Source organism: Ylistrum balloti, unplaced genomic scaffold (genome assembly GCF_031769215.1).
Source record: "Ylistrum balloti isolate Yb309-2 unplaced genomic scaffold, AGI_CSIRO_Ybal_v1 Utg369722, whole genome shotgun sequence".
In the NCBI taxonomy this organism is placed as follows: Eukaryota; Metazoa; Mollusca; class Bivalvia; order Pectinida; family Pectinidae; genus Ylistrum; species Ylistrum balloti.
This window is the reverse complement of record NW_026781941.1, coordinates 466,617-538,705: the sequence shown is the minus strand read 5'-3', so window position 1 is coordinate 538,705 and position 72,089 is coordinate 466,617. Positions and strand designations below refer to the sequence as shown.

General features: G+C 34.3%; 1 protein-coding gene across 1 annotated transcript; it reads right to left on the bottom strand.

The window, feature by feature from the left end:
- Nucleotides 1-15,435: 15,435 nt before the first annotated feature.
- LOC132565415 (oxysterols receptor LXR-alpha-like) lies at nucleotides 15,436-42,452 on the bottom strand. Its single transcript, XM_060230056.1, has 7 exons — nucleotides 42,320-42,452; nucleotides 27,527-27,802; nucleotides 25,218-25,358; nucleotides 22,888-23,213; nucleotides 19,250-19,405; nucleotides 17,818-18,043; nucleotides 15,436-15,686 (listed from the first exon to the last, which is right to left on the bottom strand). The coding sequence occupies exons 1-7, from the start codon at nucleotides 42,450-42,452 to the stop codon at nucleotides 15,436-15,438; spliced, it is 1,509 nt and encodes a 502-aa protein (XP_060086039.1).
- Nucleotides 42,453-72,089: the final 29,637 nt, after the last annotated feature.

Below are 72,089 nucleotides of genomic sequence, written 5' to 3'. Positions count from 1 at the left end.
GAAAGGCTTGTTTTGCAATGACCAAGCGAAAGAGAGGAGATCCTGTTTATATTAGCAACGACTGCCTACGTCACTTACTATCTCTCAGTCAGCACCTCCTGCAGCAAGGCCAAAGCCATTAGATTAAAAGGCGGAAACATTTAAATCACTTGAACCGGGTAGAGATATACTATGGACGTCACTTCCGGTCTTTCAGTCAGTTCCCTCTCAAAACCATTAGACTAAAAGGAGGAAACCGTTTAATCATTTGAACTTCACAGCGTCAGGTTATAATAAAACGGCATACATTTTGAAGGCTTATCCATCAAGCCAATTGACCAGTCGAATCAACTGAACTGTATGATAAGGTCAAATCAACCGCAATATGTCTATCCATTTTAAGTCATCTTGCGAGTCTATCTGCCTAAATGTGTATGCTCGATAACTGGTGTATACGATGCATGAAGCCAGATATTGCAGCACTTGTATATCTTTAAAAGCTAGTGTCTCACGAGAGCCAAACAAAATCACTACAGTCCCTACAGCCTATCATTTTCAGGTAATGCTGAATGCCATCGTATTTGTGTAGTTTGTGGTAAGGTCCGGTTGTGTACCTGGGTCCCGACAATGTTGCCCTCGATCTCCACGTCTACTGTGTCAATATGGCAATTGCAGATTTGCAGGAATGAGCAGCGTATTAACCATGGTGTCTAATTTGGCGTATTAATGATACAATCGACGAAAGCAACACATAATGTAAATACTAGGTAATACCAATAATTACTTTACACAGCATAGCATGCAACCATTAAAAAATAATATGCTAAATATTATTTTATTGTGTTAATAGCTGTTTGTAGTGCCACAATAGGCTACAGAAATATCACAAATTGTAGAGCCACAATAGGCTGCAGAAATATCACAAATTGTAGAGCCACAATAGGCTACAGAAATATCACAAATTGTAGAGTCACAATACGTGACGTATATTGCAAATTGTAGAGCCACAATAGGTGAAAGAAATATCACAAATTGTAGAGCCACAATAGGCTGCAGAAATATCACAAATTGTAGAGCCACAATAGGCTGCAGAAATATAACAAATTGTAGAGCCACAATAGGCTTGCAAATTGTAGAGTAAGAAATATAACAAATTGTAGAGCCACAATAGGCTACAGAAATATCACAAATTGTAGAGTCACAATACGTGACATATATTGCAAATTGTAGTGCCACAATACGTGACAGAAATATCGCAAATTGTAAAGCCACAATAGGTGACATATATTGCAAATTGTAGAGTCACAATAGGTGACATATATTGCAAATTGTAGAGTCACAATAGGTGACAGAAATATAACAAATTGTAGAGCCACAATAGGCTACAGAAATATCACAAATTGTAGAGTCACAATACGTGACAGAAATATCGCAAATTGTAAAGCCACAATAGGTGACATATATTGCAAATTGTAGAGTCACAATAGGTGACAGAAATATAACAAATTGTAGAGCCACAATAGGCTACAGAAATATCACAAATTGTAGAGTCACAATACGTGACATATATTGCAAATTGTAGTGCCACAATAGGTGAAAGAAATATCACAAATTGTAGAGTCACAATACGTGACATATATTGCAAATTGTAGAGTCACAATAGGTGACGAATATTGCAAATTGTAGAGCCACATTAGGTGACAGAAATATTGTAAATTGTAGAGCCACATTAGATGACAGAAATATCGCAAATTGTAAAGCCACAATAGGTGACATATATTGCAAATTGTAGAGTCACAATAGGTGACGAATATTGCAAATTGTAGAGCCACATTAGGTGACAGAAATATTGTAAATTGTAGAGCCACATTAGATGACAGAAATATCGCAAATTGTAAAGCCACAATAGGTGACATATATTGCAAATTAAAGAGCCACAATTGGTGACGAATATTGCAAATTGTAGAGCCACATTAGGTGACAGAAATATTGTAAATTGTAGAGCCACAATAGGTGACATATATTGCAAATTGTAGAGCCACAATAGGTGACATATATTGCAAATTGTAGAGCCACAATAGGTGACATATATTGCAAATTGTAGAGCCACAATAGGTGACATATATTGCAAATTGTAGAGCCACATTAGGTGACAGAAATATTGCAAATTTTAGCGTATTGACATGTATCATTACTGATATGTGGTTTTGTGTTTTGCACATCTGATAAAACTACATGTATTCATTTGAATGTGTCAGTTATAACTCTGCTTCAATCAAGATGTTTAGAAATAATCTCCGCTGGTCAACGTTGGTTTGTTCAGACCACTGATTAACCACTCATATTTGTCAACAAATTTACCCCCCCATCCCCCCCCCCAAAAAAGCAATGTTTCTTTTTGAAATTAAGGGAGGTAACATGAACTATTTATCGTTTTAATCCTTTGAATGCAGTGTTGTTAGTGAACGACAGGTTAATGATTTTTTTTACTTAGAAACTTGTGTCATGTGATGAGATTTCCTCAAATTTGGCTTTGTATACATTCCTCAACTTGTTTGAGGAATTTCTCAAAATTAAGAAAATATCAGTACTTAGAAGTTTTTATATAAGCGGGACCTGGTACAGTATTAACATTTCTAGTTATTGTCAGTATAATTTGACAAGATGGAATATCTGGATACAATGCCTGATTTTAGAAATTCCACTTTGCTATATAATTGTAAAATTTGAAAAGCAATCAGGCCTTTCTGTCATTATAGGAAAGACATAAAGGTGGAGTGGTCTTGCAAATGAACACTTCAATATCCCGAAGGTGATTTGACATCCAAATAGTTCCTACACGGTATGGCCTTAACTGTTGTGATAATGTAATACTGACCAACCAAAAAGGAAAACAAACAAAAACAAAGCATGTCAATATTATTACCACTGAAAATATTTATTACACCTCTGGAGTGGAGCAGTAACTTGTACAGCCCTTGTAACACCTACTGACAATGAAAAGCTGCATGCAGTTATGAAATGTACATGTTCACATGTTGATAAGTCAGCTGTAACAACACTGTGTTATGGCATTGTTGTATACAACATATCATGAATCAATGATATCATTTGTATTTCAATGATTGTTTTATAACCAATTATGATCATAATTTTTTTTTAAAAAAGCAAAATCTTGAGTAAGTGCCTTTGTTTCAACTGTCAAATGATTTATGGATAACATACATATTTTGAAAATTATTTCACTACTACAGAACAAAATCTATATGTGAAAACTGATGTGTGGAATAAAAATCAATTTTTAAACACATTCCTTTATTATTCCGGGCAAACACTTAAATAAATTGATGCATGCCTGTCTGAAAATGTTAGTAAAGAGAAAAGGCTAAATTAGCTATCTCTGCCAAAAAGTACTAAATTTTGTTCCCTTCTTAGCACTAAACCCACATATGACAAGATCTTTACTATGTTTTTAAAAAGTCTATTTATAGTAACAGTGACCTTGGTGAATAGAAATAAAATATATTAAAGTAGAGTTAATGGAAGAGAATCACTTAAACGAAAGTGTTTCCAAGATTTAAGTTAAGCTTAGAAAGTTAATTTTAGGACAATCAATAAGTGTTGCAACTTGTAGCAGTATAAGGATGGACTGTGTAGGTAATGAATAATTAACTTCATGAAAAAAATCTACAGCTGATATTGATACGGTAAATGTTATAATATTGTCAGTACAATATTGTAAACAATGTAAATAATTATATCAATGTAACAATTTAACAGTGTATATTCACAGAATCAATTACAGGCATATACCACACTCAATTTGGTGGACGTTTTAACAGACAACAAAAAACCAAATAGACAATGTTAGATCCACCAAACTTTATCTATGTTATATAAAACGATACGATGATCTATAATATTATATGTTTTACAAAGGATTCAACGTAAGTTGACATGAGTGAATGCAAACAGATCTTATTTTTGTCACACGAGACCTGTAACTACCAATAAGAAGGGTTCATCAATAAATTACTAGGCATTGAAAATGTGCAATCATCAATTTCTTATTTAAAAAATCCCATGCTGTAACTGTGGAAATTGTGTGGGGTGTTCATTTTGCATGTTCTCTGGGTAAACTATATGCGTGCTGATTATTTTCATGATCAATTTTCATTTCATTTCATCTATAAAAATTAAGGCCATCAAAAAATATTGCGCATGAGAAAATTTCGTAATCTGATGTAATAAGTGTAAATTTACCCTCGCATAAATTTCCATGTTTACAGTACATCTTCAGTGTTAAAGTTTCTATGACGAATATCAGCATCAACATCAACCATGGAAAAATAAAATGTCACCTTATGGTTTATTTTTATCGAAGTCTCAGAAAATGGGAAACGGGAGAAAATGTCCAAATAATGCTGATAGAAACATGTAGAAACAAACAGAAGAAGTTTAAACACATCTTACAGCTGTTTAACCAGTAGTAAGTCCAGACAAATTTATAAAGTGGCTGGGTCGTGCATTTGTAACACACTCGTCTTTCACCTTGATGTCCAGGGTTTGATTCCCAGAATGAATGTGAAAAGGTATGGATGTCACTTACTGACCCTGTGAGTTCTCCTTGGGTACACTGATTCCCTCCAACATTGAGACCCTTTCTATCCAGGACAATAGGAGAGATTAATGTAAGTCTATAACTTGTATCTATTGCTGTAGAAATGTCACACAATACTGTACAGTTTGATTTACGATTGAATTTTTGCAACAGTAAAATTTACTGCAGAGACAAAATTGTCTACCAAAAGTGATCAGAGATGGATGTTACTGAAATATTTATATTGGACAAGTGAAGTTAAACATACAGTGTAATACATAAAGTGTTTAAGGTAGACCATAAAACACTGAAGACTGATAATTCAACAGACCAACAATTGTTTCACAGTCAAACTGTTTACTTTAAACCAATTGTTGTGAATAACTGGTTCATTCTAAAGGTACCATAAATCTTTTTCAAGAGCCTTTGTTGGGCAACAGTGACAATGTTCTTTGTTGTTCTTGAACACTTGAACAATGTTCTTGCCATCCAGACCAAGAACAACACATAGAACATGCTACAAGAACAAATTTGCACCACTTCCACATCAAGAACAGAGAGAACAAATTTGCACCACTTCCACATCAAGAGCAGAGAGAACAAAGGATCAAACTAGTCTCATCCACATGGTGTTGCACACGCACCCTTCCATTTTGACATGTTCCAGAGGTACAGAGATGGAAATTGATTTTAACCCCTTGAGTATCAAAGATGTGATTGTGGTTTGAATATTGGTTCTTATAACGCCACCAGTAGATTAGAGTAGGACTTTTCAATGACTACATCTTGTCACACTATTTTTGACCTTAGTGTATATAGGATTATAGCGCAGCCGAAAAAATTGGTCAATTCGGTACCATCTCGTACAATATGAACGTCAGTGCCAGTATGCTCCACACTGATCATTTGTCTGATGAAGATGACTGTATTGTCATTGAAACGTCACACTCTAATCTTCTACTATGCTATAACCATTATATCTGTATGTATTTAGATGATGTTCTATGTTATGTTTGGACATTTTTTTTACTATATTTGATAACAAAAAAGGTTTGAAAATTTGAAATATGATCAGAGGTAAAGAAATATAAGGTGATTCTAGCACTTTTCATGATTTGTTTCGACAATTTATGTTCACAATCTGAGCAGGTCATGATATCAGGTTGACCTAATCAGCTGCTGGAAAAACTATGTTGCAACTAGTGTTGTTTTAGGAAAAATTGTGAAATTGTACAGAAACATGTTCTTTATTGGTTTCAAACCAACAGGAAGGTGTTTCCCCAAAGATACTCCTAGTAAAAATAGAAGGACTATCTACATCTTTATCGATGAAATTCTTCATGGATGAAAACATTTACACATATGATAGGACATGACTTATTTTATTATACAAGATGTATCTCATTACAGACAAAGCAGAATATCAACCAATTTGTTAATGAATATCTTATAGATGGCAGTACCAATAGCACTTATTTCAGAGTATCAAAGCAACAGACAGTTTAAAATTAGAAACAAAGTCAACAAGTACATAAACTGCTAAAACGGAGCACTATTAAACCTTTCTGTTAACAAAGTAGTCAAACATATGGGAAAAACTTTGGTAAAAGATTTCAGTAATAAGTAACGCGTCCACTTCACCACAAATCTACGCTACAGAAAAAATATCAACAAACATGTTGCCAACCTTATGGCTACAACAAAAACAGCCACAATTAGAAAAAAATGGAAGGTTATTATCTAAAAAAATTTTTTTTGTAATTCCCAAAGTGGGATATGTTTCCTGATCTGGTCCATCGGTAGATAATACATGCCTTGTGGATCATGATTTGACAACAGTACAGATTATATTGAGACACCTGGCTATGAAGTTGAAGATACAACTATTAGAAAACAGTGGAATCTTTCATTAAAGTCTTCATTTCATAGTCAATATGAATATAAATTTCTGAAAGTTTCGGGTATAAAGTCTCATAAAGCACTGCTGTATTTGTACTATTCAATATATTCGTTTAACAATTTCTTCTTGAGTCAATTCAAAAACATCTAAAACCATTATTATTATATCTAAAAACTAACTAAATGAGTCTCAGTTTGACAAAAAAAAAATTTATATTCGTAAATGTTTTAAAAAAATATTCAATATTTATCACTTTATGTAAAATCGTTGTTGGTATACATTGTTGTCTTTTCAAAGCACATTGGGGGACTACACTTGAGTTCAAAATAAAGTGCAGATTTTTCCTGAGGTAGATGTGCAAGCAAATTGATTCTCCCAAGCATATGGCATTAAACAAACTGTTATTTTAATGAAATTTACAAATTATCTAAATCTACAGTATTATGACTTATTTATGATATTACAGATAGTGAAACCACGATTGTCTGTGTTTGGAAAATATAATCATATCTTTTTTTTTCAAATTTTAACCATATTTTTCAATGAAAAATTATGGAATCTGAATGTGTTGGGACTAGGAGAGTTTTTATGAGAAGTCAGTGTACAGTGTTCTCTTTACTTCGTATCTTACATTTCAGCACTGAAATGTTTTGACATGGTATTTACAGAAACTACATACATATAGCAATTATCTATAGACCAGAAATCCTACACCAACACAGTTCAATGCTTATATTCACATATGGTACATGTTGTAATTGAAGAATCATTTTGAAGGTGAGCTGCGGCTGTTTCCACGTCCACAATAATACAGTTACAGTCACACCTTGTATATCACTTATACATGCGGTACCTTAATCACACTTCTGGTTAGTTTGTATCAGAGCATACCAAAGTATTATACAATCCATTTATTGTCAAAATACCATTTGACCAATAGTGATAACTTAAAATTTGGCTAGTACCACTACCATCTTCAGTAGCGTTTAATATCATAATTATCATTTACATCTTTATATCATTTTAGAGATAAGTTTTCATTATCATCTTGATGCCCAACATATTTTCAAAAAAAAATAATATCACCACAGGTATATCAAGCTACGCTAGTTCTACACATTCTGAAGGATGAAAGCTCTACACAAACCTTTTGATTTTATACACAGCTGAATTTTAACAATAAATTCAATATCACTTATTTAACCACAATATCTTAGAGTTTTTTTACATATCAAAAATTTTTAATCAAAACCTAACTATAGATTTCAAAATACTGTTTAAACAGCAATTCAGAAGAAAAATAAACAAAACATGACCAACATATTATCACTAGCTCAGTTTAACAGCACTGCATATAAGCAGATTTATTTTGGTCCCAAAAACGAAATACTACCAGCCATAATTTAGCGATGAAAATTTTCTACTGAGTGGTATATGAGCTAGGCCTGAGTTTAGCAGCAGATCCTTGGCCCTTTTAGAATCCCAAAGATTTAAAATGACAGTTTCCTTGAGTATTGAATAAATATTTGTAACAAAATAACAGTGTCACAGTAAAAGTATCTGATAACAGTGTCACAGTAAAAGTATCTGATAACAGTGTCACAGTTAAAGTATCTGATAACAGTGTCACAGTTAAAGTATCTGATAACAGTGTCACAGTTAAAGTATCTGATAACAGTGTCACAGTGATAACAGTGTCACAGTTAAAGTATCTGATAACAGTGTCACAGTTAAAGTATCTGATAACAGTGTCACAGTTAAAGTATCTGATAACAGTGTCACAGTTAAAGTATCTGATAACAGTGTCACAGTTAAAGTATCTGATAACAGTGTCACAGTTAAAGTATCTGATAACAGTGTCACAGTTAAAGTATCTGATAACAGTGTCACAGTTAAAGTATCTGATAACAGTGTCACAGTTAAAGTATCTGATAACAGTGTCACAGTTAAAGTATCTGATAACAGTGTCACAGTTAAAGTATCTGATAACAGTGTCACAGTTAAAGTATCTGATAACAGTGTCACAGTAATAACAGTAAAGTATCTGATAACAGTGTCACAGTTAAAGTATCTGATAAAAGTATCAGTGTCACAGTTAAAGTATCTGATAACAGTGTCACAGTTAAAGTATCTGATAACAGTGTCACAGTTAAAGTATCTGATAACAGTGTCACAGTTAAAGTATCTGATAACAGTGTCACAGTTAAAGTATCTGATAACAGTGTCACAGTTAAAGTATCTGATAACAGTGTCACAGTTAAAGTATCTGATAACAGTGTCACAGTTAAAGTATCTGATAACAGTGTCACAGTGATAACAGTGTCACAGTTAAAGTATCAGATAACAGTGTCACAGTTAAAGTATCTGATAACAGTGTCACAGTTAAAGTATCTGATAACACAGTTAAAGTATCTGATAACAGTGTCACAGTTAAAGTATCTGATAACAGTGTCACAGTTAAAGTATCTGATAACAGTGTCACAGTTAAAGTATCTGATAACAGTGTCACAGTTAAAGTATCTGATAACAGTGTCACAGTTAAAGTATCTGATAACAGTGTCACAGTTAAAGTATCTGATAACAGTGTCACAGTTAAAGTATCTGATAACAGTGTCACAGTTAAAGTATCTGATAACAGTGTCACAGTTAAAGTATCTGATAACAGTGTCACAGTTAAAGTATCTGATAACAGTCACAGTTAAAGTATCTGATAACAGTGTCACAGTTAAAGTATCTGATAACAGTGTCACAGTTAAAGTATCTGATAACAGTGTCACAGTTAAAGTATCTGATAACAGTGTCACAGTTAAAGTATCTGATAACAGTGTCACAGTTAAAGTATCTGATAACAGTGTCACAGTTAAAGTATCTGATAACAGTGTCACAGTTAAAGTATCTGATAACAGTGTCACAGTTAAAGTATCTGATAACAGTGTCACAGTTAAAGTATCTGATAACAGTGTCACAGTTAAAGTATCTGATAACAGTGTCAGTGTCAGTTAAAGTATCTGATAACAGTTAAAGTATCTGATAACTGTCACAGTAACAGTGTCACAGTTAAAGTATCTGATAACAGTGTATCTGATAACAGTGTCACAGTAACAGTGTCACAGTTAAAGTATCTGATAACAGTGTCACAGTTAAAGTATCTGATAACAGTGTCACAGTTAAAGTATCTGATAACAGTGTCACAGTTAAAGTATCTGATAACACAGTTAAAGTATCTGATAACAGTGTCACAGTTAAAGTATCTGATAACAGTGTCACAGTTAAAGCATTAAATAACAAGTCAAACTTTATTATCACAAAGTAGATGAGGTCGGGAAAATTTTTCCAGTTGTCAAAGTATAAGGGTTCATTATGACTCAGACAAGTTGTCCAAGGTCCTCAAGGCTGTCTGGGTTACTATACTGTATTGTTATTGTCATAAAATAATCTTCTTAACAAAGTAAGGTAAACTACAATATACATGTAATGCTAATGAAAAGTTGAGCATAACATAAACTGCCATCCCATGCTAAGGCCCCTCTCATGTAAACTCTTCCATTCATGGTGAGTATTTAATAGATTCTATCATATCTGGCTATTAACAAGATTTTTGAAATTTAATAAAATCTGGCCATTTTTGGCCCTGCCAATCAGCCTCTGGGGAACAACCAGGTATGAGCATACCATCAAACTGTCATCCTATTCTCATAATTTGAACCAAGTTTGAATTTCATTGAAATCTGTTCAGGAGTTTTCCAAAAGAAGTAAAAAATTTAAAAACTTTCTGACAAACGACAATGGACGCCAGATGATGCGTGACAAAATGGGATCGATCACAACAGATCATCCTGAGACTTAATAAAGAAAATTAAGCTGTATATTTGGGAGTTAAACAGGGTTTTTCACCAAGTTCCTGATAAAATAATCTGAGCTTGTGATACTGTGCAAGGAAACTTAAATTTGTCAGTGCATTTCAGTTTCTGATTAATGAAATATCAAGGAAGTTGAAGGATCTACCCGAGTGTGAAACTATATAATTCAACACTGCATATGTGCTAATGAAACAGAACAACTTCTCTATGATAAGACATTTATAGCCCTCTGAGAGTACTTTAAATGCTTGTTTAACAAAGTATTCATATTTTAGCAATAACTGATTTTTTTCATAAATTCAATAACCATTTGATTTGTAGCAATGAGAACAATTCTTTTTACCAATAAACTTGAAATTGTTATGTTGATGAATACATGGTACACACAATTCCAATGTCCCTTCCCTACTTACACTAGTATATCATTTATTCTGATTTTGCTCCTCATCATTGTTTTTGTAATTTCTTCCTATTTTTTCTAAATCAATCTATTAAAACATATGCTTTCCTCTCAATATATTTAGGTGGATCACACTTTGATACAGACACTGATACTGGATAACTAAACGAAAATGTATACATTACCTACAGGTTACCTTAAAAGTGTTAACTTAAATTTAAACAAAATTAAAAGGAACAGAACAATCTGAATGATTTTGTTTCATACAGCTATAAATATGAAACTTTTTTTTTCATTTCTGCACATTGTCACAGGTCCATGCTTAGGAAAATGCTGAATTTTAAATACTTTCCTAGTTAGTTAGAATGTTACAAAAAATTTAAAAAAAAAAAAAAAAAAGATGAGAGACATTTTTCCAACGGGTTAAAAGATACAATTAAATTTTAACTTCAAATGAGGGAAATTAATACTTTTGTTTTCTACTTCTATGATGTGTGATAAAAATTTAAAAACAGCAATTTAACCTTATTTAAAAAAAAAAAAATTTTTGTACAATGTGAAGAATTGCAGCTATATCGTCATGTATCGGCAGGAAACAGATAAATAAAAGCATATCAATACACTAATCATCAGAATTTGAACAATACAGTTTGGTGGCTATACACAGCCCTATACAAAATATACCGAGGATACCTTACACAATTCATTACATGTATGTACAAGTAGTTTTGTTCTTAATTTACACTAGCACTTTCTACATATATATTTCATGATTTCTAAGAGCATACCACATAAGTGTTTTTGACAATTTTACTTCTTTGTCGAGAATCCACACTCAGTCAAAAAAAAAAATTCAAAAAACATTAGTACCCTCATATCCATTCATACAAAACACTGTGCTGAACATTTTACAATCACTCATATTTTGTCACTTGCTCGATAAACAGCATAATTCAATAAACACTCACACACAAAAGATATGAGCAATTTTCATTTTGGAAAATTAAAATGGAATTAAATTCTAGAAATAACCAAAATTGGAAAACAAATTAAGAAATAACTTTGAAAGTTAATATGTATTCAATAAGCATGCACATTACATTATAGGTGTTTAAAAATATTGATTGATTACAATGTTAATGATAAGGTAGGAGAAATACACTAAGCACATCATAATAACAATCAGTTAACTAAATACTGATAAAAGTCCTCAACCATATCTCATTTTTATTCTGTGTCAGGAATACATGTATTTCCTGAATCATGTTTTTAATCTGTTCGTTACTGGATACGAAACGGTTGATGTTTCTAATAGTTCATATTTTAAGATATTACCAAAAGTTTAAAGGTAAAAAGGATGCCTTTTTCAATGAAATCATAAAACAGACGCTAAGAGTAAAACAGGAAGGGAAGGTAATGATAGGAGTAGGGGCACTTATTACATCAAATATGGTTCACAAACTGTGCTACAACTCAATCGATTATGCAGTCACCATATTTTCATATTTCGTCTGAATATATAGATATGTGAAACATGTTTCAGGTATGATCTTATCTCTCCTAAATTTTTATCATCGATCGTTCAAATACAAATTTTTAAAATTTTATGCATTTTTTTATGTGCCAATTGAAAACCACCAGCAGCCAATAACACTACTCATAAGTCATAATACTGTACATCGAGATAGATCATATTTTATTCTTGTGCATCACAGGATGTAGAACAAAAGCCCTGACTGGCTGTACACTAGATAACCATTCACTAAGTTCAATTCAGATAAAGACCTCCATCAAAGTTATAAAAAAAAATGAAGTTTGTTGAATAGAAAAGATTAAAATGTAATAGCACTAAAAATATAGTAAGGACTATACATACCTGGCACTAATGATTCTGTAAAATATCAGACAATCATTTAGATTTAAAACAACAGATTACATCCATGATATACTTCAATCAATCCGTGTTTACCAACAAAGTAAACATTAAGAAACTTTCAACAACAAGACAAAATAAACATAAAACTCTTAATTCTTAACAATGAAAATGTTTTCACAAGGATGAAATTGTAACAAAATCCTTACCCAAGTTAAATACTGACCCTGTAGACCTCTGTCGAGAACAGGACATGAACACATAACATATTTTACATAAGAACCATGAGGTAACAGGTTATTTTCACATAAGGGACAAAACAAGTTTTATTTTGGAACAGTTCAATTTGTATCCCTCCTATTTTGATGTGCTAGATTAATTGTAAGGAATATATCGGATCTTAAATGAGTTTCATATGAGATTTCATGAAACGAGTCTTTGAAGTTTTTATTTTTCTGAGCCATGGTGAGCAAAAAACTTCAAGACATGTTTCATAAAATCCATTATGAAAAAAACCCCAAATCTTTGAAATTTTTATCACATTGCTCAGAAAAATACAAGTACATTATGACAGACTTTAACGTAAAAATTGGGAGAACAAAATCAAACACAGGCAGCCATTTTGAATTTATGATGTAATGTCATTGTCCGTATAATGAAATCATGCTTAATTTCTACCTGGTACAGCCAATGAAAATTGCTCCTGGGTATATAACACTAGTGACCTAAACACAAATGTATTACAAGGACAATTTCACTGAATAACAGACTGATTATGTGGAAAAATGTCTTTCTTCTGAATTTTTGAGCTATAAACTTTCTTCTGAATTTTCAAGCTGAATTCACAAACTGCATTGACCTCATTGTCTAATGTTAGTAATCTTCTGGAATTCTTATACACGAAGTCAAGAAGAACACCAAGGTAGAGCAAGGCAAATGAAATCTTGATGGCTAGCGGTCCCTGACCCATGTCTTACCTGTCCTTTTAAGTTTCTTGAACACAATTTTCTCAGTATTGTACATATGCTATTCGGTTCTTTTTATCGTGTATTTTGACAAATTCTTCATCTCATCTCTATGACCTGAAACCTTCTGAAATATATGTGTTTATCTAATAATATGTGTATGGTTTAATTAACAACAATATTGATTTCGAGAAACCCTGAGGAGCAAGATGTTGTCCTGACATCATAATAAACAGCAGCGTAGATATTCCTTCACTAAGCTAGCATTATAACACTAACCGTGATATGTGTCATATTAAATCATTGATTGGTCTGTATTGTTTAAGAAATCAATATTGGAAAAAGTTATTCTGTCTCATTGGAAAGATGTCAGGATGAGATCTACATGAAGTCAATCAAATACATACCTGTGGGTATATGCATTCACTTTACACTAAAACACAAATTTCCTTTTAATATCATATTTTCCTGATAATAAAACATTTCAATAACAGGTAACAACTGTATTTATCAGCATCATTATCATAGGGCTTGGAAATGAACTTATAGTAACAGAAATCACTGTACACTCTACCTGTGATGGACATCTGGGTATATGAAATCATTTTAGGCAATAACAAAAAATCTATTGTGGTTCTGGGGCACAATTTTGTGGCACAATAAAAAAAAATCAAATGATTCCAGAGTTATCTGCCCTAATGCCCTATAACAACAGCAGTTGGTATGTATACAAGTATACCCTGAATTCTGCCACACAACCATTTCAACTGATAGAAACATCCCTTAAAATCTGTTTACATCTGCATAAAACAGCAACATGATTAGTGAATTTTATCTCATACTGTCATCAAACAATACTGTTTTATATTTGTCCTAAAATGATTGACTAACATGAAAAAAAAAAAAAAAATGGAAATAAAACATTTGGTAGTACATTGATTTCTGGTTTTTAATATCTGCATTTTGTAAAATTTTAGATAAATGCACATTTTTGTGATTTTTTTTGCAAATGCAATTTTTGAGATGCACATACAAAAGTGAACAATTTTTGAGGAAAGTTTCTACCACGACAAATGGCACACAACCTGTAATGTAGCCTGAGCAAGGAAAACAAATTAAAAATGTACACTGGAAATGATAAAAACAAAATACACTTAGAAATATTCACAAACATAGTGTTACAAAACAAACAGATCAACATTCAATGCACCAAGTACGAGTGAATCCTTGAATCTCTGAGTATTCAATTTGTCCTTGTAACTATTTGAGCAGGAGAGGATTACATCCCTTTGTATCACTTCCTTCTGGAGTGAAAACTTGCACCATATTTACATGATTATAAAAGTTTCTATGATTAAATATGGTAGGTATCTCCAACTGAATATATTATCTAAGTCTCCACTGTATTACAACCCAGAAATTCCTCCTGCACAAGTACAGCTTTACATTTTTCAAGGATTCCAAGTTGATGATCTTCATGTAAACTAAGGGTATAGATGTGCTCTGCAGAATCTTTCTTTAGATCTTGAATCATGGTGTGAAGCTTTGTCTTGACCTTAGAAATGTTTTCCTTAAAATAGGAATATTAGCCATTCAAATCTGATCCTGAACTCCATTCTGCTGTCCTATGAAATCCTTGAACGATCAACATTTTTGGACGGCCTTGAGAGGTCAACATCCACAGATGACCTTGAAAGGGTCAACATCAAGGGATGACTTTTAGAGTTTAACTTTCACAGATGGGATTCCCTTTAAATATCTCCCAGTCACTTTTTATCACTACTGATATATATATATACACATGTATATCCATTAAAAGGAATACTGGCTATATCCAATGCACTAGAATTTCCTCTTGTCAGCAGTTCTCATTCTGTATATAAATGTCTTTGACGACGGGTGGCATGAGACTGTCCTCTATAGGTAACACATTTAGCATCTTGGAATGCTCAAGGCTAATGTTGCGCAGATCTGAGAGGAGCAAAAGGTACTTAGCTAAGGCACAGCCCCCTCGACATCGCTTCTTGGCCTCATACTCATTTAAGGCATCTACATAAACCTTCTGTATCTGTTCCACTAAGTCCTTATTACCTAGCCCTTGTCTGTCCGCTGTAAAATAATCACAAATGTATTAAAATTTCTAAAATTGAACCTATCTATCCTGAAATAATTCCATGTCTTTGAATTCACCTCTGAATCAAAGCAGGGGGTGGGCTTAATAGAGGACAACAGCGGTATGTATCTGTAGGAATATGTACTTAAATTCCTTTTGAGAGGTGGGCTTATTTCTAGGCAAGGGATTATCACTGGATGAATATGGGAATGAAAATGTTTTATTCCATGTAACAAATATGCAACATAGAGAGTATGAATTCCATTCCAATCTTTTCAACTTTCAAGAAAACGTGTTACTTTTAGTTCAATGTTACAGCTTTTCATGTGCAAATGAAACAAACTATCGTATGGAACTGCTAATTAACTCAGAACTTGTTGACCTAGATTTTTCTGTTGTAGGTGTAGCTCTTTGTTGTTTCCACTCAATACCTTACAAAGAAAAGCTGGTGAAAACAGAAACAAATGTTTGATAATATTTCTGAAGGCTATTGATAACGTTTGATAATATTTCTGAAGGCTATTGATAACGTTTGATAATATTTCTGAAGTCTATTGATAACAAATGTTTGATAATATTTCTGAAGGATAACAAATATTATTTCTGAAGATAACAAATGTTTGATAATATTTCTGAAGTCTATTGATAACAAATGTTTGATAATATTTCTGAAGTCGTTTGATAATATTTCTGAAGTCTATTGATAAATTTTCATAATATTTCTGAAGTCTATTGATAACAAATTTTGATAATATTTCTGAAGTCTATTGATAACAAATGTTTGATAATATTTCTGAAGTCTATTGATAATAAAGAAAAAGTTCTCTTTTATTGGTAGTTTGTATGAAACTGAACCTTCGTACTTTAACTTTATTAAGTATTTGAAGATATATAAGAAGTTTGAAGATGATTTTCTAAAGTGTGATCGCACATGTACCACTAGTGATCATGGAAAATTCAGAAAATTTCACTCTCCATAATTCAGTATGAAACATGGTACATATGTGCTGATCACATTTAGGATATTATGATGTTGCATACTTTACTGAATATTTGAAGGAAATTTCTTAAGACACTTTTATGTCCCTGATCTGGAACATAAGTCTATGGTACAGTAATCCGATGTGTTCAGTCACTTCTCGGAGAAATAGCTTCAGAAAGAGCAGTGCTAGCTTATGTTTGATGCAAATATCATTGTGAACAGTGGCACAATCATTGTGAACAGTGGCACAATCATTGTGAACAGTGGCACAAACATTGTGAACAGTGGCACAATCATTGTGAACAGTGAACAGTGGCACAATCATTGTGAACAGTGGCACAATCATTGTGAACAGTGGCACAATCATTGTGAACAGTGGCACAAACATTGTGAACAGTGGCACAATCATTGTGAACAGTGGCACAAACATTGTGAACAGTGGCACAAACATTGTGAACAGTGGCACAATCATTGTGAACAGTGGCACAAACATTGTGAACAGTGGCACAATCATTGTGAACAGTGGCACAAACATTGTGAACAGTGGCACAAACATTGTGAACAGTGGCACAATCATTGTGAACAGTGGCACAAACATTGTGAACAGTGGCACAATCATTGTGAACAGTGGCACAAACATTGTGAACAGTGGCACAAACATTGTGAACAGTGGCACAATCATTGTGAACAGTGGCACAAACATTGTGAACAGTGGCACAATCATTGTGAACAGTGGCACAAACATTGTGAACAGTGGCACAAACATTGTGAACAGTGGCACAAATATTGTGAACAGTGGCACAAACATTGTGAACAGTGGCACAATCATTGTGAACAGTGGCACAATCATTGTGAACAGTGGCACAAACACCCAAGTTTACTGTGATATAATACTTGCTTGTCAAATAGAGATGGTATGCAGGCATAATGCTTTTGAAAGATGATGGCAATACCTCTAGGTAGCATGGCAAAATGGATGGCATTTTTCACCCAATTGGAAAACTAGGATTGGTAATAACTTCTACTTCTAGACAATGAAATATCAATGATTAATAATTTGACTAAATAAACATATTAAATAAATATCTATTGACACATCTTGACCTTATTGTCATTATGTTTCCGTGAAGCATAATTATACTTACTTGAGAAAATACAAATGGCTGTAAAGAGGGCATATTCAGCATTGTCTGTTTGTATATCTGCCATATCTTTACAGAGCTTGAAAACTAGGTCAACATAGGGCTCGGGTTGTCCAACAGCAAGACTGTTCTCCCGAGTGAGAGGTGTTCCATTAGCCAGTACTATAGACTTTGATACAGGGTCGTAACAACGACTGGCTCTTATCGCCATCACCTCACTAGACGCTGCCTGTAACCATGAAAAGCCATATATTCAGAACTGCTCATAAAAACAAGAGGTCCACAGAGCCTGTATCACTCATCTAGTTAGGTTTAGTCACAATTGTTGTATCTAAAGGAAAGGAGAAGAATCTAAAAGAATTAACTTATGCCTCCAGTGGTAAGGTTGGGGAGGGGGTTGGTATTAGTTTCACAATTTTTACACAGAATTGTTTCCCTTTTTATCCAATGATGATGTAGACCAACTTTGATAAAAACACTTTTATCTTCATAGAAGCTGTTTCGTCCTTCTATGAATAATCAGTGATGCTAAAGGCCTAAATGTTGAAAACTTGAGGGCCCAAAGGAAAGTCAAATATGTTTCAAATAAAATGTCAAAATTTATATACGGAGGTATACTAGTCCCATAAATTCAAAAAATGTTGTAATGTTCATACAGCTGATAACTTCAGAAGAATGTCAAGTACATGTTTAACATTCAAATGAACTGAAACGTAGCATGCAGGTCTTATTCCAAGGAAGCTTCAATCTATATTTGGACAAAATCCTGTTGCCCCTACAGAAGAACAATTTTAGAGAATTTGCTACATCACCCATATCTGAGTTTTCTTTAACCCAAGAATGCTTCAGACCATATTTGGACAAATTACTTTCATCGGAATGGAAGAAAGGATTTTAAAGACTTTCCCTCTATGGCACCTGCTTGGCCCTGACCCTCTATATGCTCAAAAGACTTAGAATTATCTTTTATACACAATGCCACCATCTACATTCACTGATGCTTCCAACCATATTTAGACAAATCCTGTCATTACTACATTGTGTCTATTTGCCTCTCCCTGGGGTCCCAGGTGTCCCAGGTGTCCAACACCATACATCAGGAGAAGTAGTGAAAACAAGATTTCTAAGATGGTGGATGCCATTTTGCAGAATGACGTATCACTACATGTATACTTTCTTTGGTTCAAAGTTTAAGTTTTACCAAAAGCTTGAGGAGAAAAATAAATGCTGATGGAAGTCTGGAGAGGAACATTGAGTTGTTTTATCAATTTTGAATGCACCCACTATCTATCATTGATGATGTTAACCACCGATAGAAATCAGTCCTTGTTTATGATAGTTTATATAGCAGTACACATCTCACTGTCCTATCTGTTTACATTCAGGATGCAATTTTATCCAGTAGTGATAGTGATATCTCTGATACTAATTTTACCTTCAGCAGAACAATCTGATCTTCTTTGTCTAGGCGTGTAAAACCAGGCAAATTTTTTGCAAATTCTACAATAAGATGTGTGATTAGAACTGTCATTTTTGCCAGGCTACCAAGTACATGTTCCCCGGACTCTTCTTTAGCATTTGGGTCAATATCCTGCAAGGATAAAAACAATCAACCATAGTCAAATTCACAGACATTGCAAAATGTTTCAAATTAAAACAAAATCTATTTGAAGATATTTGATGAAGGTCAAATATAGAAACAAAATCGATTTATAGATATATGATGGAGGTCACATATAGACACAAAATCTATTTATAGATATATGATGGAGGTCACTATTTATAGATATATGATGGAGGTCAAATATAGAAACAAAATCTATTTATAGATATATGATGGAGGTCACATATAGACACAAAATCTATTTATAGATATATGATGGAGGCCACATATAGACACAAAAATCTATTTATAGATATATGATGGAGGCCACATATAGAAACAAAATCTATTTATAGATATATGATGGAGGTCACATATAGACACAAAATCTATTTATAGATATACGATGGAGGTAGCATATCAACTTACACAAAATTCTCCCCCTATATTTGTCAAACGAGTCACGATTGCCAGAATTTACCTGTTTCATGCATCAATGCATCCAACTTTTAGATGAAGGTGTTTGTACAGCTGTCAGACAGGACAGTATATAATTACAAGATTAACAGCGGTATGATGATATATCTGTACCACCATCTGCTGTTATTTCAATGTTCTATCAGGACTTTCATAATAAATTTGTTTTTCAATTTTATTGCTTAACATAGAAAAATCAGCCCCTGTTCAAATGAACGTTTGTTTGTGTTTAAAACCATTTTACAGAATGGCACATACTAAGTGGGAGTGTTCTGGTAAAGAAATAAAGCTGATTCTCCACCAATGTTTGACAGCTTATCAATTGTTAAAGTGGATTTGATATATATCTACGTATACATACAATTATATTGTAATTATATACTGCTCTCATCTTTGCTACATTTCTCTACATTTCTCTCCATTAAAATTTGAGACAAAATGAAGTAAAAAGTCAATCAAATCTTAAACTGGACTGAGAATTGTTTATTGAACATGTCATTCACAGACACGGATGTTCGGTACCCAATGACCAAACTCTGATTACTCGAATACCCGGTGTTCCTCTGACAATTGACATAGTTACTAGGAGTGTGACTTAGCTGGGTTTTACTGTTTTACCTTAATGAGTCATAAAAATTCATTTCAAATCCCTTATGTAACGGCAGAATTCTCATAAAAAGAATTATAGGCTAAAGGAAGCTGCAGCAGAAGATCTGACAAGCCTCTGTGAAACAGCAGACATCATTTCTGCCAACTTTTCCAAATTCCACGGGGGAGAAAAGTGGGTGAGCCACATTATTGATTTGCCATGATACCTTGTGCATCGCAATATTTGTCACAAAGGAAAAAATAATTGATGTATATGTCATCAATACATCAAGATAACTTTAAATTGATAAAGTGCATGCTTTACTATAACATTGAAAAAATATCTGCTTTATTTAGTAAGAATCAAGTTGAAATTTTTTCATTTAAATTCTAAGAATTCATTGAACTCACACACAAGATACGAAGATTTGTGATGATCTGTTTGGCTGTCAGTAAGGATATAGTTTTCTAATATGAGGCTTCTGAGAAATCCTATGTGTCATCATGACCTATATTATACACTCTATTAATGACAGATGAAATTATAATCAGAAAGAATAAACACATTCAAAGCTGTCTTTAACTACACAAGTGTATGTGTGTTTACATAAACAACACTTTTTATGAATACTTCCATCTCTATCTCTAGAATTCAATTTCAACTTCTTACTCTTCTGTATAAATAACAACAAAAAACCCCACTTTTACAGGAGAATGCTTCTTGTTAAGATTCGACTAGTGACAAACCATGCTGTAGTCATTCAGAGTGAATACTACAAAGCATTAATCTGTTTAAATCATCAGCATGACAGCAGCCATGTTTACAGGAAATCAATTTTGAAGCAGAAAATGATAAGAATAGAAATGGCACTTTGAATAAAATACCTCTGCTGGAAAACTGAAGAGAAAATAATATTCAATTTTAAATCCTAAGGGTTAAATTGAAGAAATTGAAATTTGACTTGTTTACAATGTAGCAATAAGTAGGAACTGCTGTATAAAACAACAACACCATAGCAATATAATTAATGGAGGTTATTTCTGAATCAGTAGGTGTATAGAACATCTGAACCAGTAGGTGTATAGAACATCTGAACCAGTAGGTGTATAGAACATCTGAACCACTAGGTGTATAGAACATCTGAACCAGTAGGTGTATAGAACATCTGAACCAGTAGGTGTATAGAACATCTGAACAACTAGGTGTATAGAACATCTGAACCAGTAGGTGTATAGAACATCTGAACCAGTAGGTGTATAGAACATCTGAACCAGTAGGTGTATAGAACATCTGAACCACTAGGTGTATAGAACATCTGAACCAGTAGGTGTATAGAACATCTGAACCACTAGGTGTATAGAACATCTGAGCCAGTAGGTGTATAGAACATCTGAACCAGTAGGTGTATAGAACATCTGAACCAGCAGGTGTATAGAACATCTGAACCAGTAGGTGTATAGAACATCTGAACCAGTAGGTGTATAGAACATCTGAACCACTAGGTGTATAGAACATCTGAACCAGTAGGTGTATAGAACATCTGAACCAGTAGGTGTATAGAACATCTGAACCAGTAGGTGTATAGAACATCTGAACCAGTAGGTGTATAGAACATCTGAACCAGTAGATGTATAGAACATCTGAACCACTAGGTGTATAGAACATCTGAACCACTAGGTGTATAGAACATCTGAACCAGTAGATGTATAGAACATCTGAACCAGTAGGTGTATAGAACATCTGAACCAGTAGATGTATAGAACATCTGAACAACTAGGTGTAAAGAACATCTGAACCACTAGGTGTATAGAAGATCTGAACCACTAGGTGTATAGAACATTTGAACCAGTCAACTGATTGTTGTGTATCCTAATGGAACAGTTTAACCCTATCAGATTGTTTTGTAGAAATCTTTCATCACTTTACTTTAAGGTATCCATATTATACGAGCTAGCAGACTGATGACATTTCATATCGTCAGCATTTTTGTCATTATGTTGAGGGATGTTGTACATCTGTGTAGGAATAGCAATCAATAGCGAGGATTTAATGTTTACACTGACATACAACTCATCAATGTTGACTTTCTCCCGACACCAGTACAGGTACATCAACTTATCGATTCACTGGGACAAATCTTATTTGAATCTATTGTATAATAATCCAGATACTCTGCCTTGCAACCTGTCTGATGTATACCTCTAGGAAACATACACCATTAACAGGTAGTCGCTGTGATAAACCCATCTGTCGTCATGTTTGCACTTCAGGGAAAATGTACTACAATTGAGGTAGAACCATGCAACCTTAGGAAGCAATTATGTGATATGTTTATCCACGTATACATCTAAAATCTTGGAGGTATGGTCACGTAGTAGTTGGTTGTATGGTAAAAAACACTTACAATTGCTGTCTCAATTTTTTTCTCCTCAGGGAACTCGTACTTGTCTTGTAGTTTTACAAGCTTCTCTATAAGCTTGGCGGTATCATCACACACGCTCATGATTGGCTGATTGTCAATGACCATATATGGAGACATCCCTGGCTGAGGGGCTGCCTTTGGTGTAGTAGGGGGTGATAACTGCCGTTCTAAGTCGGTGTATTTGTTTGGAGACGGACATTCTGATTGCTGCTTTTCTACAATAACAGTTTCTTGTTTTTTCTGGAACCGTGTTTGTTTTGATTTTCGCCGTGCATCCCGCGCTTTACACTGTTCATCAGACAGTAAACCTAAAACCAACAAGATGTGTTTATGAATCACTATGCTCCTGGTTAAAACAAAATTCTAAGTGGGACATTAAAACTGTACTGTGTAAAGCATGTGCTAATTACATGTACACTTTGAGAAAAACTTATGTCTTCATTGTGGTAATACTTATTTTTTACTTTAAAATGTAAGTCAAAGGCCATGGTCAAGGTCACATAGTAAAATAAATTTGGTACCACCAGAAAGGTCTTATCACAATGAAAAATCATGCCAGATATGAAAGCTCTACCTGTTATGGTGCAATAGGTATGATGTAATTCAGAGTCAAGATTATTTAAAAGGTGATAGGTGGTATCCTTAGTTACCGATAAGAATCAGGAGTTTTTACTAGGTTATAGGTGGTATCCTTAGTTACCTATCAGAATCACAGGTTTTTACTAGGTTATAGGTGGTACCTTAGTTACCAATAAGAATCAGGGGTTTTTACTAGGTTATAGGTGGTACCTTAGTTACCAATAAGAATCAGGGGTTTTTACTAGGTTATAGGTGGTACATTAGTTACCAATAAGAATAAGGGGTTTTTACAAGGTTATAGGTGGTACCTTAGTTACCAATAAGAATCAGGGGTTTTTACTAGGTTATAGGTGGTACCTTAGTTACCAATAAGAATCACAGGTTTTTACAAGGTTATAGGTGGTACCTTAGTTACCAATAAGAATCAGGGTTTTTACAAGGTTATAGGTGGTACCTTAGTTACCAATAAGAATCACAGGTTTTTACAAGGTTATAGGTGGTACCTTAGTTACCAATAAGAATCAGGAGTTTTTACTAGGTTATAGGTGGTACATTAGTTACCAATAAGAATCAGGGGTTTTTACTAGGTTATAGGTGGTACCTTAGCTTTGAATCAATTCAATGTGTCTTCAGACACATACTGAGATTTTTTTAGTCTTCAATTACTGTTATTAGAGTCATTACTTCAGGATATATAACCTAAGCTAGATGGACAAAAATATGATCATGTTAAAAATCTTTTTACACTGCATAAGACATGCATGTTTCAACCATTACACTTTATCAAAAACTTCAAAAATCCATTATATATCACAGTAACTTATTTCTCACGAGAAACAGCTCCTCAGCTATCCCATTTCAGTAATAAGGTATGTATTAAGAAAATGTAGGTGGAAATGAGAATATTAAATGTTTAGATGCATCTTTCCTCCACTTTATGTTGATGAGGTAATTAAGTCAGACAAATAAATGTCACAGACCATTTTCCTCTCCTGTCTTAATTGGCCTTCATAGGCAAGAAAACAGCTCATAAAAATGCAGACTTTTCCCCTTGATTGGATTTATATATTATTTTACTCAGAATATTTTATATTTTCATCATCAAAGAAAGTCATAAGATTATATCACCATGTGAAGTACACATTAAAATGCTTCGATTGTCAAACTGTTAGTTAGTCAAACTATCAGTTAGTCAAACTGACAGTTACTCAAACTGTGAGTTAGTCAAACTGTGAGTTAGTCAAACTATCAGTTAGTCAAACTATCAGTTAGTCAAACTGTTAGTAAGTCAAACTGTTAGTTAGTCAAACTGTGAGTTAGTCAAACTCTCAGCTAGTCAAACTGTGAGTTAGTCAAACTGTCAGAGTCAAAATGACAGCTAGTCTAACTGTTAGTTAGTCAAACTGTCAGAGTCAAACTGATAGCTAGTCTAACTGTTAGTTAGTCAAACTGTCACTCAAAAGTGTTGTTTGGTCAAATTGTAAGGCCAAACTGTAGGAAAACACTCAACTTTTCAAATAGTTTGGTCTACTATTGAATGAGATGTTAATGTTATACTCTTGTAAAAGATATCTTTCCAATTACAGCTGTGTGATCCCATATAGCTGTTGTTAGATTAGACAACCTTTTTTGGACCAATTCCAAAACCTATGTTAGGTTTCTCTCCTCCCATTCAATGACGATATATTCAGTCAGAAAATTATCACACATGATATTCCAATGTCATTTCTTACATTCTTCTTTCATTCCAACTTCTCGACATCTTATGAGGCGACAAGCTTGGCATTTCCTTCTCATCCACATATCCATTTCACAGTTCCCTCCATATTTACAGTAGTAATTAGCTGCCCTTGTAATACTTCTTCGGAAAAATCCTGAAAGAAAAAAATGAAGACAAAAAATTTGAACTTATTGCAGTTGATACTATTGATGTGGCCATAAAATGGTACAATGCTTTTCACATTCAAGCATCATTTGCTCATTGAAGTGTTATGTTCATAAATATTTTTAATAAAACTTGGTGATTAAATCTTGGTTTTTTGTCACTATATGTCATATATGGATATGCCAGGTTTGGGCGATGGAGGAAAGCCCCAGTTCCTAAAGAGGACCTACGTCCAGTACCTGACAACTACTCCTGGAGGCCTCGAACCAGTGACTCAGAATTTGAAGGTTAGCGATAATGAAGGTGAAATACCGTTCAGCAGCCATGACCCCACTTTGTGAAACATAAAAGTTTTCATGAAGTATACTTATATAGATCAGGATTATAAATTTTATACCAATACGATAACCAAAGTAACATCCAAATACACTCCTGGAATGAACAGGTCTAAATTTGTGCTTCAATTAATTAAATCACTTTTCGTGATGAAATTTAACAAACAATTTTTGTTTGTTTTTTTATTGTATTGATTTATATTTAAATCTTCAAAAATAAGGTTTTTTTTAAATCTTCTACTGAAGTTTTTTTAATTATTTTTTTTTTCAGTTTCTAAAATAAGTTTTTTCAACAGTAATATATATTTCAAATGTTAATCAAATCATTGGTCTCAGCTGTATTGCTGTTTAAAACGGTCTCCCTTAAGTATTATTCACAAATGTTACACCCAAATATATTTATCATATTCACCTAGCATATAAGTCCATGTCCAGTGATAAGCCCACCCAATCTATAACACTTTAAATAGAAATTCCAGTGAATGCTAAATTATTGTCCTCTAATATTTATGTTGTAAAATAAATAAAGTTTATATAACAGTTTCATTAGAAATTCCAAACTAATGCTATATGACTGTCCTTTTATAAGCCCACCTTCCTGAGACTGACGTTATGATCTGACCCCCTGGTCTATCATGGCATAACTACGGTATCACAGAGGCTGATGATATAAAGACATGATGTCGCACAGGTGAGATAATTATGCAGTAAATTTGATATTAATACACATCTTTTTTAGTACTAAGTACATAAATAAGTGAGGACATTCAAGATGGATATTATATACACTAGCTGACATGATGACAGATTATAAGGTATTTCTAGGAGATAGTCACCCTTGATGCCGAAGTGTAGTTTTGTTTCTATTACATAAAACCAGTTCTAGGGTTTCATGATAGGTATGAATGTTAATACTTTGTATAAATATAACCAGCATGGATATCTAAATTCAATCCATGTTACACTTGGTTGATATCATTACATCTGATACATATATCATTGTCTCCTGACAAAAACAATTGCAGCTCATAAACAGGCAATAGCAGTTGTACATTAGCTTAACAAAACTTCTGATTGTTTTACAGCCATTCAAATCTTACAGACATCCTGACTTTACAGTCCTCTATCTTACATTCTAACTTTACAGTCCTCACAGCTAACACACAAGCTACCTTTACAGCCCTCACAGCTAACACACATGCTACCTTTACAGCCCTCACAGCTAACACACAAGCTATCTTTACAGCCCTCACAGCTAACACACAAGCTACCTTTACAGCCCTCACAGCTAACACACATGCTACCTTTACAGCCCTCACAGCTAACACACATGCTATCTTTACAGCCCTCACAGCTAACACACATGCTACCTTTACAGCCCTCACAGCTAACACACATGCTACCTTTACAGCCCTCACAGCTAACACACATGCTACCTTTACAGCCCTCACAGCTAACACACATGCTACCTTTACAGCCCTCACAGCTAACACACATGCTACCTTTACAGCCCTCACAGCTAACACACATGCTACCTTTGCAGCCCTCACAGCTAACACACATGCTACCTTTACAGCCCTCACAGCTAACACACATGCTACCTTTACAGCCCTCACAGCTAACACACATGCTACCTTTACAGCCCTCACAGCTAACACACATGCTACCTTTACAGCCCTCACAGCTAACACACAAGCTATCTTTACAGCCCTCACAGCTAACACACATGCTACCTTTACAGCCCTCACAGCTAACACACATGCTACCTTTACATCCCTCACAGCAAACAAATATTCTTTACTTACAATATTTGGATTATTACCTTTGCAGCCCTCACAGCTGAGGGCATTGTAGTGATACCCTGAGGCTCTGTCTCCACATATTCGACACAGTTCTTCTTCTATACTTTTTCCTGGTATTCCAACACCCTTTTTCTTCTTTGCATCTGTGATTGTACTTGAGGAGACCGCACGATCTGATGTGGCCCCAAAGTGAAAATCTGAATCCATTCCCCCCATCATCGATCCCTGAGAGCTGAGCACCATGTTGTCTAAGGGGGTTTGTGGCCCTCGCTGATCCACGCTGTCATTGTGTAAAACTGAAAAGACAAGATAAGTGTTTGTAAGGCCTACTACCTTAAAGCTGAAACACACAATACAAAAATCAATAGTTCTCATGAAATTCCATGTACTGAAGTACAGGTGTCTTTGTTCAGTTTAAAAAGTGCAACATTATATTTCTACTAAGAGTGGTGTCCCCTGTATTGATTGAAAATTATTTAAATCTTGATTATATCACATCTTTATCCAAAGTTTGAACTTGAGTCACTATCTTAAATATCAATACCGCAACAAGCCAAGGGAAGGAGGGGGAAGGCAATCATCACTTCTTACTCAAAGTCACGGGATGGGCTTATTACAGGACAATGAAAAAACATTGGTTTATAATTCTGCTAAACTGCAATACATATGTTGGTTTATTACAGGACAATGATATAGTGATGGTTTGTAACTCAACAGAACAGCAATACATATGGGTGGGCTTATTACAGGACAATGATATAGTGATGGTTTGTAACTCAACAGAACAGCAACAGATAGGTGGGCTTATTACAGGACAATGATATAGTGATGGTTTGTAACTCAACAGAACAGCAATACATATGGGTGGGCTTATTACAGGACAATGATATAGTGATGGTTTGTAACTCAACAGAACAGCAATAGATAGGTGGGCTTATTACAGGACAATGATATAGTGATGGTTTGTAACTTAACAGAACAGCAATAGATAGGTGGGCTTATTACAGGACAATGATATAGTGATGGTTTGTAACTCAACAGAACAGCAATAACTATAAGTGGGCTTATTAACAAGGAAATGGAGACTGATAAACATTTATAAAGATAGCTCTTCAGAGCTTTTGTTTCATTGTTCAAAAACTCAACTCTAAATAATGATTCTTGTATCGGTACACAGGATGGATGTGAAAACTACAGCTAACTGCAAAAAAAACCTGAATTACATGTAATAACAATGATTTATCAGCTATATACTTCTGATAGTCATACATACATCAAAAATAGAAACATTAGGTTATATTGTCAACTCAGCATCCGCTCCTGAAAAATTCATCTGTTAGCTCTAACAGAAATATGTCTTGAAGGATGGAATCCTGATATTTGAAGATCAATACAGGTCATGGTGTTTGATGACTACAGGTCATGGTGTTTGATCACAACAGGTCATGGTGTTTGATAACTACAGGTCATGGTGTTTGATGCAGGTCATGGTGTTTGATGACTACAGGTCATGGTGTTTGATCACTACAGAACCTTGTGTTTGATCACAACAGGCCATGGTGTTTGATGACTACAAGTCATGGTGTTTGATCACAACAGGCCATGGTGTTTGATCACAACAGGTCATGGTGTTTGATCACAACAGGCCATGGTGTTTGATCACAACAGGCCATGGTGTTTGATCACAACAGGCCATGGTGTTTGATCACAACAGGCCATGGTGTTTGATCACAACAGGCCATGGTGTTTGATTACTACAGAACCTTGTGTTTGATATGTTTTGTTGGTTGATATGAAATATATAGTAAAGGTGTGCTGTTCAACAAGGACAATGCCAATGTTCACTAGTCTGTCCTTGCCATGGCTGCCATTAAAGTTTGTGACTTTGAATTGATTCTCCAACTAATCTCGATCCATGAGACTTTCATCTATTTCCAAAATTGAATAAGGCAATTTCCGGTACCCACTTTAGATCAGATGATGATGTCATGCATGCAATGGAAGACTTTCTGAACGGTCAAGAAAACGACTTCTTTAAAAGTGGCATTGAGGCCATTAAACTTCGTTGGCAAAAGTGTAGAGATACTAAAGGGGATTATGTTGAAAAATAATGCAATATGTCTGTCAAAAGTCAAACCCTTAAATATGAGGCTCACATCAATCAGCCCTCATATTTCTGAACTGTAGTATTCCTAATACCTGTATTTATATATATATCTGACCAGTAGAGACCCAAATAAAATTATTTACAGGTATATATATATACCAGGTATATATCTGACCAGTAGAGACCCAAATAAAATTATTTACAGGTATATATATATACCAGGTATATATCTGACCAGTAGAGACCCAAATAAAATTATTTACAGGTATATATATATACACCAGGTATATATCTGACCAGTAGAGACCCAAATGATATTATTTACAGGTATATATATATATATACCAGGTATATATCTATATATATACAGTAGAGACCCAAATAAAATTATTTACAGGTATATATATATACCAGGTATATATCTGACCAGTAGAGACCCAGATGATATTATTTACAGGTATATATATCTGGTATATATCTGACCAGTTGAGACCCAAATGATATTATTTACAGGTATATATATATACTATATATCTGAGCAGTAGAGACCCAAATAATATTATTTACAGGTATATATATATACCAGGTATATATCTGACCAGTTGAGACCCAGATGATATTATTTACAGGTATATATATCTGACCAGTTGAGACCCAAATGAAATTATTTACAGGTATATATATATACCAGGTATATATCTGACCAGTAGAGACCCAAATGATATTATTTACAGGTATATATATATACCAGGTATATATCTGACCAGTTGAGACCCAAATGATATTATTTACAGGTATATATCTGACCAGTTGAGACCCAAATGATATTATTTACAGGTATATATATATACCAGGTATATATCTGACCAGTAGAGACCCAAATGATATTATTTACAGGTATATATATATACCAGGTATATATCTGACCAGTTGAGACCCAAATGATATTATTTACAGGTATATATATATACCAGTTGAGACCCAAATGATATTATTTACAGGTATATATATATACCAGGTATATATCTGACCAGTTAAGACCCAAATAAAATTATTTACAGGTATATATATATACCAGGTATATATATCTGACCAGTAGAGACCCAAATGATATTATTTACAGGTATATATCTGACCAGTTGAGACCCAAATGATATTATTTACAGGTATATATCTGACCAGTTGAGACCCAAATGATATTATTTACAGGTATATATATCTGACCAGTTGAGACCCAAATAAAATTATTTACAGGTATATATATATACCAGGTATATATATCTGACCAGTAGAGACCCAAATGATATTATTTACAGGTATATATATCTGACCAGTAGAGACCCAGATGATATTATTTACAGGTATATATATCTGACCAGTAGAGACCCAGATGATATTATTTACAGGTATATATATCTGACCAGTAGAGACCCAGATGATATTATTTACAGGTATATATATCTGACCAGTAGAGACCCAAATGATATTATTTACTATCACAGGTTTCTTATTTTGTCACTTGAATTGATTTAATGGTAAAGGTTATTTTCATTTAATTTTGTATCAAGACACAATCGGTTATCTATTGAAATTGAACAGTGAGTGGCTATTACAAAAGCCGATTCAATCAATTTAATACTCCTTGCAGACAGGAACTTGTTTTTGTGTTCAGCCATTACTTATGTGCCAAACCTGTGAAAAAACTGATCCGTTTACTAGTTGGCTAGGTCTTCGTCCTCTCTATGACCTCTACCATTTTTAATCTCTGATTTTAATCCTATGATGGTATCTGAACACTTACAATCAACAGACAAATCAGCACTATCAGCTTCCACCCCTCTGGGTAAAAACAAGTGACAGTCATGACCTACACAATAAAATCCAAATCTCTGATGGGTTGACAAGTATATACACATATAGGCATCAAACAATTCTATTTCTTCCAGCAAGGTTAAAAGGAAAATAGGGAATTATTTCCCGATTACTACAGGCAATGTTTAATGATATTGTCTATGTGTTCATTTCTGTCAAAAAATCTCCTTCCAGATATAGACACAGAACTGATGACTTATCTGCTGATCTGCCTTTTTTAATCATGTTTCCCCCTAGTTTTCTAAATTAAATGTATAACCAATATTTTCAAACACATTAAGGAAACCATGTAGATATACTGTAATTGATTACATGCAATATCAGTGTGCAATATACAGACCTTATATAACATTCACAAATTCGACATTAATGTATAAATCCTGTTCTTTAATCATTGCTTCACTTCATCTTGTTTATATAAATACCTGTCTGTAAAGGATATCTTATGTAAAAAAAACCTGTCTATAAAAGTCATCTGTATATAAAAATACCTGTCTATAAAATCATTTGCGTATAGGAATACCTGTTTATAAAAGTCAGCTGTATATAAAAATACCTGTCTATAAAGGTCATCTGTATATAAAAATACCTGTCTATAAAAGTCAGCTTTGTAAAGAAAAACCTGTCTAGAAAGGCTACTTTTACTTATCAGAAAGTGGTATAAAAGCGACTGACTTTAGGTCTGTACGTAATGCAATTAATATCAATTGAACCTTCATACAGATCATGTGTACCTGCTTATAAAGGTCACTTCCCCGTTCCTTTGAGTGGCATTTTAGACAGTTTTGATAGAATAATTCCCTAATACATATACATGAAATTACATTGGCTACCTTAATTACCTTCAAAGGCATCATTTTATTGGCTACCTTAATTACCTTCAAAGGCATCATTTTATTGGCTACCTTAATTACCTTCAAAGGCATCATTTTATAATTTGCATTGTTGTCACATATTATTCAAGAGAAACTTTGGGTATAATACAAAGCCTCATTCTTGGCCCCACTTATCAGTCAATCTTATAACTATATGACAATCTGTCAGAAAAAAGGAAGGGAAGTAACTCTGGTAAATCAGAAAGGTACAACTACTGGCCTAATGCTTGAAAATTTAATCTGTTTTTCAACATCCTAATCTTAGTAAAGAAATTGCACAGACAAAATGGAAATGATTAGGAAGAAAGCTTTCAAATTGAAATGCAACCTGATTACATAAACATACATTTACTAGATAAGACTTGTTAGTAATGTCATAAAGAAGCAGTTATTTCTATAACAATATCAATTTTGAGTAAAGAACCACCTAAATGCCAGTGAATTAGTTGATGATATTCTCTAAATAGTAACCAGGATCTGGACCACGTAACCTGGAAGCCTGTACTGTCACAGCTGATTGCTACATGTAGTTTGTTATGTATTGGAATTGTTACCAGATTGACTGACACATAAATGTCCCTCCTTCAAATCTCTGAGGCATAAAAATGCTGCATGCCCAATTTTGTAGACAGCTTTCAGACAATATGATCTACTTTCTATGCCTTGAAGTGATTTACATAAAATACACACAACTTATGTGAACCGTTTTGAGGTTGCTCTATATCCTAATTCAAAGAGATTAATAACTCGATGTGGCATTTATTACTTCTCATCAAAATCATCCATCTAGTGTTGACACTTAAAAATAAAAAGTACACAGCATTTATGATGTTTCTTCTAAAAGTATTATATAAAGAAGTACAAACCCACATTCATATCAATATCCTACCTAATTAATATTTATACAAATATCCTACCTAATTAATATTTATATCCATATCCTACCATATCCTACCTAATTAATATTTATATCCTACCTAATTAATATTTATACAAATATCCTACCTAATTAATATTTATATCCTACCTAAATAATATTTATACAAATATCCTACCTAATTAATATTTATACAAATATCATACAAATATCCTACCTAATTAATATTTATACAAATATCTACCTAATTAATATTTATATCACTATCCTACCTAATTAATATCTATACAAATATCCTACCTAATTAATATTTATATCACTATCCTACCTAATTAATATCTATACAAATATCCTTTTCTGATAATTAATATTTATATCACTATCCTACCTAATTAATATTTATATCAATATCCTACCTAATTAATATTTATACAAATATCCTACCTAATTAATATTTATATCACTATCCTACCTAATTAATATTTATACAAATATCCTACCTAATTAATATTTATATCACTATCCTACCTAATTAATATCTATACAAATATCCTTTTCTGAGTTCAGAGGTGAGGGCATCCATTTACAGTTACAGGTAAGACAGTCCTTTCTGTATTCAACTGTATAAGGGTGTTCACTTTCAGAGTTCACAGGTAACAGGGCATCCATTTAGAGTTCAGAGGTAACAGGGCATCCATTTAGAGTTCAGAGATTAAACAGTCCTTTTAGAGTCATTTGGAGTGTAAGCTAAGAGTTCAGAGGTTAGAGTGTAATTCTAAGAGTTCAGAGGTTAGAGTGTAATTCTAAGAGTTCAGGGTTAGAGCATTCTTTTAGAGATGTGAGGTCCTAAGTTCAAGCCATTTAATTCTATTTATTGGAGAGCATTTCTTTAGCTTGTTATGAATATACAAGTTACAGAGCAAAGAAATAGGATCTTCTACTAGTGTTTATTTCACATTTAATTAATTGAATTTATTCAACATTTTTACATGATATTTACAGATGCCTTTATATTCCTCCGACTAAGTTTATGTTATACTGAATATTTCCCATGAAATACACCTGTGTTTTCCACATCTTTATTATCAATTGCTCGAAGTTTGTGACCCCAAACATCTATACATCATATAAAATTAAAGAATCTAATGGTACTTTTGAAAGTTGAATATGATCTATGATGATCCTATTTTAACACGACAATTTGGTGAATTACAGTCCCCCATCGACACACCAATGACTAGCAGTGTTAGAGATAGAGCCCAGACAGAGATTTCCTTGATATAGATCAAAGGTGAAAATGCAGATCAGGGTGACCTACTTTTCATATATGACACACTGTCTCACCAAGGTAAACCCTTATCCCAAGGAAGAAAGGGCCCAGAGAGCAGAACACAAAACTGTTGCCCCATCTACTTCCGATGCTGGACAAATCAGATGCATACCAAATAAACTTCATCACCATTGTAAGAGACGAGAAGAATATTAATGAACTTTTTGCTAAACCTTGTCAGTTCAATCCATTATTGACTCAATTTTAATGATATAAAAATTAAACACTAACTCGACATAAACTTCAAAAAGGATATGACAATAATGTTGCACATTCTTTAAAAGCTTTTCTAAATTTAAATTTCCTTATTAAGATGAGACTTTATTACTGAATATATTATATATATTTGAGTGAAATATTCACAAATTTTAATGAAAATTGATAATATTTTTCAACATTTTTTTGAAGGCATTAAACACGCCTTTATCTCCATTTCAATATGACTGAACACATGAATACCACCCTAATGCTGATTGTTATACATACGGATACACTAGGGAAAGTGATGTAGAAAGTTTCAATGTTCACACATGTATGTCAATATTAGAACTGAACAATATTTAAACACTTCAGAGCAACAAAACAAGGTAGTAAACTCTCATGTCTGTCAACCATCATAATGTACATTATCTCTTTTCATAATGTCTATAGCGTTTTCAGTCTTTAGAATATATTATCTACATGGTTACCATGGGAGCCAATTACAGATACAATGACAAACTGTTTCAGTGAAATGTGAATATTGCTTCCTTCTGGTGTATTGATACACCATGATATTTTGACACCACATCAATAAACTGAATGATTTAATAAGGGTGTAAAACTACATTAACTTACACGTAGATCTGTAGGATGCCATTTTGTACAGATTTTTGGTATAAATATTTGGTGAATGGCATGCTACAGGTATGTTGAAGACGTCACACTTGTTAATTTGTTGGTACTAAATTTTATAACCGTTATCTCCAGTAAACATCTTTTATAACTAAATGTTAATGATTTGTGTATAACTAAATGTTAATCATTCTGATCAATGTGGTGTGGTATTCATGAAATTATTCTGATCAGACAAGTTCTGGGGTGGTATTCATGAAATTGTTCTCATCAGACAAGTTGTGGGGTGGTATTCATGAAATTATTCTCATCAGACAAGTTCTGGGGTGGTATTCATGAAATTATTCTCATCAGACAAGTTCTGGGGTGGTATTCATGAAATTATTCTCATCAGACAAGTTGTGGGGTGGTATTCATGAAATTATTCTCATCAGACAAGTTCTGAGGTGGTATTCATGAAATTATTCTCATCAGACAAGTTGTGGGGTGGTATTCATGAAATTATTCTCATCAGACAAGTTGTGGGGTGGTATTCATGAAATTATTCTCATCAGACAAGTTGTGGGGTGGTATTCATGAAATTATTCTCATCAGACAAGTTGTGGGGTGGTATTCATGAAATTATTCTCATCAGACAAGTTGTGGGGTGGTATTCATGAAATTATTCTCATCAGACAAGTTGTGGGGTGGTATTCATGAAATTATTCTCATCAGACAAGTTCTGAGGTGGTATTCATGAAATTATTCTCATCAGACAAGTTGTGGGGTGGTATTCATGAAATTATTCTCATCAGACAAGTTGTGGGGTGGTATTCATGAAATTATTCTCATCAGACAAGTTGTGGGGTGGTATTCATGAAATTATTCTCATCAGACAAGTTGTGGGGTGGTATTCATGAAATTATTCTCATCAGACAAGTTGTGGGGTGGTATTCATGAAATTATTCTCATCAGACAAGTTGTGGGGTGGTATTCATGAAATTATTCTCATCAGACAAGTTGTGGGGTGGTATTCATGAAATTATTCTCATCAGACAAGTTGTGGGGTGGTATTCATGAAATTATTCTCATCAGACAAGTTGTGGGGTGGTATTCATGAAATTATTCTCATCAGACAAGTTGTGGGGTGGTATTCATGAAATTATTCTCATCAGACAAGTTGTGGGGTGGTATTCATGAAATTATTCTCATCAGACAAGTTGTGGGGTGGTATTCATGAAATTATTCTCATCAGACAAGTTGTGGGGTGGTTATTCTCATCAGACAAGTTGTGGGGTGGTATTCATGAAATTATTCTCATCAGACAAGTTGTGGGGTGGTATTCATGAAATTATTCTCATCAGACAAGTTGTGGGGTGGTATTCATGAAATTATTCTCATCAGACAAGTTGTGGGGTGGTATTCATGAAATTATTCTCATCAGACAAGTTGTGGGGTGGTATTCATGAAATTATTCTCATCAGACAAGTTGTGGGGTGGTATTCATGAAATTATTCTCATCAGACAAGTTGTGGGGTGGTATTCATGAAATTATTCTCATCAGACAAGTTGTGGGGTGGTATTCATGAAATTATTCTCATCAGACAAGTTGTGGGGTGGTATTCATGAAATTATTCTCATCAGACAAGTTGTGGGGTGGTATTCATGAAATTATTCTCATCAGACAAGTTGTGGGGTGGTATTCATGAAATTATTCTCATCAGACAAGTTGTGGGGTGGTATTCATGAAATTATTCTCATCAGACAAGTTGTGGTGTGGTATTCATGAAATTATTCTGATCAGACAAGTTGTGGGGTGGTATTCATGAAATTATTCTCATCAGACAAGTTGTGGGGTGGTATTCATGAAATTATTCTCATCAGACAAGTTGTGGGGTGGTATTCATGAAATTATTCTCATCAGACAAGTTGTGGGGTGGTATTCATGAAATTATTCTCATCAGACAAGTTATTCTGAAATTATTCTCATCAGACAAGTTGTGGGGTGGTATTCATGAAATTATTCTCATCAGACAAGTTGTGGGGTGGTATTCATGAAATTATTCTCATCAGACAAGTTGTGGGGTGGTATTCATGAAATTATTCTCATCAGACAAGTTCATGACAAGTTGGGGGTGGTATTCATGAAATTATTCTCATCAGACAAGTTGTGGGGTGGTATTCATGAAATTATTCTCATCAGACAAGTTGTGGGGTGGTATTCATGAAATTATTCTCATCAGACAAGTTGTGGGGTGGTATTCATGAAATTATTCTCATCAGACAAGTTGTGGGGTGGTATTCATGAAATTATTCTCATCAGACAAGTTGTGGGGTGGTATTCATGAAATTATTCTCATCAGACAAGTTGTGGGGTGGTATTCATGAAATTATTCTCATCAGACAAGTTGTGGGGTGGTATTCATGAAATTATTCTCATCAGACAAGTTGTGGGGTGGTATTCATGAAATTATTCTCATCAGACAAGTTGTGGGGTGGTATTCATGAAATTATTCTCATCAGACAAGTTGTGGGGTGGTATTCATGAAATTATTCTCATCAGACAAGTTGTGGGGTGGTATTCATGAAATTATTCTCATCAGACAAGTTGTGGAGTGGTATCTATGAAATTGTTCTCATCAGACAAGTTGTGAAGTGGTATCTATGAAATTGTTCTCATCAGACAAGTTCTGAGGTGGTATTCATGAAATTATTCTCATCAGACAAGTTCTGGGGTGGTATTCATGAAATTATTCTCATCAGACAAGTTGTGGGAAATTATTCTCATCAGACAAGTTGTGGGGTGGTATTCATGAAATTATTCTCATCAGACAAGTTGTGGGGTGGTATTCATGAAATTATTCTCATCAGACAAGTTGTGGGGTGGTATTCATGAAATTATTCTCATCAGACAAGTTGTGGGGTGGTATTCATGAAATTATTCTCATCAGACAAGTTCTGGGGTGGTATTCATGAAATTATTCTCATCAGACAAGTGTGGGGTGGTACAAAATTATTCTCATCAGACAAGTTACTATGAAAATATAATCTCAATGAAATCTTTCCGAAATTTCTTCAAATCATTTGAATAAAATATTCATTCAGATATCAGATTCTTCCCAAGATGTATTTGAGCTTAATTTTCATCTACACAATTCTTACTTACTGATTAAACATTTTACATATTCCAGCATCTCCTGTAGTCATATTAAGCCACTATATGACCTACTTTTCCACACAAAATATTTGAGGATCCAATCTATAGTTTCCTAAAAAATGACTTCTTCAGAATTTGAGATTGATAAAAATGACTAGTTTGTGAGAAATCAATCAGAATTTATTTATTTATTTGAAATTCTATTTTAAAATTCCAATAACAATATTTGACCATTGTAATCTCCCTTTTAATCCTCACTTTAGACTCCCCTGCCACACACCCTTTTAACCCTCACTTTAGACTCCCCTGCCACACCCCCTTTTAATCCTCACTTTAGACTCCCCTGCCACACACCCTTTTAATCCTCACTTTAGACTCCCCTGCCACACCCCCTTTTAATCCTCACTTTAGACTCCCCTGCCACACACCCTTTTAATCCTCACTTTAGACTCCCCTGCCACACCCCCTTTTAATCCTCACTTTAGACTCCCCTGCCACACCCCCTTTTAATCCTCACTTTAGACTCACCTGCCACACCCCCTTTTAATCCTCACTTTAGACTCCCCTGCCACACCCCCTTTTAATCCTCACTTTAGACTCCCCTGCCACACACCCTTTTAACCCTCACTTTAGACTCCTAGTAAAATTTAAAGTTTAGTTTACAAAATTATAGTGAGTATGCAATTTATGCCGAAATCCTAGATTAAAAACCATATGAAAAAAGACATTGATTTTTTGTGTTTTGAATATGAATTTTAAACAATAAAAAATTGCCTGCAGAATTTGTACTCAGTATAGGCGAACTCTTTAGCAATAGTAGAGGCTGTTAATAAATCTTGTTCTGTTTCCATTGCATCAATCAATCATTGACTAATTGATTTTAATCAAATTTGTTGTATGACATCACCTAAGCTGTTCATCTTATTTGATCATCAAAAATTGATCCAACAGGATGGCTGTTTGAACTACTAATACTTTACTCCATACATTTCCTATGTTGTATCCTGTATCTAACTATTGGTGTATTCCATACCTTACTATTGGTGTATTCCATACCTAATTATTGGTGTATTCCATACCTCACTATTGGTGTATTCCATACCTTACTATTGGTGTATTCCATACCTACTTATTGGTGTATTCCATACCTTACTATTGGTGTATTCCATACCTAATTATTGGTGTATTCCATACCTCACTATTGGTGTATTCCATATCTAACTATTGGTGTATTCAATACCTCACTATTGGTGTATTCCATATCTAACTATTGGTGTATTCCATACCTAACTATTGGTGTATTCCATACCTTACTATTGGTGTATTCTATACCTCACTATTGGTGTATTCCATACCTTACTATTGGTGTATTCCATACCTAACTATTGGTGTATTCCATACCTAACTATTGGTGTATTCCATACCTCACTATTGGTGTATTCCATACCTCACTATTGGTGTATTCCATACCTCACTATTGGTGTATTCCATACCTTACTATTGGTGTATTCCATATCTAACTATTTGTGTATTCCATAGCGAAGTATTGGTGTATTCCATACCTAACTTTTGGTGTATTCCTTACCTCACTATTGGTGTATTCCATACCTTACTATTGGTGTATTCCAAACCTTACTATTGGTGTATTCCATACGGTGTATTCCATACCTAATTATTGGTGTATTCCATAAATAAATATTGGTGTATTCTATACCTCACTATTGGTGTATTCCATACCTAACTATTGGTGTATTCCATACCTTAATATTGGTGTATTCCATAGCTAACTATTGGTGAATTCCATACCTAACTATTGGTGTATTCCATACCTAACTATTGGCCCTAACTATTGGTGTATTCCATACCTCACTATTGGTGAATTCCATACCTTACTATTGGTGTATTCCATACCTTACTATTGGTGTATTCCATACCTTACTATTGGTGTATTCCATACCTTACTATTGGTGTATTCCATAGCTAAGTATTGGTGTATTCCATACCTAACTATTGGTGTATTCCATAACTTACTATTGGTGTATTCCATATCTAACTATTTGTGTATTCCATAGCGAAGTATTGGTGTATTCCATACCTTACTATTGGTGTATTCCATAGCTAAGTATTGGTGAATTCCATACCTAACTATTGGTGTATTTCATACCTTACTATTGGTGTATTCCATACCTTACTATTGGTGTATTCCATAGCTAAGTATTGGTGTATTCCATACCTAACTATTGGTGTATTCCATAACTTACTATTGGTGTATTCCATATCTAACTATTTGTGTATTCCATAGCGAAGTATTGGTGTATTCCATACCTAACATTTGGTGTATTCCTTACATCACTATTGGTGTATTCCATATCTAACTATTGGTGTATTCCATACCTCACTATTGGTGTATTCCATATCTAACTATTGGTGTATTCCATACCTCACTATTGGTGTATTCCATACCTTACTATTGGTGTATTCCATATCTAACTATTTGTGTATTCCATAGCGAAGTATTGGTGTATTCCATACCTAACTTTTGGTGTATTCCTTACCTCACTATTGGTGTATTCCATACCTTACTATTGGTGTATTCCATACGGTGTATTCCATACCTAATTATTGGTGTATTCCATAAATAAATATTGGTGTATTCTATACCTCACTATTGGTGTATTCCATACCTAACTATTGGTGTATTCCATACCTTAATATTGGTGTATTCCATACCTCACTATTGGTGAATTCCATACCTAACTATTGGTGTATTCCATACCTAACTATTGGCCCTAACTATTGGTGTATTCCATACCTCACTATTGGTGAATTCCATACCTTACTATTGGTGTATTCCATATTACTATTGGTGTATTCCATACCTTACTATTGGTGTATTCCATACCTTACTATTGGTGTATTCCATAGCTAAGTATTGGTGTATTCCATACCTAACTATTGGTGTATTCCATAACTTACTATTGGTGTATTCCATATCTAACTATTTGTGTATTCCATAGCGAAGTATTGGTGTATTCCATAGCTAAATATTGGTGAATTCCATACCTAACTATTGGTGTATTCCATACCTTACTATTGGTGTATTCCATACCTTACTATTGGTGTATTCCATAGCTAAGTATTGGTGTATTCCATACCTAACTATTGGTGTATTCCATAACTTACTATTGGTGTATTCCATATCTAACTATTTGTGTATTCCATAGCGAAGTATTGGTGTATTCCATACCTAACATTTGGTGTATTCCTTACATCACTATTGGTGTATTCCATATCTAACTATTGGTGTATTCCATACCTTACTATTGGTGTATTCCATACCTAAGTATTGGTGTATTCCATACCTAACTATTGGTGTATTCCATACCTAACTTTTGGTGTAATCCATATCTCACTATTGGTGTATTCCATAGCTAACTATTGGTGTATTCCATACCTAACTATTGGTGTATTCCATACCTTACTATTGGTGTATTCCATACCTAACTATTGGTGTATTCCATACCTAACTATTGGTGTATTCCATGCCTAACTATTGGTGTATTCTATACCTCACTATTGGTGTATTCCATACGTAACTTTTGGTGTATTCTATACCCTTTGTATGGAGTATTCCTTACCTTATTCTGTTGTATTCCATACCTGTCTTATGGTGTATTCCTTACCTGTCTTATGGTATATTCCATATCTTACTAATGGTGAATTCCATACCTTTCACAATAATTGATATTCCAGTATAAGTACTACAAGATGGCAGGCCTTACCATTACTAAACTCAAAGGGAGTTTCTAATTCCCAGGTATTTGGGTAATTTCCTCTGTACCACTGGCCCGCCTCATCGTTAGGGGGATACATGTTGTTGTTACAATAATTCCCAGTTACAGCATGGTACACCATCCTAGCCTCCTCTCACGCAAACATGTTCTGGTCACTTCTACACCATAAGTGACTGACCGATGGTCAAATGGTCAGACCTCATTAACACAATACGGCCAGGTAAATGTGAACGACCGATACCTCACTATAGAGGTAAACAATGTATATATATACACAAGCAATGTGTCTGCCTCATGTTCTGACCACTGTCAATTTCACACAGGTAAAATCCAGGTGTATTGCTTCTATATGTGTTTACTGCTGTACTAACACAAGAGGTCTGACCACAATTTACTCTATGACAAATATATGTCCAGACCAGCGTACCTGGAAGCTCTGAACCACAGGTGTGCACATTTTCACCTATAAAAGTACTGTAGTAAGGTGAGAGTATGGTCAATAGGTAGTGGTCAGTCTATCAGACCTAGTAGACTCATTGTGTTGTCTCACGATTACAGTAACTGACCGGTGACCTTGCAATGCCTTGTAATGCCAATGACCTAAGAGTATTATCTAGAGTCCACTGGTCACATGATTATCCAGCTGAGTGACCCCTACTTGACCAAGAATAATATGGCCCATGTCCAATTCTTATGTTCGCAACTGTCCATTTTATTAGTCAGATTAATATATAATATTGGCAAAATAACAAATCCTCCGTACCATGTTTTCATATTAGTCACTTCCTTTTTCACAAAACCTGGATATTTTTGAAACACATTGAATGTTCTTTCATCAGTTCTCCATTTATTCTTTACAACCTCATTCTTGCAGTCTTTCTTTTTCAATTCTTCATGACCTCATTCTTGTAGCTGTTATTTTTCAGTTCCTCATGACCTCATTCTTGTAGCCATTTTTTCCCTCTTCTTCACGACCTCATTCTTGTAGCCATTTTTTCCCTCTTCTTCACGACCTCATTCTTGTAGCCATTTTTTTTCTTTTCTTCACGACCTCATTCTTGTAGCCATTTTTTTTCTTTTCTTCACGACCTCATTCTTGTAGCCATTTTTTTTCTTTTCTTCACGACCTCATTCTTGTAGCCATTCTTTTTCTATCCTCACAACCTCATTGATTTTTGTGTCAGTGTATCATGTGCTCTTCCCTCGTTGATCTGAGTAGAACTTGTTCACCACTATATTGATAATCAGGATTTCTCGCTGGTTAAGTCATTATACCTAGATTTTACAATACTATTGATGAAACACCTTCCAATTAACGCCATAACATAACCACAGTGTCTTTTTATCATGTGACATGACGCTGAATGATTCAAAGTTTACCTTTATGTATATTATATTTACACTACCATTACAAACACAGAGGGGAGTAACCTCTGGTTTATAAACCACAGATAGGCTTAAAGAAGTGAAATGAGTTGACAAATTCTTCTAGAAAGAATAAAAAAAAAATCAGTTGAAACTGAAAATGTCTTTTATGGCATCATTTGATACTGGTACTTCTCACAGAATGAAACACCAGTGACTGTGAAAAAGAATGGAAGCCATAACTCCCTTAAAAAGGGTCAAAACAAAACCATTCCCGGGAACATAACATCTTATAGTAGTAATTGTATTGGCACCAAAAATTTGGAAAATAGCCAGAAAAAATTGTGCTCTTCAAAATGAAAAATCACTTCAGGTGACATAACTCTATGTAGGACTGGCACTTCAAATGAAATTTTAACAAAATGCTTATCTTCTGATTTGAAGTTTAACTGTTTAAGTAACAAGGGCCATCAGAGACGAGTTCTGACAAAATTTAAGTATGAAAATTAACGAAGGGCAACAAGAGAGTTATGATTCTTGTTCACTGCCCTCCTACTCACTGAGACCTATCTACCTAGGAAGTTTCAGGTAAGTACTTTTTATAGGTTCAGTGTGATGCTCTGCACAAAATTTATCTATGAAAAATAACAAGGGCTATACCGGTAATTCCTAAACTATGCAAAAAAAAGTGAAGCTTCTTGTACAATGCACTTTTCCTTGTTAAGATTTATCTACCTTGGAAGTCTCATGTTGATACTTTGTAGTTTTTGTATTATACCGCAGACCAAATTATGACGGATGGACGGCAGGACATACAAGGCGATGACTATATGCTCCCTTTGGTAGCATAATAACATATTATTCATTATAGTGACTTACTGTTTAAATGATGATAAGGTATATAAATTCCAACACTTAATTAAAATTTTGCAGTACACAGGGAGAGTGTTATAACTTTAAAGCACAGAATTGGACTTATATGTGTCATATGTTTAGCGGAATAATTTCTCAAAACCACACATTCTGTCTTAAGGAAAATCTAACCAGAGCTTTACCGACTTAACTTTGAAAACTGTCAGACTGCACATCTGTTCCAACTTAGCCATGTCTTAATGATGAATATGTAGCTAGTTAATCATATTGGTGTTATATGTAGATGATGTAACACCACTGTAACACAGTAATAACAATGATGATAATGAAAGGTTGATATTATACCATACAATAACAAGCATTCTGATGTTCATTTATTGACCACACTGTGAAACTAGCACCAAATACTCTGTTTCATTTCAGTAATAATAACTGTAACTTTAGCATGCAGGTTCTGTATTCGCATAAAATTAATATGCAAATACAGTACCAACAAAAGATTCAAACATCCTGCCTTCCCTATGGTCACATAAGCCATAACCATACAACAGAGACATACAGTGATCTCCCTTTCTCAAAAAACCTTAAAGAAGCCAAAATTGACAGCCAGGCTGAGAGAGACAGGGGAGGAAAAGATTGGACGCCATAAAGTTATGGTAAAAATTACATCATGAAAATTCGCCTCTAAAAAAACTCAAATTTGGTTGCTAGATTTACTGCCCCTTGAACACCTAGGGTCAAAGGTCATTTTGAGGTAGGGTCTCCTTGTAGTAGGAGTATGGTAGCTCACTGCGGTGGGAGGCCCTCAAATTTTACCCAGAACTACTGGTGTAGAGTGTCTTGCCAAATGATACAACCAGATCAGTACAGGATGATCCTAGAACTCAACTTACTGAAATACACAACCTGCAATGAGTAAAAATTGAAACACCTCTGATGCTCTACTGAGTCAACTATTGTAGCTCCCAAGATACTCCAACCAGTCTACACCCTAAGGTATAAATCTGTACTCCTTAAATAGTTCAGAAATACATTATGAACTCCCCAACCACAAATTCATGACAGGGTAATAACACATGCCAAGATTCAAAAAGATAAAATAAAGGGCAATAAATTGTAAAATCCAATTCTCATTAAACACAACATCATGTCATAGGTAAAAAAACTATGAATAGATCAGCTAATAAGTGACCTCCAAACCATAAAGCTGATCACAGATCAGCTGAATAAGAGATCTCCAAACAAAAAAGGTTGATCACAGATCAGCTGATGTACAGCACCATACCAAAATGCATTTTATCAAAAGTTTTAATGGTTGTATATGTGAAAAAGAAGTCTTTACGGATCTGGAATCACACTTGAATGAGATTCTGTCCACATTAGAGCTTATATTATATATACTTGAATCTCTAGGAGAAAGTCAGCAACCATTGAGATCAGTCAGAAAATTTGACCTCTTGTAAGAAAGTTGTAGACAAAGATGTTATCAGCGATGGAACAGACAAACACCACTGTATGGTGACACTTACTTTGAAGGGCATAAAACTCCTACTATATAACCGAATCATATACACAGTATAAGCAGCAATAGACACTATTATTTCTATATCTGTCAGTGTATTGTTTGTTGATGCAGTATCCTTCATCATAAAAAAGTCAAAAAACTGCCAGTCCCGTTGATCATCGACATAAATAATTGGGCGTTATGGTTGTTTGTCTGCCATGTCGTCACTATAACCAATTGATCACCTGTGTAAGATATTTTCCGATACTTAGGGTAAGGACTTGTGAATTAATTGATGTGTAATGTAAAAAGAGTTTGTTTATTGTGTGACTGCTATGTGTGAGTACTGTACATGTGTGAGTACTATAAAGGTTGTGATGTAGAAGCAATGTGTTCAGTGTGTGAGTACTATAAAGTGTGTGAAGCAATGTGTTCTGTGTGAAATGTTGTGTTCAGTGTGTGAGTACTATAAATGTTGTGATGTAGAACGGATGTGTTCAGCGTGTGAGTACTATACAGGTTGTGATGTAGAACGAATGTGTTCAGTGTGTGAGTACTATACAGGTTGTGATGTAGAAGGAATGTGTTCAGTGTGTGAGTACTATACAAGTTGTGATGTAGAAGGAATGTGTTCAGTGTGTGAGTACAGGTTGGGATGTAGAAGGAATGTGTTCAGTGTGTGAGTACTATACAGGTTGTGATGTAGAAGGAATGTGTTCAGTGTGTGAGTACTATACAGGTTGTGATGTAGAAGCAATGTGTTCAGTGTGTGAGTACTATAAAGGTTGTGATGTAGAAGCTACATGTTCAGTGTGTGAGTACTATAAAGGTTGTGATGTAGAAGGAATGTGTTCAGTGTGTGAGTACTATAACGGTTGTGATGTAGAAGCTACATGTTCAGTGTGCGAGTACTATAAAGGTTGTGATGTAGAAGGAATGTGTTCAGTGTGTTAGTACAGGTTGGGATGTAGAAGGAATGTGTTCAGTGTGTGAGTACTATAAAGGTTGTGATGTAGAAGGAATGTGTTCAGTGTGTGAGTACTATAAAGGTTGTGATGTAGAAGCTACATGTTCAGTGTGTGAGTACTATAAAGGTTGTGATGTAGAAGCAATGTGTTCAGTGTGTGAGTACTATAACGGTTGTGATGTAGAAGCTACATGTTCAGTGTACGAGTACTATAAAGGTTGTGATGTAGAAGGAATGTGTTCAGTGTGTGAGTACTATAAAGGTTGTGATGTAGAAGCTACATGTTCAGTGTGTGAGTACTATAAAGGTTGTGATGTAGAAGCAATGTGTTCAGTGTGTGAGTACAGGTTGTGATGTAGAAGCAATGTGTTCAGTGTGTGAGTACTATAAAGGTTGTGATGTAGAAGCTACATGTTCAGTGTGTGAGAACTATAAAGGTTGTGATGTAGAAGGAATGTGTTCAGTGTGTGAGTACAGGTTGTGATGTAGAAGGAATGTGTTCAGTATGTGAGTACTATACAGGTTGTGATGTACAAGGAATGTGTTCAGTATGTGAGTACAGGTTGTGATGTAGAAGGAATGTGTTCAGTGTGTGAGTACAGGTTGTGATGTAGAAGGAATGTGTTCAGTATGTGAGTACTATACAGGTTGTGATGTAGAAGGAATGTGTTCAGTATGTGAGTACAGGTTGTGATGTAGAAGGAATGTGTTCAGTGTGTGAGTACAGGTTGTGATGTAGAAGGAATGTGTTCAGTATGTGAGTACTATACAGGTTGTGATGTAGAAGGAATGTGTTCAGTGTGTGAGTACAGGTTGTGATGTAGAAGGAATGTGTTCAGTATGTGAGTACAGGTTGTGATGTAGAAGGAATGTGTTCAGTATGTGAGTACAGGTTGTGATGTAGAAGGAATGTGTTCAGTATGTGAGTACTATAAAGGTTGTGATGTTAAAGCTACATGTTCAGTACCAAAACCTACATTACGAAATTGAAAAATTCATTTCAAACTTCTCATGTAATAGCAATAAAAAATTGAAAAAGATAAAATCCAAGATGGCCACATGTCAGCCATTTTGTATTCCGAGTACTCCCAAATTTGAAACAGCACTATCAAGTATCAAGGGTAACTTATACATGACATTTGAAGAAGAACCAGTTATATGTCTCTAGTTTTATCAAAAACAAGAATTGTTAAAGGACTGAGGGCAGACAACTGATGAAGGAGGATTTCAAAACTACCTTCAAACATCTGAGGATGGTAGACCAATAAAATCTAACCCAATTATCACATTAATAAAACAGAGACTAATGTTATTTTGACATATAAATCAAACTAGCATCCCCACTTTCAACCTGCCAGATCTACTGCTAAACTGCAAGGAACTTTTTTTAAACCACAGATATTAAAACATCCACATTTATCCTGTAATAAGCCCAGAGTGCAAAGACATAAACTTTGACACAAGAAAAGGAATAAGCTTATTGTATGACAATGTTATTAGTCTTCTCCTGTTTGATATCCAATTGTCACTAAAACATGCCTTAGATATGTGGACAGCCGTTTGTACCATGACAATTAATTACTTCTGTAATTTGTATAAATCAATGAAATTGTCATCTAAATACATCAAAATAGCAGATGGTTGTTTTAATACCACTTTCTGTTCAGATAGAGTAAAGAATGAAGTTTTTTAGATAGTGATTATGGCAGCCATCTTGAATGAAAAGTTAAGTCAGGACCATCTACTAAGCCATGACAGGATCAACGTGATAGTATCTTGAATACAATGGACAAGAGATGTAGCAGTATCATATTGTTGAAGACAGCAGCTGTAGATAGGTCTGTTGTAGTACCGCACCAATATCGATTCTGTAAAGCCTCACAAAAAATGCACCTCATGATCCCTTCTACATCCATGTTTGATCATCTTGAGGCGATCAGACACAACTATACCTGGACTATTCCTAGTCAATTAGGATTCAATTAATACAGTAACCTGTTCACCTGCACGTTAAGTGCAGACATACTGCAACTTTTAATATATAGAATATCTCATCATTTCAAATATACGTTAGAGCTGACACTGACGTTAAACTGTATGAACTGGCATCAGTGATCATTTAGGATCACATATTCCAATTCTTTTCCAAAACTGTTGTCTATAATGATCACAGACCTCTCATTAGCAGGATATTTTTCTTTACCACAGGCTCCTCCATTTACACTTTGAGGATGGTCAGCTGTGTAAAGGTTTAGGGTTCTCTATGGTTCAATATCATTTTTCTATAAATAATCATTGTTGCCTGCAGCTTCTCTAATACCTGGTCACTAAGCTTATCAACATGAGAGTGAAGGGGTGAATTAGACCACCAAAGAAAAACAGTCAAGCTTATCATTTATTTTACTGCTTTGAATTATGTTATCTTTGAAAATTATATTTGACTACAAAATCCAAAACTTGATTTTGAAATTTTGATACTGATCAAAAAAGCATAAGAAATTTGAGCATTTTTTTGAACTGAGTAGGTCATGATATGGTCAATATCTAGAAGACTGGAGCCAAACGATTTTGACCCGCTCCTTGACAGGGTGCCTTATGTATGAAACATTTGTCAATATATATATTTGTTGTCTCCCTTTGGCCTGCATATATAGTCATTACCATTCATTCAGTACTTCACTTTTCTTTATTATATACTACAATATGTAAATAGAATCAATATCGGTTTGAATCTATGTGATATGAAACATGATGATGTTGCCCATACACGCAACTCATAATAATATCATATATAGGAATGTTTTACATAAATAATGGAGAGAACATTTCTAACTCACATTTCTACCCAGATTATGACCTAACTACAGGTTCATGACATCACTTCAGTAAGAAAAACCATCAGATATGGCAAGTATCATTTTGTTTAAAGAATTAGTGATGTCTTACAGACAATTTACCTGTCTGCCTGAGGTGACGTCTTACAGACAATTTTCCTGTCTGCCTGAGGTGACGTCTTACAGACAATTTTCCTGTCTGCCTGAGGCGACGTCTTAAAGACAATTTTCCTGTCTGCCTGAGGCGACGTCTTACAGACAATTTACCTGTCTGCCTGAGGCGACGTCTTAAAGACAATTTTCCTGTCTGCCTGAGGCGACGTCTTACAGACAATTTTCCTGTCTGCCTGAGGCGACGTCTTACAGACAATTTTCCTGTCTGCCTGAGATGTAAATTTGTCTCTTTATATTTGTTTATTACTTAATTACCATTGTTATACAATTTATTGTTTGGATAATAAATAATATAATATAAATCAATATATAAATAATAAATATATATAAATATAAAGGCTATTTATGAAATTGGTAAAATTTACCAATGATAAGAGCCTTGTTTTGACAGACCACAGGAAAAGGAAAATATCCTAAAAATGAACTCTACTTTAGTAGGAAGATAACTCAAAAGTTTCAGGTAATCCTTGACCAATTTTGTAGCCAGGGTCTGGAAACTGAAATCTGAAATTTTGCAATGGTAACACTAGAGTGATAGGATGATCATGAACAATTTTGACATTTTCTTCGAAAACAGCAAAATTCATAGTCGTGCACATTTCCATGGTAACAAAAAAAAAAAAAAAAAATTATAGAAAAGTATGATTCCTCCACAGCCAAAGGCACAACCAGTTTGCCAGATTGATATTTGAACAGTTATGGAGTCAGACTCAACACAACTGAAATTTTGACCTGTTTTCAAAATTACAGAAAAAGTATCTCAATGGAAAACTCTCCATAGTCTAGGCAACACTAGAGTGCTTGTTTGATTGTTTGATAACTACACAAAGTTTCAATTATCATGAACTATTTCAGAGTTCTTGTCCCGCACTGAGCCCAATTTAATATCCCCTGCGAACATGTTTTGAAGCAGATTAAAAAAAAACCCTCAACATTTACAGAACTAACTAGACAAATACTAATTGTAATATCTGTCTGACTGAAGTCTAATTCAATCAGCTTTGACACAAAGAATCCATTAACCTCAAAACAGAAATCATAAATCTTTAAAAAGTCACGTTTGATCTTCTGAAGTTTATTAATTTTGTGTAAAAACAAATTAGAAATATTACCTAACTGCACTGCCAGGATCAAAACTTCACCAACTGAACTACAGGGATACAACTTTACCTAACTGCACTGCGAGGATCAAAACTTCACCAACTGAACTACAGGGATACAACTTTACCTAACTGCACTGCGAGGATCAAAACTTCACCAACTGAACTACAGGGATACAACTTTACCTAACTGCACTGCGAGGATCAAAACTTCACCAACTGAACTACAGGGATACAACTTTACCTAACTGCACTGCGAGGATCAAAACTTCACCAACTGAACTACAGGGATACAACTTTACCTAACTGCACTGCGAGGATCAAAACTTCACCAACTGAACTACAGGGATACAACTTTACCTAACTGCACTGCGAGGATCAAAACTTCACCAACTGAACTACAGGGATACAACTTTACCTAACTGCACTGCGAGGATCAAAACTTCACCAACTGAACTACAGGGATACAACTTTACCTAACTGAACTAAAGTGATAAAACTTTACCTAACTGAACTAAAGGAATAAAGCTTTACCTAACTGAACTAAAGGGATAAAGTTTTACCTAACTGAACTAAAGTGATAAAACTTTACCTTACTGAACTAAAGGGATAAAGCTTTACCTAACTGAACTAAAGGGATAAAGCTTTACCTAACTGAACTAAAAGGATAAAGCTTTACCTAACTGCACTCTAAAGGGATAAAGCTTTACCTGACTGAACAAAAAGGATGAAAACTTTATCTATCTGAACTAAAGGGATAGAAACTTTCCCTAACTGAACTAAAGAGTTAAAAAAAACTTTACCTAATTGCACAAAAGGGATTTAAACTTTACCTAACTGCATTACAGTGATTAAACATTTTTGGTCCCATCAATCAGCCTCTAAGAGTCCGTCTGGGTCAATACACATTATCAAACTGTCACACAATACTAACAATTCTAAGTTTGATGTCCATATATGGAGAACCACATAATTAACACTTTTGATATTTTGATCTACCTTTGGACATGGAAGCATTGAAATTGATTCACGGTTTTTTCAGAAGGAGTTCAAAATGTTAAAGTTTACCACACATATCGCACGACATAAGACAAAGGGCAATAGAACTCCTTTAAAAATGTTGAGTCAAAGTGCTGCGATGGCAAACATAACTTCATGGCATAAAGATTAAGCTAACCAATTTTTAATGAAATCTGTTGAAAACTGAGAGAAAAGATCTCTGTACAAAATTGATATCATGAAAACAACAAGGGGAAGTAACTCTTCTAAAATATGATCAAATAAAACTGATGTTCAGGAAAACTTCATGTCATGGTGATTATGCCTTCCCAGTTTGAAAAAAAAAAACCAAGTTGATTACTGTGCGAGATCTCTGAACAACTAAGAGTTTGGGCAGACAATAACATAATGTATCCTGTCAAAATGTTTGACAGGCATGTACAAACAAAATTGATTTCCTTAGAAAAATGACAAAATGGCACGATGTTTTATATCCTGAAAGTCTCACAAGACAAATGATTTTTCCAGACATTACACAATGATAAAATGTTTACATCAAACATACAAGCTCTCCTAAAACAGACACCAAAATATCCTGTGCCACAACCAAAACTTATATACTGCAATGAAAATTAATTGAAAACATAATTCTTTATCACTATCTGATATCTTAAAGGATCATTATGGTATTGTATGTGATGCTAATGCAATGGAAACCTACATGTGAAATTTGAGAAAGATCCATCGTGTACTTCTCAGTAAACAACAATGACAGACAATACCTTCAAATATCTATTTAACAGACAAGAACTAACAGACACAACAGATATTCCAGATATGAAAGCAAGTGTGTGTTTAAGGTGTACATTACAATGGTAGATAAAGAATTAAAGCAAACTGTGAAGGTAACACACACAACCCTGAATATGATATATTCTGAAGATCAAAATTCAAGCAAGCGTTAATTTCAACGTCTGACGGTGCATAAGTCCCATACATGTCACGAAATCAGGTTATCCTGCACTTCCTAACAAAGATGAAGGCAGTTGACATCAGCTATTGTAACCGAAAGAAATTTCACAAGCATCTGGTGACCTCAAACAACTAAAGGCTATCATACAACCATATTGTTGTCACTGATACCAACTATATTAGAGTAGAAAAACAGTATTACAGTAGGGGAAAGTTTCCTTGGCTTGAAGACAGACATTTTTTCTTATGATGTTTGCTTCATGAGGTAGATGTTTAAACTAATGTTTCCTGCTGGTATTTTTTAAGACATTTTGAACATAATTTATTTTCCTGAAGTATCTCAGCACAGAATGTTGCTTGTACTAACCTTTTGAATTTTATGTATTACTGGCTAAGTATAGTTTGTAATTTGGTCACTGTAACTCCTATGACTTGTAATTAGTTATGGTAGCTTTGACTTGTAATTAAGTCACTGTAACTACTATGGTTTGTAATTATGTCACTGTAACTCCTATGACTTGTAATTAGTTATGGTAGCTTTGACTTGTAATTAAGTCACTGTAACTACTATGGTTTGTAATTAGGTCACTGTAACTACTATGGTTTGTAATTAGGTCACTGTAACTACTATGGTTTGTAATTAGGTCACTGTAACTCCTATGACTTGTAATTAGTAGTTATGGTAGCTTTGACTTGTAATTAAGTCACTGTAACTACTATGGTTTGTAATTAGGTCACTGTAACTCCTATGACTTGTAATTAGTAGTTATGGTAGCTTTGACTTGTAATTAAGTCACTGTAACTACTATGGTTTGTAATTATGTCACTGTAACTCCTATGACTTGTAATTAGTTATGGTAGCTTTGACTTGTAATTAGGTCACTGTAACTACTATAGTTTGTAATTAGGTCACTGTAACTACTATGGTTTGTAATTAGGTCACTGTAACTGCTATGTAATTAGTAGTTATGGTAGCTTTGACTTGTAATTAAGTCACTGTAACTACTATGGTTTGTAATTAGGTAACTGTAACTCCTATGACTTGTAATTAGTAGTTATGGTAGCTTTGACTTGTAATTAAGTCACTGTAACTACTATGACTTGTAATTAGTAGTTATGGTAGCTTTGACTTGTAATTAAGTCACTGTAACTACTATGGTTTGTAATTATGTCACTGTAACTCCTATGACTTGTAATTAGTAGTTATGGTAGCTTTGACTTGTAATTAAGTCACTGTAACTACTATGGTTTGTAATTAGGTAACTGTAACTCCTATGACTTGTAATTAGTAGTTATGGTAGCTTTGACTTGTAATTAAGTCACTGTAACTACTATGGTTTGTAATTATGTCACTGTAACTCCTATGACTTGTAATTAGTAGTTATGGTAGCTTTGACTTGTAATTAGGTCACTGTAACTACTATGACTTGTAATTAGTAGTTATGGTAGCTTTGACTTGTAATTAAGTCACTGTAACTACTACAGTTTGTAATTAGGTCACTGTAACTACTATGGTTTGTAATTAGTTATGGTAGCTTTGACTTGTAATTAAGTCACTGTAACTACTATGGTTTGTAATTAGGTCACTGTAACTCCTATGACTTGTAATTAGTAGTTATGGTAGCTTTGACTTGTAATTAAGTCACTGTAACTACTATGGTTTGTAATTAGGTCACTGTAACTACTATGACTTGTAATTAGTTATGGTAGCTTTGACTTGTAATTAGGTCACTGTAACTACTATGGTTTGTAATTAGGTCACTGTAACTACTATGGTTTGTAATTAGGTCACTGTAACTACTATGACTTGTAATTAGTTATGGTAACTTTGACCTGTAATTAAGTCATCATATTTATGATGTGTAATTACATCTCACTGTATCTTTTAACCTGTATCTAATTACTTGTAACTAGGTCACTTAATTTTAATAATAGTTGTAAATTAGGTCACTTTATCTGTGAATTTAATTAGGTCCATGCATTTCCCTACTAATTATGACCTTTGTGTAACCCTGATCTAATCACAGCACGATCTTGGTCCCCTATATATTTGATCCCAATATGATCTTTTTGATTCTTACTTAATTCTTTAAGATTTGAATCTTTTCTCCTCTTTTCTTTGCTTTTCTCTTAATAATATGACATCTGAAATTCTTTATAAGAAATTGTAAAATTCAAGATGGTCTCTTTTTAGCTATCTAATTTTTTCATCTGTCCCAAAATCAAACAGCTTAACTACAGACAAACGGGAACCTTCTTATCAAATTTGATCCATTCTGTATTGCTCAAAAAATAGAGACAAAAAGAACTGTTTATGGATGACAGACAACGTAAGATGAGCCACAAATAGGGTGATGGAAAGTTTAATAGCCATGGCCACCATCATCACATAGTGGACTGAAAAGTTCAGTAGGAACTTACGTCACATCTTTATTAATTATGACATGCAGGAACTCTGGGTCTTCAGCTACCAAGAAAACCAATGGAGTGTTTATGGTTCTGGTAAATACCACTGTCTGTCTCCATTTTATGTCACAACAAATTCTACTTGATAATATTCTGTTCACCAATGTGACAGTGTTAAACTTTGTTGAATTAGTAAGTAGTGTGGTGTCATATGTTGGTTTTTTAATCACTGACTACCAGAGTTTTGCATGCCAGGTCTTTGTTCTGACCGCTAGACCTTTGACACTTGACCATTGATGAAAGGGGAAGTGGTGGCGACGAGACATACAGAATTGATTAACAACCTTGTCTTCTCTGTCCTTTCCACTGTTTTTTTCCCTACTTGTATATGATACTTGGCATGCAGCTATTTTTTGAGAAGTGTATCTATTATATGTACAGTTTTAAAGTATTTGAAATAAAAATATGTATGATTAAGTATGTCTATGTTGGTAGCCTATGTGGTATCATTATAAAAAAATAATGAATTAGCATATTTTTTTTCCAATGAATCTATTGTTATTGTACTAGACCTAATTAAATAGAGGTTTCCCAATGAGTGACTATTACTGATCATTGTTTATGTAACTGGAGTTTCAAATTAAGAAAAGACACAAGCTAATGCGAGTGTCTTTTCTAAATCTGAAAATTAACTGATGCGGGTTAAATAGACATAATAAACAACCATCACATGTTGGGGCACTTATTTATCTCATAATATTTAAACACAGAAAGAGTACGGTTGAAATTCTACCAACATGACCACTAAATTCTCCCAACATGACCACTAAATTCTACCAATGTGACCACTAAATTCTCCCAACATGACCACTAAATTCTCCCAATGTGACCACTAAATTCTCCCAACATGGCCACTAAATTCTACCAATGTGACCACTAAATTCTCCCAATGTGACCACTAAATTCTCACAACATGGCCATTAATTCTCCCAACATGGCCACTAAATTCTCCCAACATGGCCACTAAATTCTAAATGTGACCACTAAATTCTCTCAACATGACCACTAAATTCTACCAATGTGGCCACTAAATTCTCCCAACATGGTCACTAAATTCTCCCAACATGGCCACTTAATTCTACCAATGTGACCACTAAATTCTCCTAACATGGTCACTAAATTCTCCCAACATGACCACTAAATTCTGTGAGCTGCTTTACTAGACACGACAAAATATAGTTGGTAATGAATGAATGGCCCTTATATATTTTAGATGACTTATTGATGTTTATTATTATATATTTGCACGTGAAAATTTCTGTTGAAAATTATGTATAAGTATGGAATTCAAAGTCTTTGTTTGTTTTATGAATAGAATACTTGTTTAAATCATCCTGTTTTCAGGACACTGAGCTTGAGAAAAAACGTTACTGAAATTTCTAATGTAAATTTTTTTCTTTAAATATGAAACATTATGAAAGCGATAAAGCAATTTTATAACAGCTTTTCTCTACAGCTTATATGTCCCTTTGTAATACTGTACTAGAAAATTCAAACCGGTGTGATGTCAGCCCTGACTTTGAATAAAAAGTAATATACCAGGCATTTTACTGGAGAGATACGGTAGTAATTTGTATTAAAACATGCAGGGTAATATGTATCTGGTATCACAAACACCTTTATATACTATAGATATCATTTACCTGTTTTACATTTCTTAGTCTCACTCCTCCTGAAGTGTCTCCAAAGCTAATTCTGTGCAAGACAAGTGCTAATTAAACTATGTATGTTCACTAGCACATCTCTATACCTTACTTGTGACAGTAGATAAATATCCTGAATGCATACTTACAAATTTTACTGACTTTGGGTAAAATCCTATGATGAAAAAGATTATAGAATTTTTTTATCTGTTTTTATGTAATCACTTTGAAATACAAGATGCCAATGGGCCTGAACGGTCACCTAAGTTCTTCAGGTCTTTGGACAGTTTTAGAATGTGTTCATCAACATTGGGGCAGACAGAACAGAACTGATACATGCATGCTTAGAAAGTGTTTTTATGTTTCTAACTTTGCAGGCTTAAATTTCAATCAAAGAGAATTGAGAAGTGGTTGAAAATGTAAATTGTTTATGACAATTGACGATGCCAGACAAAAGAGGATCACAATAGGTCACTTTGTCTCCGATGACCTAAATACACTTCAAATAAAATGATGGACATGATGGTGCATCAAATCACATCATTGTTACAGAGGAGAAAGAGATTGTCTTTTTTACCGAAGGAACTAAAATATTAGCAATAGACACTTTGCAGTCTTAATGATTCCAAATCTGCACCTATTTCATGATAATCAACAATTGTCATCACTGCACTGTTATAAAACACCAAATAACTTTAGTTTCACAAACAAAAATCACTTCCCTTAAAATTTACTACACATATAATCGTTCAGCTTAGCATAAAAGTTTGTAATATCTGGTGTGTGATCTGATACTCCCTTCTTAGCCTGGTTATGTTTCTCTGCAGGTAAGAAATGACTGTGTTGCAATGATTGTATCTTACAGCAAAACAATTAAAGTCAATCCAATCATTGTGGATGGCATGTGATGAGCTTCCATACTGTTCAGAGAGTTAGCCACCAGCTAGCTACTGCATGCAAAACTACAAAACAATGCTTTTCAACATCAATCTCAAGAAATATTTGCAAAACTCAGGATCTCTTGAATGCTTGCAGGGACAAATGGAAACAAGAGATCCCAAAGGGATCCTGCCACCATTGCTTAGTGTTCATTTGTTCTTTGAACAATGGGTATTTTCCCTTCTTTCCTCTTAATTGCATACATATGAAATATGAGAGTTTCCCTCAAGAAACAGCAATAGCAATCTTTACCAATCAAATCAGAGATGGTCGCCAGGGAATCAGCCACTTTTAATTGATTCATTTTGCCCAATGCCAAATTTATTAATAACAACAAGAATTCCGCAAGGCAGTATAAGCTACACCTATCATAGATAGAATGAACATTTTGCAACAGGAAAAGGAAGTAACATTTAAATGTCTGATTAATTACGTTACGGTAATCTACAGACAATGCCTGAACAGGTCCCAGGTATATGGTGGTAATGAACCTTCCTATGAAGTTTTAAGTGTTGAGCAGACACTGTTTTAGTAATTGAATAAAGGGCCATAACTCCAGAAATTTTATTCCAAAAATCATGGTCTGAGTTGTCAGAACTATCATTGTTATGAACCTTTCTATGAAGTTTTAACTTGGTCCATTGAAAACTGCTCAAGTTATCGACCTAACATAGCATGTGACAACCTTAATTGTCCTTCCACTCGGATACCTCCCACCTGCCTGCCTGCCTGCCTGCTCACATGATAACATCATATGACCTGTCTTTTGATAAACATATGAAAACATATTAGGAAGCAGGAATGGAACACTGGATGAACAATTGAACATCCAATTTGGGATAAAAATGAGCTTGTTTCCTATATGTAAACAATTAAAAAATAATTCAGGACAAGTTCATCTGCAAAAACCCATGTTTGATCACAGTGATCAGAATGTCATTTTCCAGATTATCATGTAATATGCCCTCAATACCGATAAACCCACATAAAGAAGTGGACCATTAACATAAACTGACACACAGTGACACAGTGGTCCTTCAATATCATAAATTTCTATTATTTTTGATTGTTTTAAAGTTAAAACAAGAAAAATCAATTACATCTATAGGTAACCCTAGTGTTTTAGTCTTTAAATATTGGATCTCATCCTTTCCTTTCTGTTTCCTTGTTTTTGCTCTCTTTTACATGGGAGATGACAATTTCTCTTAAGAGGCAGTTTTGATGATCTTCTACTGTCAAATTCAAGATGGCCACTTGTCAAGTCTTTTCCTTATTTTTCATCAGTTCCTAAACAAGAGATCCCAGAGGGATCTTGGCGCCCACCATTTGAGGATCTGTTTTCAGTTCTTGAAGATTTGTTTATTTTTTTTTGTGTGTTACAGGTGTTGTAAATGTTCATGAACTGGTCTTCATTGAATGTACTCAATGATGGCACAAGATATTTTTATTAAGCACCTATTAGCAAATATCATTTGAAAAAGATCCCAAAATATTATTAGATAGCAGTCAGTTACAGGTGGATAATGGACAATATGCTTGTGCTGTATTACTGTCGACATCCAAGATGGCTGCTTGTGGGCCACCTTGATTTCAAATCAGTCCAAAAAAGGTACAATGCACAACTAGGGACCAAGGGAAACCAATCTCTATGAAATATCAGAAGGATCCATCCAGTACTTCCTCAGATATAGCAGTAACAAGATTTTACTCTCAAAATCCAAGATGGCTGCCTTTCAGTCATCTTGATTTCGGATCAGTCCAAAAAGGTATAATGCACAACTTGGAACCAAAGGGAACCTGCATATATCATTTGAGAAAGATCCATCCAGTGCTTTCCAAGAAATAGCAGTAACAAACTTTTACATTCAAAATCCAAGATGGCTGCCTGTCGGCCATCTTGAATTCGAATCAGTCCAAAAAAGGTACAATGCACAACTAGGGACCAAGGGGAAACTGCATATGGAATTTGAGAAAGATCTATCCAGTACTTTCCAAGAAATAGCAGTAACAAACTTTTACTTCCAAAATCCAAGATGGCCACCTGCCGGCCATCTTGAATTCGAATCAGTCCAAAAAATGTACAATGCACAACTAGGGACTAAGGGGAAACTGCATATGAAATTTGAGAAAGATCCATCCAGTGCTTTCCAAGAAATAGCAGTAACAAACTTTTACTTCCAAAATCCAAGATGGCTGCCTGTCGGCCATCTTGAATTCGAATCAGTCCAAAAAAGGTACAATGCACAACTAGGGACCAAGGGGAAACCTGCATATGAAATTTGAAAAAGATCCAATCAGTACTTTTCCAGAAATAGCGGTAACAAGAATTGTTTATGGATGGACGGACGGACGGACGGACCACGGACGCAGGGCGATTTGAATAACCCACCATCTAATAGGTGGTGGGCTAATAAAAAAGGCAAACTAGAAACCAAGGAGAACCTACACATGAAATTTGAGAATGATCTATTCAGTACTTCTACAAAATAACAATATCAGTTGTTAATGATCAAAATCCAAGTTGGTTGCTCGTCAACAATTTGGTTTTTTCTGATCAATCATTTAGAAGAACCAAGGGGAACTTTTATACAAAATCTGAGAAATATTGCTATCCTGTACTTCCCAAGAAACAGTAAACAATTCAACCTATTACTGTCAACATCCATGATTGCCTGTCCACCGTGATGGTTTTCAGATCAGTTCCAAAATAGAAAGCACATCTAGGGATCCAGGGAAACTTCCTTATTTAAAGACTAAAATACAGGAGTGAACTAGCATGGAACAGGCACATGCCTCCATACCATTTCATGTTGGTTTGGGAAATTCTTCTGAATACTAGCCATTGTGTGAATAAGGAAACTTCTGGCCTATTTTGAGAACATGATTTGAAAAGATATTAAGTAAAATATACTTAATAAGCTTTGTTTTGGTAAACAATGTTCCTATTCTGGGTACATTTCTCAAGTTTCCAATACATTTTCTTGATGGAGATATATAAATTCTGAGGGGAAAAACACCATTATAGGCAAACTATTCTTTTCTGGTGGTAAAATTTGTCTTGTTGAATCCCTGTAATTATATATACCAAAGTAGGACTGCCTTAATCAGTCAATATACCCCATGCCCTATTTTGGTGTATTACACATGTAATATATCTTATTGTGACAACACATGATCAAATGATGTAAAACATTGTCAGATGACATTGTAACATAACAACACCATAGATATAGAGCTGACATGTCTTAAGCTTGATGTAAAAATAACCGTTTTCTGCCATATTTGCTTAAATAATTGATCGTGGTTTACGATATCAGTCTCTAGAGGATATTTATCTTTCTTCAGACCTGAAGTGGAAATGTCTGTTTTCTAAAAAAGTTCCGTACAAAATTGACCAAGTGACAAAAAGGATCTTGAATATGTCTCCGTTATGATAATGTGATTTACGAATCTCTTCATGAATTTTATATCTAAGCTTGCCGAAGGCTTGCTAACATGAAAAATCATCCACCTTATTTCAGAGTGTACAAATCAAATGTCAACGCATGTAAGATCCTATATCTGTGTGTTCTGTACGATCAGACAAGTTATTTGCTTGTCTTTAGGTGTAAAATGATTGTCTGATGTCAATAAAATATTGTCCTTTTGAAATAACAAGTGAAAAACAAGATTTGAGGTCTCGTTGCTTTTTGTTTTTCTTACAACTGTATATAGGAAAATATTTGGCCTGTGGTTTTTTTGTTCTTGTTAGAAGTGTTTCCGTTTTATTCCAGCTTCATTTTGTCCTAAAATAAATAACCAAAAAAACGTAATTCAGCTTCAATATCAAACATTAGCAATCTTCATTTTAAATTGGGGCCAAAGTTTAGTGCAATAGGTATATATCAATTGGATATTGAAATGAAATTCCATTTGTAGAAGTAAGTACCTTGTATTATCTAATAGATTGTATACAATGATTGTTATATCAGAAATTCAATGTGGGCATATCAAACTATTTCCCACCAAACCATAACAATGAAAAACCAACAAGCCATCAGTGCAGAACAATGTGATAATTTTCAAAACTTAATCAGTACATCCAACTACTTTCCTTTATAAATATATATACAAGTATGGCTTTCTGTTACTATATATAGTCTCCCCCACATTCAGTTGACCCCGTCTGTTGTTTTAGACTGTATAACGTCATTTATCATTCTAACTCTGCATTAATTTAAACTAATTACTCATCTAATGCCTCTGCAAAACAACAGGTTCATTGAACCTGTATCGCCCACCTAGTTTTGTTTTCTAAGTTGCTTTATCTGATCTAAATGAAGAGAATTCTTAAGATTTTTTTTTATTTCCCCCAACAGACCTTATGCCTTTGAGCCAATACAGCCAAGATTTCTTATTTATAAACAAGGGATCCAAGAGGAATCTAGGTGTTCACCATCAGTTAACTTAATTTATCTAAAAAGTTGGATCTTTTCTCTTCTCTCCTCTCCTCCCTTTTACTGTTAATAATATAAAGTTTAAACATAACAAATAGCAATTAAGATCCATAGAATATTTCTAAAGAAATAGAGATAATAAACTTTTATCGTCAAAATCAAAGATAGCTGCTATTTGCCATTTTGTTTTTTCTATCAGTCCCAAATTCACATTGGCACAGCCACGACCAAGACGAACCTCCATAAGTAATTTAGGAAAGACCCATTTAGTTTTTCCTAAGAAATAGCAAAAACAAAATTTCAATGTCAAAATCTAAGATGGCAACCTGTGAGCCATTTTGTTTACATGATGTGTCCCTAAATCAAACAGCCACAACTAGGGAGCAAAGGAAACTAACACCTGAAATTCGAGCAAGATCTATCCAGAGGATCAAGAATTGTTTACGGATGAACAGACAATGTATCCTGGACACAGGGCTATTTCCCCTATTGGGTTCCTAACCCTCTGCCCCCGTGGGGTGGAGACCCTCCATTTATACAAAACTGAGTCCCTTCACACAAGAATTCCTCATCCTAAAAGATATGCTAAATTTACCCTTTTGGACTCCACTACTAAGACCCAAGGGGGTCAGGCATACCATATCAGGTCCCTGTGAACTACCTAATGTATGTACCAGACAGATGAATTACATTTACTGTCCCAAATGCATGACAACCATCCTCATTTCAGACCCCAGTGTACTAGTTTTTAACCTTACCTATAAAAGTCAGCAAATTCTGGCCACATTCCAGACAGGATGACAGGCTTGTGTGTGACAAATATTATGTAACTGTTTTGGTTTTATCAAACCTCTAAAAGGTGATATCATATTTGATCAGGGAAAACCAACCTGGGTGTTTGGTATAATAACCAATGGCCTCACCAACTGGTGCACTAAAGAAACTAGCTCCATCAACACGGTGACCTTTTCATGTTCCATCAGCTGAGTGACAGACTGTGGTTCATCCACAGAGAAATATGGGTACTGACTGGTCATATAGTGATATAATGGCAGAAACATTTCCACATTTTTAATTGTTTATTGATGAAGTCTATGTACATGCAGTATTAATATCATTGGCAAACACCAGTCACACTTGACAAAAATACAAACGTAACCAGTGCTGGAACACTTTTTATATTTTCAAATCTCATTCCATAAAACTACCTGTCTGTCCACACCTGGTAATTATGGGATGTAATGGTACATATTACCTGTAATAAGAAAAGCTCTCTACCTGCTGTGGTAATTTGACTGCTGCATGAAACAACTGTCAAAATTAACATTGTCCCTAAAAAGTTGGCTAATTTTTTTGTCTTGTGAAATATCTTATCTGAAAGAAAAGGATTGCCTAAAAAGTGGATTTGTACAAAATATAGTACAAACAAAAATATTGGTACACATTTTGCCAAATAGAAATTCATAATGAGTCTTCACATCAGGCATTGATTAATGCGAAAATTTACTTCCTTTAATTTTCATAATATACATCTAGAAAAAAACCTTTATGTTATCCCTCAGCTGTCTGACAACACATCAGTAGTGTGTACAGTAAAGTACAACTGTCATACCTATAACACACTAACATTGTCTGACAACACATCAGTAGTGTGTACAGTAAAGTACAACTGTCGTACCTATAACACACTAACGTTGTCTGACAACACATCAGTAGTGTGTACAGTAAAGTACAACTGTCGTACCTATAACACACTAACATTGTCTGACAACACATCAGTAAAGTACAACTGTCATACCTATAACACACTAACATTGTCTGACAACACATCAGTAGTGTGTACAGTAAAGTACAACTGTCGTACCTATAACACACTAACATTGTCTGACAACACATCAGTAGTGTGTACAGTAAAGTACAACTGTCGTACCTATAACACACTAACATTGTCTGACAACACATCAGTAGTGTGTACAGTAAAGTGCAACTGTTGTACCTATAACACACTAACATTGTCTGACAACACATCAGTAGTGTGTACAGTAAAGTACAACTGTCGTACCTATAACACACTAACATTGTCTGACAACACATCAGTAGTGTGTACAGTAAAGTACAACTGTCGTACCTATAACACACTAACATTGTCTGACAACACATCAGTAAAGTACAACTGTCATACCTATAACACACTAACATTGTCTGACAACACATCAGTAGTGTGTACAGTAAAGTACAACTGTCGTACCTATAACACACTAACATTGTCTGACAACACATCAGTAGTGTGTACAGTAAAGTACAACTGTTGTACCTATAACACACTAACATTGTCTGACAACACATCAGTAGTGTGTACAGTAAAGTACAACTGTCATACCTATAACACACTAACATTGTCTGACAACACATCAGTAGTGTGTACAGTAAAGTACAACTGTCATACCTATAACACACTAACATTGTCTGACAACACATCAGTAGTGTGTACAGTAAAGTACAACTGTCATACCTATAACACACTAACATTGTCTGACAACACATCAGTAGTGTGTACAGTAAAGTACAACTGTTGTACCTATAACACACTAACATTGTCTGACAACACATCAGTAGTGTGTACAGTAAAGTACAACTGTTGTACCTATAACACACTAACATTGTCTGACAACACATCTGTAGTGTGTACAGTAAAGTACAACTGTCGTACCTATAACACACTAACATTGTCTGGCAACACATCTGTAAAGTGATTATCATTATGTACCTAGCAGTGAAACATGATATAACTTCCAACTTTAAATGACAGAGCATTTCGTAACATTTCTAGTGAAACTACAACAGATGTGCATCTGCCTCTTACAAAACATGGACTTAATGTTAGATAACTACGGTACGACAAAAGATAAAGGTTTAGGTTATTCATAATATCTACCATCCATCGGGAATTCTATATCACGTCATAATAAAGTTGGGACTGTGATGACAACATGTTGAAATCAAGGATAGAAACAAATTAAACAGCACATAAATAAATAACATATCTATGCCATTCAAAAATGTTTTTCATAAAAAAATTATTAAGAGAACTAATTTGTTCTTGTTAACTTTCCATTCATTTCTATAAGGGAGCAGCTTTTGTGTATCGCACACATAAACATGTCTGGTAGTGTTTTGTCTGAGTGTCTACCTGTAATTGGCTGACCTAGATTTTTTAAGGTTGTCATTGGAACATTCTTCTATGCTTTTAATTAATCAAAATACAACATCCATTATTTTACTTTACTGTCTTGAAATTAATTTGAAGATGTCACCTGGTATACTTTAAATAAGACATTTAAAAAGACAATGTACATCTATAGATTCTGTACACTGTATGTGTAATATGGAACAGTATACACATGGGGGTGTATATATATATACACCAGTATGTGTGTACCTGTATTTCCTATTATCTCAACACTGATATACAGCTGTGAACCTCACCGCTATTTGAAATGTCTTTCTTTTTATTTAACATTGAAAGGGACCCCAGTCAAAATGAGAAACATGATCGATGTACTAAGCAGTTTTTTGTTGTTTTTTTGACAGTCAGCAATGGTAGACAGTTTGGTATATGTATTATATACAGCCGGGTAGATATGAAATCTACCTATATCCTAAAATGTTATCTTAATCAACCTCAACCCTACTTTATACATCAAAGAAATCTAATGGAAAAAAGCTTAAATTTGAAATTTAAATATGTAATTGATGCTAGGGAGAAAAAATATTAAATTTCTTAAAAAGATTGCTGCCACAATAAGTGACGTTAGGCATGACGTTTATAGGCAATGTAAATGAAAAGGCTTGATTTGTGTTGAATGTGTGGATAGATAATAACAATCCAGGTATGTTTGTACTTACCTCCTGTACTGTCAGCTGGTGTATCCAGTTCGATGATGTCTACATTTGTACTCCACACCATTCTATATATTCCTTATCCTGAGCACATTGGCACATAGCTGTCGACTACAACACCAGTATATCTCGTGTGTAGAAGTTACCTCCCCTAGCTGTCTTTCATTGATATAAAAATTGCAACGGTATTTTAGAATTTATCCATGTTTCCAGGTAATATACAGATAGGTAGCCATTTTCACCAGGTTCAACAACCTAGTCAATGCAGACCAGGGGTCAATGTATTGTCCAGAAACTTACATAACACTCCAGCCGCCTGCTAGCTGTGTATACATATTAGATTAGTAGGCATACACACACATCTATAAATAACCCTAGTTCTCCTTTGCCTGGTTCAAGGACGGGGCAGCTAGGAAGGGGCCTAGTTAGTAAGACCTTACTTGTAAACAATCTAACAGGTAATCAAACCAGCCGGTTTCCACTCTTTTCCTTTAGACACCCACAATAATTATCTATCATCCGTAAACATTTGTTTACTGTTTAACAGACCATAAACTATGAGTTCTGACAGTAAAACAATTTGTAGTAAACATGTTTGAATGTTTGTATTGATTGATGGCCTGACCTCAATAACACTAATATTGATTGATGAAGTTGACCAGGTCAACTGACCATGGCTAGGACATCCACTCACAATACAGAAAATTTCATATCAATATTGATTCTACTAATAAACACAAAATTTTTACCATCAATCACTATTTACATACGAGATCTCATCTTTTTCTGTATTAAATTTTTTTCAACATTGAATGTCATTAATTCTAATATGCAACCAATTTGATGACTTTGTTTTGTTTAGTATCATATATATGTAAATATTAACATTTCACTTTACACTTCCACATGATTTAGCTATGGATCAAGTCTGATTTCCTGTTTCTTTCAACTCAAAAGCTGTGCCACTTAACCTACATGATAAGCTCTGAAATTTTCAAATCAACCACAAGGCAAAATGTGAAATGACTATTCCTTACAAACTGTAAAACATATATTTAATCCGACTACAAATAATTTCATTAGTTGGTCTTTTTCCAGTTCAACAGAAATTTTTATTGAAAGTTCTATTTCTGGTGCAAACTTTCTTACATAAATTAATATCATGTTTGTAAGTTTGATGGCATCTGTAAACTGATGTTTCAGTGATAAGACTTCACACAGCAATCAACTAATCAATTACACTGGCAATTGAAATAATAATGAAAAATTTAAATAGATCCTTGTAAATATGCACACTTTGTGGTTACATTCGTGTGAAAATCCTGTTACGTACAGCTGGAGCTTTGTATATATGTATATCACTTAATCATATAATGCACTTCCAAAACACATGCAGTATGAAAATGGTCCTAATAAGCGAACAATATTTCTGGGACAGCTTAACATCACCTAAATGTTTGATTTTATGGTGGTCTTATATCATCTTAGGCAGAATAAAAGATTAAAGCTTCAAAATGATTAACTGTGTTAAAAAAAAGTAGAGTTCAGATCAAAGTAAACACACACATTCTGACTAACAGTAACTCTAATGGTTTTTACAGTCCTGTAATTGGTGGACTTATTACCAGACATGGACTTTTTCAACCCACAGACTACTGTAAATAGGTTGATATATATAATCCTTGGTATAGAGGTGATGATAATCATCAGCTGGTGCTGTTAATGCATTGGGTGCTGTTAAGAGTTTAGGCCCAGTAGAGGACATAGGTCAAACACCTTTTAATGTGTTTCTATTTTAATTCATTTTAATATATAGAGGATTTTACGTGGTTTCAATTTCACATGAGATTAAAGAGAAGGAAGTGTAAGACATGCTCACTTCACTGAGCCTCTGTTGAAAACAAAATTTTACAAGCATTTGTGAAAATAAAATTTCATTAGACAGATATGAAATCTAAACAGGATATATATACATACAGACATTGCTGATGTTACTGGTGATATCAATCATGTCAAGGCTGTTACATAATACAGTGGAAACCACTTAATATCATGTTTCATATGTCAGGAAAATATGTGATAATAAGTGGAATGTGACATAAACAGTTGACACATTTTTGGATGTCTAAACACAGAAGTTAACTTTATGATATGTCTATATAGCTAACTGACTTGTTTCTTACAGAAATTGTTTGAAGACAAAACTTTGTAATTTCCTTTTTTCTTCCTATAAGCACAGTGATTTTTCATAACGTTTTGTTTGTTTATTTTTTTAAACATCTAACCTGCTGTAATAAATCATCATGAACGATCATGTCATATTCACAGATTACACACGGTCAAATTCGCATGTGTCACAACGGTTTCATCAGCCGATATTTGATCATTAATTCACCCATTACTGTGTAGGCTTCATAATATGGCATCATCGCAAAGTTGATAAATGTAAGTTTGTATCTCTCCATCTTCACAAGATCGCTTTCATTGAACATTATTGACAAATATTGCCAACCGATTGTTTCGGAAAGATGGATATGATATCAGCAATATAAATAAAGTACTGAAATCACCAGCTACTACAACTGTTGTAACATATAGTACTGGAACCACTAGCGACTATTACTCAACTATATTGTCATAGTGTCATAACATATGATGCTCATTTTCAAATCATAAAAACCTCTGTAGTATGTTACATTCAAACTGGCTACAACCCTGTGTCCATCTCTCAGTTCCAATCACAGTAATTTTGCTATATTCATGGTGTTGAAGATTTTATGCAAGAAATGACATAACCAGCCCATTTTTTTTTACCGTGAAACCAAATCTTATAAATCTATGTAATATGACAGTGTATATTGATATCAGTGTAAAGACATACACAAGATTAAATGCTATTCTATCCATCATCAAGGCTAAAAACAAGAAATTTCTTAAAGAAAACATCTAAGTGAAGCAGATTTCAAACTGTCTTCAGCACATAACAGTATGAGTATACAGGAAGTAAACCAGCGTAATCCTAAAAGTATATGACAATAAAACCAACCAAACCGACTCAAGATAACCATGGGTGTTTAATGGAAATGCAGATTTATAAGATCCTAGCTATGAATATAAAGTTTTTTCAGTCAGTCTGGCAAAAATGGCAAACAAATTATGTTGATAATCCATGAATCTATTCAGGCACTACCATGATAATAAGGACTGTCAGATTTTATTATAAATAATGGTAAAACAGAATGTATTTTCCTAAATAATTCTCGCTTGTAAATCCTCAATAGTCTCTAAATCATAACGGGTGTGACTGACTTCAAAGGTGACAAGGTAGGAAGGACTGCCTTTCATGACACACAATTACTAAAAATAACATCAAAAGCATTCCGTTTCAACTGAAAAAAAATTTCGACATAAATAATTTTTGTTTTTTTCATATTCATGCATGGCCATCTACTATTGTACTGACAAACCTTTTTTCATTGTAATTGATCACAAATGGACGTGTGATGTACAAACTTATTCATTGGAGGTCTGCACCAAATTAAAAACATGCTATTCATAAGCATGACTAACATGCCAGTATTAAAAGTATCAGGAACAATTATGATATTACTAAGAAAATTGGAAACAATAATAATAATAGTGTTTAATTGTGACAAAAAAAACCTAAAAAAAATCTTGCTTTCAGTTTGAATTTCAACACTTTGGTCAGGATTTTGTCAGGATTCTTCATGGCAGAAGTATATTTTAAAATCCCACTAGTGGAACTTCAGAACTTTAAAACTAGAGATCACAGAGGGATGATAATCATTTTATGTCAAATCCAAGGTAGTTTCTTGTCTACCATTTTACTTTTCTGATAAGTCCCAACATCCAAGGCCAACTTAGGGACACTAGGGAATGTACTTATACAATTTGAGAAAGATTCATCCAGCAATTCTCGTAAAAATATGTAAACAAACTTTTATTGACAAAATTCAAAATGTCTGCCTATCAGTCATCTTCTTCTGACCAGTCCATATACTGAAAGGACACAGCTACAAGGAACCTACATATGAAACTTGAGAAAGATCTATTCATCACTTCTCCAGAAATTGAACGGGCACAACTACAAGGAACCTACATATGAAACTTGAGAAAGATCCATTCATCACTTCTCAAGAAAAAGCGATTTCAAAATTTCATGCACAAAAAGGGACCTATTAATTTTGGAAAAGATACAACAATTGTTTCTTGAGAAGTAGCGATAACAATCTTCCATGGCCAAAATCCAAGATGGCCACCTGTCAACCATTTTGTTCATCAGTCCCAAAATCAAAAAGGCACAACTAAGGCCTAAAGAGAACTGACAAATGATACTAGAGAAAGATCCATCCAGTACTTCTGGAGAAATAACAATGACCTGTTGGCCAATTTTGTTTTTCTTATCAGTCTCAAAATCAAAACGGCTACAGACCAACGAGATCTCCAACCAGTACTTCTCCATAAATAGTAATGAACATAATTTTTAATGGATGGACTACCACAGACCACACAGGAAGGGCAGTTTAAACAGTGCACCATCTGGTAATGGTCGGCTAATGATTATTACTATGACATTCTCAACGGCCCATCAACACATAAAAGGTCATTAGGGCCATCAAATGGTAAAACACTCAGTGATCCAAAAAATGAAATAACATCAAACAAACTAAAAGGTAAAAGACAAATGCTAAAAATTTTAAATGGTATGTTAACACAAAGGATTAAAATGGTATGTCATAGTCTATAATATAGACCAACATCTTTAAGATAACCTAGAATTTTATTAATCTCACCAGTTTCAAAAAGGGTCTTTAGACTTGTAATGTTACAATAAAAAATTTCTCGATTAGACAGAAGGTTGATGCAATCCAATAAAAAATGTTTAACGTTGAATGGCTCATCACATCCTAAGTACCAAGGGTCATCTTCACCTCTCAACATATATGAATGCGTAAGGTATGAATGGCCCATCTGAAGACGGGCAAGGACAATTTCGTCTCGGTGGTTGTCTCTATAGCATGGAGACCATTCACCGATGATAGGTTTTACGGAATGCAATTTATTGTTAGTATATTGATTCCAATCCTCCTGCCACTGAGCTATTAAAAATTGTTTGATAAATGGTTTAAAATCAGTAAATAAGATTTAAAAAACAACAGGTGGTAGCGATAAAGCTTCCGTTGCGACACGATCTGCTTTTTAATTGCCTTGTATTCTCATGTGCCCAGGAACCCAGCAAAAAGTGATACGAAAGTTAAAGGCAAGTTCATGATATAGTATTAATTTAATACAAATAAAAATGTTTTCGATGTTTCTATTGCCAAGACTTCGTAGTACAGAAAGAGAATCTGAATAGATAACAACTCTCATTAATTTGTTTGTTTGAATATATTCAAGGGCGAGGTAGATAGCTTGCGTATCTGTCGAGAATATTGAGGCGTTCGGTAGTCGACATCCATATGCTTCATCTCGTGAAACCATGGCTGTGGCAACCTTATCATTATCTTTTGAACCATCAGTATATAAATGTAGAAATGTTTCATATTTTAACTGCAATTTTGAGAA

What these genes read in the sequence shown, in the direction of transcription:
- LOC132565415 (XM_060230056.1), bottom strand. Translation starts at nt 42,452, where the DNA reads ATGGTGTACCATGCTGTAACTGGGAATTATTGTAACAACAACATGTAT. An exon ending in AAAAAATTGAGACAGCAATT is followed by an intron (nt 19,406 to 22,887) that starts GTAAGTGTTTTT and finishes TTATCCTTGCAG; the next exon opens with GATATTGACCCAAATGCTAA. An exon ending in AGCCATTTGTATTTTCTCAA is followed by an intron (nt 15,687 to 17,817) that starts GTAAGTATAATT and finishes ATTATTTTACAG; the next exon opens with CGGACAGACAAGGGCTAGGT.